Genomic DNA, 72,089 nt, shown 5'->3' with positions numbered 1-72,089 from the left:
TTCAAAGACAGACCTGCTTAACCCTGCAGAGAAGAAGAATTCACGCTGCGGCTCCTTTTAAAATCTAGCATATCCGCACCAGCCATCTCTTCCCTTACAATCTCGTTTAGCTTATTAAACAGAAGCTAAACGAGGTGTAATTCTAAAAGAAATTACAAATTTCTTTTGTAATGGCATCGATTTGATTTGGCCTTCTACCCAAATGCCTCGCCCTGAGCCCTACTTGTGAGACTGAGCTTTATTCAAATGATCCCCGCACGCATTAGGAGGCGCTTAGCTGCCTTTCTACCCATGAGGAAGGCCCAGGGCTCCAGGTGAGATTAGATGTGACTGCATGATAATAGAAGCACTAATGCAATGACAGCCAGATTCACGCTGCGCAAAGGTTACGGCCCAGGCAAATTCTTAATCAGCTCCAAATGTCAGAGCGCTAACCTTGGGTCCAAATAAGGGCGTATCCGAGCATCGGCAGGCAGACCATGTCAGCATGGTGATAAGCCAGGGAGGGAGGGTGCTGGGTCACAGAAATCTGAAGGCAAACTTTGTTTGAAACATGAGACGACTGTCAAACTGAATCACCGCAACAAGACAAGATGGTTTCATCAGCCGTATACGCTTTCTCGTATACTTGTTTTGCTATGCTCTTTTGTCATCTTGCTGCATTTGATAAGATGTTAGAGCTTCAACTGCAAACCCAAGAATGAAGTTTGCCAAAATATCTTTGCAGTTGCTCCGTCCATTATATTGCCCAGTTGTATCTGCAGAGCTAGTGACTGTTTAACACACTCATTTGACCTCAATTGATGTTTCTTGATTTAAAAAAAACAAACATATAAATATAAAAAATAAAAAAAAACCTTCTTTTGTTGTTGTGTATTTCTTAATCCACGATTATTATTCATTTTCCTTGAAGTTCCAAGTCAAAGGAATGACTTTTGGCCTATCAGCTAAAGTACAAAACCAAATGAAATGTTTTTATGGACTTTGCACTGAACAATTTAGATTTTTTCTTTTTCTTTTTAAGAGTCCTTTTTGAAATTAAAACACTCAATCACACCACTCAGCCACCAATGATGTATTTTGATTACCAAAATGATTTTTTTTTTGACGTTTCATAGCTGCTTAATTTAAAATCTGTTCACTCCAACTCTCCACCCAGATTCTAAGCTACACCGTCAAACGGTAACTGCACTCTTTTTTAGAGCCTTGGTTCTGCCTTCCTGGTGGAGTGTTTGTTGAAGTCCAGCTGAGGTTTAGCTGAGGTCAGGAGGGCATCGTGTGTGAAGGCTGGACGGAGCTGCTTTTTACCAAATGACGTCATCTTGGCACCGTCACGCGACTGCCTCCAGCAAACGGTGAGCGGTCTGTAACAGAATGTGAAGAGGTTGACGTGCGAATCAGCACCTCTAAGTCAGAGTACATGGCTGCTCCACGCAAAAAGAGGCGATGGGAGGGGGGGGGAGGGAATGTGACATTCACTGAGACAAGCGGCAGGAGTAATGCGGTCACTATATTGGGCAAGAGAACTGCAAGTCTAAACTCTAATATTCTTCACCGTGGTCTCGTGTGGACCAAGCTGAGAAGAAGACAAATGTAAGGATGCTATGAAGAGGGTCCGTTTCTTCAACTAACTGCCAAAATAGACCTGCTTTCAATTTGCAGTACCAGTATTCTGTACAAAACCAGGCTCAGAGAAAAAAAACAAAGATGTATTTGTCAGGTTTTGAAGAAACCATTCCAGAAATAAAAAGTTATCTGCTTCTCCTTTGGGAGATTATCATGGGCTTTGCTATTTTCCGTGTTTATTTCACTGGACCCAGGTCTTAAAGCCATGTCATCATTTTAAAGGCATGTTTCAAGAGATTTCTCTAAACAATTGAAGCTTTCAGAATTCAACTTACCATTTACTTATTTTATTGACACGGACTATAAGAAATGCCAACTGTACTTCGAAGGGCCCCGCGCAACCCAGACGTCACTTGCAGCAATGTGTATCGAATCTACTTATTAGTTGTATAGTATTTTAACTCGTTCACTCTGCCTGACGTCTTGTGTGGATGTTCACCAAATCGGACCATTTTCCTTGTCCCAACAATCCAACACTTGTTTTTTTGGATAAACAATAAATTAAATAGCCTATAAAGCGGTATAATGTTAGTCTCTTTCACCCTTTCATGCATACATTCACACACCAATGCAGTGGCTGTCGTTCAAACATCAGTCCATCGATTGGGTGCAGTTTGGGGTTAAAATGTATAAATATCTTGGAGAAAAAAAAGGGAATTTCAGGTCAACTCTTTGTCGATTGAAAGAAAAAGAAAATCAATACTGAGCTGCAGATGCCTTACATTTCAAAGATTCCGCACTTTAGGTGTTTGGTGGCTGTCAAGTGTATTTTGTTCCTGCAGTGTGTTGGCAGAAGCGATGGCGCTCCCTCCTGTGGGTTGTGGTTTCACCCTGTGGTCTGACTGCTGCTGTGTTCAGCCCCGTCTCAGTCTGTCAAACACAAGCGGTGGACACAGGACGAGAACTCTGAATGCACCCAAACATTCTGACACTCGCAGAGATCCAGATATCTAAAGGCAGGAATGAAAAAAAAATTAAAAATCCACATCGTTATTTTCTCCTACAGGTGACATTTCAATAGACATATCATTGTTGTTCCTCTGTTGTGGATTACAGATAAAAGGCTGGTGAGGACAAAAAGCAAGGCACTGTGGGTGGAATCAGTGAATTAAAAGAAAAGGGACAAATCCAATGCTCAAACAAAAATGAGGAAAGCAAAATCCCAAAAATAAATAAGGTTATAAAATGCGTTCAGGGATCGCACAAGACAGGAAAACAGAGCAAGCAAACAACACATGAAATGACAAAAAGCAAACGCGCACACAAACAGTTGAACCACACTGGGTCTGACTATTTCTCAAGAGGACTAGTATTGGCGGTGGAGGAGGTTAAGACATGTGTGATACTGATTTCCGTCGTCTTTGTTCCTTTCGCTGGCGGAACATGAGCTAGTCCACATTGAAACAGGAAATACTGGGGATGAATGGAAAACAAAGAGACGGAAAGAAACAAGAGGGAACACAAATACTAGAAAACAAGCATGACACGAAAAACAGAATTGTACACAGGAAAGGAAACTAAAACACTGATATCTGTTCAAGAAAGTAAAAACAATTGGGGGAAACGGACCGGGTGGCCAGAGGACAAGCAGGTAAGGGAGTGTAAAGTGTGCCAAGCTGGTTTGTGGTTGGATATATTTATTATTTGCCCAGTGTCCAAGCAAAAGATGTATATATGTCTATCATTTATTGCCTGATTAGCACAAAAGGAACGATCCAGTTATCAATGAAATATGGTAAATGGTAGGACCTGAAAGTTAAAGTCCGAAGACAAAGCGAAATCCCTTCTCTTCTGGAAGCTGTCAACGTACCTGATGGAATCTCATTAGTATGGGCTTCACAATAACGGTTTAGTGTCCCAAGCCACTCTAAATGCTATTTTAGAGGATTTTCCACCCTGACAAGAACAATACTCTGATGAGTCTATCAGGAAACTGCTCTACCCACCCACTCAAACAGCATCTCAGCGCAGAAAGAAGCAGCCTGTCTGTCTTAAACGTCTGCACAGTGTGGGAAAAGGATGGAGGGCTAGAGGAGGTTATAGAGGATCCTCTCTTTATTTATCCACCTGAGCACTATCAAGGCCCCCCCCCCCCTCCCTGGCTCCTTTGCACCTCCCAGAATAGACCAGCCCGGGTGAGCTGGTGGGCCTGATTACACCCTGCACATTTATCAGTTTCCAAGGCTATCATTATCCTCCCGGGGGAAGCTGTGAATCCACTCCGGCAGTTGACAGGTGCGGGGCAATTTTAAGATTATTTATAATGACGGCACCACCTCAGAATCCACCATCATTGGCAGCTGTCCTCGGGAATACGTTAGAACGACAAGCAGGCAGGCATAGACTTTTAATGACAGAGCACTTGAAAAAGCAAATAAAGAGAATGGGAGGTTGGGCTCCTCAGAAATAAAAGAACACAATAAATAAAGGCGACGATTCAGGCTGTTCCATTTTATCATTGGATAATGCAGATGCTTGAAGAAGCGATTATATATATATATGACAGCAAGTCCATCTTCAACCGTGAAGCGCCATGTGGAGTCTGACCAGGATCTCTCAATTAGGATACAGGATCAACCCATTGTGTTATCGCATCATGTACAAATGGAAACGGAAACCTCCGAAGTGCATTAAAAATGACGCTTAGCTTGGATTTATGTTTATGCCTTGTGGTATGACAAAGGTTTTACAGTTTACCCACAGCAATGCTCAGTCTAACCTGTTTGCGAATGTCACACTGGTCAGTCCATGAAAATGTATCTGCTACAGTAAATCTGTGATTCTCAGCGCTTTAGCAAGGAGTCACGTTGTGTCCGGTTGGATCCATTGGGCGGTAACTATAAGCAATAAGAGTTGTAAGTCTTGGAGTAATTTAAACTATCTTGGCATTCAGTGACAGCTGGTGGTAAAATTTCTTCGGTGGGGCTCTTCATCATTGTTCAAATTCAGCCAGCGTTGATTTAAATACACTGCGTTTAAAAACCACAATATTGCCTTTTTTTTTAGATTGAGAGAGGCCCCCAGTGATGAAATGTTTAATGTTTGAACAGATAGGGAGATAGAGAACACTTTAAGACACATTAAGATGACACTTGTATCAACCAATTTGTAAACAAATACAAGCAGATGCTGAATTAGTCCCTTTCATATCGAAACATTTCCAAGCATTAACAAACTGATGCACATTTGCAAAAATCTCAACACATTTCTTTGTTTTCTGTTTGAACCTGACCTGCAGCTTTTCAACCAGATTTCTCCTGTCAAAACAGATAAAGTAGAAAGAGCTGTAATGTTAATAATCAGGGACTCACTGCTTGTTGTCTCCATCACTACATCTGACTTTATCAGACTTTTTAAGTCTGTTGATGGGCAATTTAAAAAGGCACCATTGTTGTCATCATCCGTCTATTTGCACATGTGCGGAAAAACTGTTAATTGTGCATGCATACAGTTGCAGCATTTCAAATATTTTTTACATCAGACAGGTGACATTTGGATCTAGTGCTGATCCATTAGCAAAATCAATTATTATAGATACACCTAATAAAAAAAAAAGTGAACAACCTGCCAAAAGGACTAACACACTCCCACCTTCATTCTTTGTGGTCTAAGAACTGAGCACAATCTTCTACCACCAGTGAGGTCGTCACACCACTGAGAGATTTACTAGAAGAAAACCCCAAACAGTTTATGAATTAATCAGAAATTTCTCCTTTTAGTTTTGGAGAGTTCTCGGTAAAAAAGGACGAGAAAACACTTGGATATAAATCATTGTCTGTATGAGTTATAAATCACATCTTGTGCACATTTGAACCTTCAGTTATTTAAACAAGCAACATGCCATGTAATCAAAAACTGAATATTGGACAAATGTGGACTTTCAGATGGTATTTTTGAGGGAAGATTCAAATCGGCCACATTAACATGTTTTCTGTCATCAAACCCGGCGTCCCATCGGAGTTGCATGAATGCGTACGTTTGTGAATAATCTCCATCTTTACATCAGCAGGAAGTCAGGTCTTCAAAGAGTTAAACCAAAACCACACGGACAAACAGTAATTACCTTTAGGACATTTTACATTTCAACACAGGGAACTCCAGCTAACACTTTGAACAGAAGCATCATTAAAAAACGAAATTACAGAAACTTTTTTCTGCAGACATCTTACCCGTTTGCTTTATGGTCAGGAGGTGAGTTTCTGATGACTCATGGGAGATGCTTGTCATCAAGGGGCTTATTTTCATTCAACGCTCTTTCAAGGTTATAAATACTTGTTCCAGACAGACATATCTGGGAGGGCTGGAGAAGATCACATCAGTCAGACTGCAGGGGAGAGACCACCTGGGAGAGGAGAGGAATAGAGTGTGCGTGCATGTTTTACAGCTGCACTCTTAAAAGGGAGGGTCTGTTATGCATATTATATAAGGTTAAAGAGTTAAGTGTTCATATTAAGTGTGAGATAATGAGGTAACTGCATGTTAAAGTACCTCTGCTGAGGACGAAGCTCAAACTGAAGCTGATGTTGTCTTGTCACCGACTTCAGCTGCTTCAGACATGGCATCAATCAAAGAGCCATGTCAAAAAGAAAAACAGCAACCGCTCAATGCTGCATCCCAGCATGCATTGTGCCGCTGACAGCACAGCTGAGGTGTTGGATGTCAGTCAGGCACGGTTTGGTGAGGTGACCTTGAGCCAACTTACCAGATTAGACAATGGCGCATTGATACTTTATTGGGAAATTTCTGACCAATCACAATTTTCGGAAACCACAAGAGGAATAAACCGGGAAATGTGTTCTCTTTTGAATTGCTGTGAGTAAAGACTGAATTTTTTTTTTTTGTCAAAGTTTTGGTTTGGGAGTTCTTTCAGCTTGTTCTGGACACATCATCTGGGCAAAATCTTTTTTTTTCTTTGCAGGGTGCTTCAAAACTATTGTGTGCCTGTTGGGAATTGAACACATTTCTAACTCTGCTGCATTATTACAGAATCCGAGCTTGGTTACGACTGAATTATGAAAATCTGAAAATGCATGAACATTTCAAACATAATTTAAATTTTTTTCGAATAGCAATTAAAAAGTGGGTTAGGCAGCCATGGGCTCAGTTCTTCAGTCATTCATTCAAACCCAGCTAACTATGGGTGAGATGGACAGTGAGCTCCACCTCCAGGTCTGCGTGGCTCTGGATCCTGTCTGCTCATAGCCGTTGGCTTCTGTTGTGGCCTTCGGCCCCATGTACCTGTCTTTCTCTAAGTTCTTCCTGTGGTGCTCTCTTTAGTTGGGGGTGTGGCTCTCCCTGGGCTACCCGTTCAAATCTGTAACTGACAAATGTAGCATTTATATCATTGCCAAGGTTACTATCTACTCTTTCGTGCGGGCCAGAATCCTCCCTGAACTCGTTCTCTCCTTCTGTGTGTTATGCCTGGAAATTTTGGGCAGTTTTCAATAAATACAGCAGCAGGAGGAGAATCCAGGCTCCTCTTGTAGTATTGAAGGTTTTTCTGGTGGTGCTGTAACAGCATTCTGTTGTCATACTGTATCACTTATGGTCTAGGAAATATAGTACTTTAATTCTCTATGAATTTATGGTTTATTTTTGAGTCTATTAGTGTATTTCTTTCCCGACACTGCTGACAAAAAAAATGGCGACATGGTCTGCTCGCTCACCATAGTGGGTGGATGGATGGATGGATGGATGGATGGCTATGTTTTACGATGAGATTTAAAAGATTCAAGGGATTGAATGATTCTGATGTTAGGTGGGAAGGAGTTACAGCGGTGGGGGGCTGAGTGGCTGAAGGCTCCTTTGGACAGTGAAGCTGAGAGATGAGTAATAAAATAAACACAATTTTGAAATGTTTTGCGCTTTCAACATCGTGTCAAATATCTGTTTGGCTGATTTTAAAAAATGGTTTCTTGTGTGTATGCTTGTGTTTGAAATGAACACTTTCACTTCATTCGGAGGTGCCCTCAGGCCACAGGGCAGGTTTCATCTCTCTATTAAATGTCTCAATGCAGTTCTTGTTGTGAACAGGGCCCCGCCATCTTCCCAAGTGAGATCATGACATTGATGTATTAGGATCAGTGCGAGTGTAAATTCTGACCAGTCAAACACTTCTGTGCCATCTATTTAAAGCAGCAAGGGGTGGAAAAAAAATCCTAGGATAGACAGGCTCCACATAACAGGTTTACTGTCATCTTATGTGAATATTTTACACATCTCCGATGACTGTGCTCATGTTTTGCTCCACACAATTACCTCAATGGAATTTTTAGACATCACAGTTGGTGTGCAACCAATGGAATACAAACACTGAATATGTATTTCATCCTTTTTTTAGCTGACATGATTACAGAACTGAGGGCTTTTGTTTCCGTGTAAAAAAGCTTGGAATCCTCCACTTTAGTGATCCCGCCAGAGGAGTTGATCAGTGAACGATACGTTAAACAGGTTTTAAATCCAAGGGTACTTACTGCAGCCCAAACCATGGAGGACATATAGATATTAACCTGTTTGCAGTGATAATCAACCATATCCCACACACCACAGCTATCATTACATCACAATATTCCCAGCATACCCCCTCTGTCTTATCACTGCGGTATCTATTTTCAGGGGGATGATGTTGTGCTTTGGGCTGTCACACAGCAGCAGCATATTGCTTTCAGCAGTGCCTCCGTCTTTTTCAGCTGAAGTGTGAAACGGATTTCTCCATCCTCGGCAAAGCTCTTCCATCTGGATTCCTGTTCAAGACTGCTTGATTGTCACGCTACATCAGACACCACAGATAAGCTGTTACTTCAATAGAGACATGTGTCACACCGCTCATCATATTTGAAAAAGGTCAACACAAAACAAGGATTAAGGATAACATATTCTTCTTTTCTGCAATGTGGCAGCTGTGTTTCTGAGCGCAGAAATAAACTGGGGTTGCAAATCTTCTGAGGCCAAAAGCTGTCAAGTGTATCACAGCACAAGTTCAGTTTGGAGCAGCGTGTAAACGTTATCCGTGGATTTGTTCTTGGCTTACATTTTGATATGACTGAGCAATGCTAGTGTGTAACTCCCATTCACCAGAAGTCCAGTTCATTGGGCTGTATTCAGAAAGCTTACGAATAAGAATTGGACTCAAATGAGTGCAGTTTTCGACCAACGTTTCAAGTTGTAATTTTTGTGATTCAGATACTTGGTTTAAAACTATTCCACGAAGACAACAGACGGACAGATGATATGGAAATTAACGTTCCTATAACAGGCAGATTACTTCGGAGAGATGAGACAGCAGGGGGACCCTCTGAAGATCCCATCACAGGTGTTTTCATTCTTTCTAACTCATCGAACTTTTACAAGTTCTGATTGACCTGAAACTGGCAGAAAACAGGTGAAATTATCCAAATCAACCAGAAAATCTAGTATCTGTCGATACAGTCCTGAAAAAGCTTTGTTGAGAGCATATCAAGGAATAGAACATATTCCTAAATGACATCAGTCACAAATTCTTCATGTCTTCTCTATATTTAACACGATGTTTGAGATTAAAACAGAATTGTGCCTTTATCCATCCCAAATGATCCCTCAAACCCATTCAGTTCTGAAGAGAAGAGAAGAAACTTACACCCATAAATCACTTCATGTTTCATGGTAGTAACTCACTGATTCACAATTCACTGTCATAATGATGAGATGAGGATACACTCAAATGTAAAGATAGATTGCTCGCCGCGCCATACCTCTTTAACTCGAATTTAACATATAAATCATTCGGTTTGAACGAGAGGATATGTTCTATGAATGCGAGTTAATGTAATAACCTCTGAAGCCTACGGTCGTGGAGACAGAGGTAAATCTGTGGGTGGGTGTGTGTGTGTGCGGATTACATCACACAATTTCATCTCCCCAATCCAAAATCAATACCAAGAAAATAAACTCCCAATCTACTTTCCAAATGGCAAACAAGAAAGAAACGGGGAATTAAATGCAAGTGGAGTCCCTGCTGCAGGACTCCCCAGAGAGGAACTTTTCATTTCTATAATGCTCCTTAAAAGTAGTCGGTAGTGGTAGTGAAATATCTAAACAAACTCATGGTGATGTATTCTGCAGACACTCGGGACAAACTTTCTCCACAAGCATTGAAGATACATTTACAAGCAAACTGTTATTACCCACTTGAACCTTAATGTCCCCACTTCCCATTGCATTTCACCCTAAACTGATTCAGAGCTTCCAAACGACTGCTCTAAACATTACGGTGGGTGCTTTCTTCGTGGCAAGCTTCCATGGAAGGTGCTGCATTCCTTCTGTTTGAAACAATTTCTACACCAATGTTTTTGTAGCGGGCAAAATGCCAACGCTCACTGAAAAAAGTAGCTCATGTGCTTGCCGCCCATTTTGCCATGCTTCGTTGATTTGAATAAGCATTACTTTTTGGATACTCGTCCTAAATCCTGAAATATGCCCTTTGTTTTTATGGCGCTTCATTTTATATTTTCATTTCCGTCATCAGCTGGCACTGGTAACCCTGCTGGTACACCACCAGTCATGTAATGGGTTGTGGTGTTGAAGGGTTGTCTGTCTGCTCACAATCCAGTATGATTTTTATTTTTTACCTCTGTTGGTCCAGTGTCAGTTATACTCTCATCTTACCAAGTTGCTGTTTTCTCTTGTTTTTGAAGATGGTGCAATATGCGGGACAGTTTGTCACAAAATAATGTATTGTCTCCACTAAGCCTGCCTTACTATATGTAACTAGTGTAACTAGTTAAAGTACTTTTTGGTTTTCCTTCATGTGAACTATATTTGGATTTAGCTTTCATTGTTTACTGAAGTTTCACATGAAGTCAGTCCTTGAGGAAACCAATACAATGGAGAATGAGGACATTCAAGAGTCAAAACCAGGTTATAACAGACATGGATTTTGAAAGGTTGGGAGGGACACAAGACAGTACAGTAACACAGAGCATAAGGAGACCAACTGACAACTGACGAGAGTGAGAATGGCACATTATATTCTATTTTCCCTCCTCATAAATCCTTTCCATAGTGGACACTGTCATCTACCAACATTGACTTGATAGACTCATGACCAAGATCCCAACCGTTTCCAAACTTTCCTTCAAGCTGTTAAACTTCTATTTTGTACCTCAATGCGAATTTGACTTGTGCCATCCCTGGTAAATATAGCACATATGTCTCCATTTGCTGAGAGGCACACGTCCTTTCTCTTGTTGAGTTCATTTTATGAACCTCAGATTTACTTATTTCTTTCAATGAGTTCACATTTACTCTGGATATGTTACAATTTCTTATGCTGTCTTCTTTCTTTATTTTCCCAGTCTTTTTTTCCCCTCCTATGAACTCATCTGATGATATTGATCAAGTTTCCACCTTCTGACCATTCCCTTGACCTAACAGCACTAACACTGGACCCAAGTGGATATGATTAACAGCAATTTTCACTTGTTCGATCACCCTAACCTTAAAGCCTGTCCTAAGCAGAATCGATTAACCTCAACATGGTATGATATGTGAATCGATGCGCTTTAATGTGAACTGTTGGCTCTGGTCCCAAAAAAAGAGTCAAAAGATGCACTGACGTGACTGGATGTGAATGAGGAAATATCAGTGGTATCTAAGCCAAGACAAGCCATTTCAGCAGGCTACATTCTAATAACCTGCCCCTGGCTGTGAGTGAGGCGGGTGAAAGAGGAAGCCAAGCAGCCTCTTAATCCCAGTTTGGCTCTTTTGATTCTGTCAGGGAACGTTTCCTGCAGTCTCTGATAGCCTGACAAGTGGTGCAAATCAAATGTCCAGGGTTCACTGATCCTCTGTGAACAGTGTGTTTGTAGAAACCGTATCTCCATGTGAAACTGTAGCTGGCAAAATCTTGTTTTTATAGGTCATTATGTAGTTTTCAATTACCCCCAAGCCCCACAGGATTGGACTTATTTCCTGAATTTAATATTTGGCCTGACTTTGGCTATTATTTTACAGCCTGTGGAATGAAATGTCCTACAGTCATGTTTCCAAACCCTGTGCCAAAAGACAGAATCACACGTTTCTCCTATGCGAGCAGTTTCCATACCTTTAAGACAAAACCACTGTGACTGTAGCTCCAGATGGGATGATTTAACATTTCCTCCTTTATAATACAAGTTTTTTGTTTTGATGATACACATTTGGTTCTGAAGAATAATCATACTCTTAGTTAAGAGTATGTACATTACTTTCAATATAATGAATCCCAAAACTAAGAGTTATGATTGTCAGAGTATTAAGTATTAAGCTGCTAAATTCCACAAATCCATACACACGCGTCCGGTCAGTATTTACCTAAACTGCAGGGAAAACACCAAGAAACAGACAACCATATATTCTCTCATTTCTTCCAGTCAAGTAACAGAAGCCAATTCACCTGATGTGCACTGTGGAAGGAAGCCAGTGTACCTCGAGAAAACTTGAAAAGGCCAAGGCTGAAATGAACCTGGTAATAACCTCACTGTAACGTGAGAAAGCAAACCACTATACAATACACATGACTGTGTGATGCAACGGGATATAAAATCTATGAGAAGCCGAAACCGAAAATGTCTGCCGCCGCATCAGAGGAAAAAAAAATGGTGAGTAAAGACACGCAATTGCTTCTTAGTTAAACAGAGAAAGCTAATGTTATTAGTATTACTACGTGTATGCCATTATGTTACAGGCGATGGTGCCACTTCCTCCAACAACTTCATTGCAGTTCTGAGAAAAATACTTGATATGCCTTCTGTCACCTATTTTTAATGCAAATCATTTACATCAAGTACTTCAGCAAAACGTATATTTGTTCACCATCCAAGACAGTGATACCGTTATTGGTGATATTAAGTATTTGCTTCTTTTTTTTTTTTTTTTTTTGAAAACTGGAGTTTCCCAAAAAAAAAACAGGCAAGAAATATATATATAAAAAAAAATTCAGATCTATTTTTTTTTCAATTGTGGGGATCTTCCAAGATGTCCAATATATAAATGTGAGGTTTATAAAGTAGCAATCTTAAGCGATGAGGCAAGATGCAAAGGTTTACCATTTTTCTCATAACAGTAAAGCCAAGTAGTAAAAATCCAATGCGTATCCATTTACTTTTCATTAAATTGATCCATTGGCTTGCTGGAGCCAAATGATCTAGCTTTTCAAAAACCAATAACTGCAAAAATAGCTAACCACTAATCAACTGGAAATTGCAAAAAACCCGAGGGGTCATACTAAGAATGCGTAGTGGTTCAACACTGGACAAAAAGAACTCGCCAAAGTTCCATATCCTATAACTTAAAGCCTGGATTTCATTGACTGATGCCATACAAATGAGAGAAAAACATTTTTTTTTAAAAGGGTGAACAAATGGACAGAGCAGTTCCTCTCCCCTTCAGATTATCGAGAGGACCTTCACCGGGTAAACAGAATGACAGATTAATTCAGATATACCCATGCACATTTCTTTGCACTTTTTGAGCAATCAGGACTAACCTCAGATAATCCACACAATCACAGGGAGAACATGCAAACGCTGCACAGAGTAGATCTCAAGCCTATAATTAAAACCCTCTTTGCTCTGACACAAGAATGGTCGACTCTACAAACAATTACCAAGAATCAGACAAGAATCTTTGTAGTAAAACACAAATGTCATTGAAAAAATGTGAAGAATAATAGAAGAGACCATGATTTCTGCTCACAATAGAAACAATATGAAAACAAGCACAATCAGAGATTTCTGTCGTCCGCCAAAGGTTGACCTACACTCAGGGGAAAAGAAAAAAAAAAAAGTTTCCGGATCGCCTCCAAAATCTAATGGAATCTTCCGTCGTCTGATATCTATCTGTGGTGGAAATTTCAACAAATTCCTTGCTTGCAGTAGTTTTGTTGTAAACTAACGGGCATACAGACAAACAAATATTCGCCGATGATTCTATCACGTTCTTGTTCGATGTATTGATGTTCACTGAATGCTCACATCCGGATCTTAAGACTGTGCAAAGGGGAACAAAATGCTGAGCAAGCGTCTTAGTTTCACATTGACACCGTGGAAGGTTTCCTGTTTGGTGTCCATGGAGCTGAAAGAATTTGTGCACCTTTGTGCAAGCTGCCGGGTTTAAAACCAAGTGCAGTGAGACGGCGCGATGCTTTGTGGTCGTTCAATTGATCAAATAGAAATCTGGTTTCTCTAACAATTGCATGCACAAATATCTGTGTTTATAATATCCAGTAAACACACTTTCATGACCTAGTTATCAACAAGAGTATGACCTCAGGGTCATTTAATTGTCGCCCAGTATTATAATAGTTGCATAGAAATGGTGTGCATTCCAAATCGCAAGGTCTCTCCCCGACCATACGTCTAACTCATCTGTTATAACATGAAATCCCAGCATTACTTGACCACCACATGAAATATGGAGCTGTACACTGGTTAAACATCTTCTATCATTATTAGCAGACCTGAATAATGGTCAGGACCTGATAAAACTAGTTTCCTTACACCACCTTAGTCCCATTTTGTAAAAGCCTCAGTGGCGTTAAGAAGCTTTAGAGGCTTGGCAAGCGTCATTTTTCTTCATCGGCATCCACCTGGCTTATATTTATCTGGAGAACGTTGGAGGTGGAGCCATTAATCATCTTTTTTTCTGTCGAGCAGATGAAGCATTTAGATTGCAAATGTCTTTGAGGTTCCTGTGCCAGCTGAAAGCATGTTCATCATTATCAGCCTTCAGAGAGCAGGAACTGCCTCAGCAGCCGGGTTTTAAGCAAACAGAACAGTAGCGGAGCGCCGCAATCTGAATCTTTTCCACGGCTCGCTGTGACATCTACAGCAGAGGTGGATGGGAATCGCATCGCTATAATGGGGTGTGCTTGCATGAGATACATGAGAGAGATTAGGACATAGAACAAAGCTTCTCACTCTAATGAGATAATGTGTGAAAGAAAAAAACCTCTCATGGTCTTTCAGCAGTGCGTTGTGATTGATTCTAGACACAGTTTTAAATCTTTTGTCATCTCTTTAAAGGCTTTTCTCCTCCCAAATGGTGCTTTGTCAGCTTTAAAAGTCTCCTAAACCACAGCAGAGGCCAGCAATCACCTAATGCAGCACTCTGTAGACTGACGCAGACAGCCGTTGTGATAATTGGGTAGGAAGACAAAAGGACTTCTTTTCCATCTGTGTCTTCGTTTTTGTTCAGTTTGATCTCATCATATTCTATTGCTGCACAACAATCTATTGATATGTGTCTTTAAAGGTAATTACTGTTTCTCGTATGATCTGAAATGTGAATATTTGTAGTTCATTTCCTACTTTATGATAATAACTCAAATATATTTGGGTTGTAGACGCTTCATTTGGGGAAAAACAAGGCATTTTAGCATTTTGTGTCTTCACAGCAATGTCAAATTTATTTATTTTTTTATCAAAAACTGATTCTATCATAAGTGTCGTTTCTTTGGTAAAAAGCATTTATTGATTTCAGGCAGTATATACACTCACGTACAGCCTACGTGAATGTATTTTAGTGCTTCTTGATCTAAACTTTTCCATTAATGTGAATTATTTATGTGAGACCTCAAAGTCTGACGCTTTCATTCAGTTGCCATCGTTTACACAGGATCACCTCAGAAGGCATTGCAACTTTCTGTGTAGAGTATTACCCCATAGTTTTCACAATGCCTTTCCTGAAGCGATGATTTAAATTTTGTCAGATATGTTACGTTGCTCTAATGGAAGCTTACAGATATAGACCCAAAGAATAGAACTATTCGTTGAGGCAGTGGGAAGGCAGTGTTGACACTAGAAAGAAAGAAATTGTGGAAAAGTGGTTTTCTGGCCGTTACCGGCTTGTGAGACCTCCGCTGCATTCAACATAGGCCCCAATTGTGCCTCCTTTGCAATATCAATGTCATTGCTACCCCCTGATGGTATGGATGGCATTGCCAAATGCTCATTCCAGCACACAAGATGCTTGGAATTATAAAGTGACCGTTTTGGGGGTTCACAAATCTGTTTTTGCACAAATGTAGAGAATTTGTGAGCCTTCAGGGCATCGTCGGGGCGTAAGCCAATCTTGGTTTACAATAGCCGATGGACAGTCTACATGCTGGACAAGTCGCCAGCCCATCTGCAAACACAGACAAAAAAAATATGTATTTAGATACATCAAATATGCATTCCTCGAGCCTGTGGAAGGGAACCCGAAAAATTGAAATCCCATACATGGATAGGGAGAACATGTAGCAATACCATGAAGTCCAGATCCAGACGTGTGAAGAAAGTTTTGTTTGGTCAGGTTATTGTGCATACAGTAGCAGACGTTCCTCACCGTAGTTCACAGTTCATTAGGGAATTTTACATTCAAAGCTTCGTGCGAGACGTGGAAAACACTCAAATAGCACGAGTGATTTTACCATCGAATCATAAAATGTTACTTGGAAACCAAATTCATCACATTTCTCTTTGGAATGATGAGGCTAGATGTTGTTTTTTCTTCTCTGTCAGATTGGTGCATTAGTACAATAAGCTCACATTAGCTTCATGAGCCGATCAGTTTGTTATTATGAATAAAGAATGTATCATTTAAATACATGACAAAATTAGGAATACACAAGTTAAAAATTAATGATTTTTCTCATTTTAATTTTAATTAATGAGGTTTTAGTTTGAAGACTTTAAACAATTGGGAGCCACTGCTGCCTTAAAAATAATCCACAGAAGGTCTACCTCCAAAACATCAGTCAGTTTAGCGACTGCTGAGACCGTCAAATGGGACTTGATCACTTTTCAAGTACACGGAGGGAACGCACACCGTGCCCGAAAAAAAAACCCCCACACCCGGATATGACGAGAAGCTATGCGGGAAAATTCTAGGAAACTAATGATTTATTTATCCTCTTTTGGTGCAGTTTTGGAAGAAAAGGAAAGATACCATCCAGCTGGCACAGGCTGTGAATCTCATTTTGTACGGGAGCGATCCATTCACTCAGGCAAACACAGCAGCGCATGTTTTTTTTCAAAATGAATGTTTCTTTTGAAAGTTTACTCATTCCAGACTGGTTGTCACCGTCATCGCTGTGTCCGTTATTACTAAACGCCTTGATGAAACTCCTGTCACTAAATTAATTGCTGAGACACTGATCATGAGTTTTCCGGTGTCTCAAACGAAATCAAACTACTGCTGAACAAAACGGTTCTTTTAAATTATTTAGACATTTGTGATGGAGACATTTATAATGCATGTTTTGTTTTGTCAAATGAAGCCATTCGCATCTGTAGTCAACATTGAATCTTAAAAATATTCCTGGCAGAAAAAAGTCATAATAATAATTTAAATGAAGCAACACTACCTGTCTACGGCAAATTTCAACTCTCAGGCTTGAAGCATAAAAAAATAAGGCTATATTCATGGGGCTTCTTCCCAAGTGCTTTGACAATGCACTCATATTGACCCTGTGCATTCATCGAGCCAGTCTGCACCAACATCCATGGGATGCAAGTGAACAGGAAGTCGCCTCATAACAAAGTGGAAACAAGTGGATGAACACTCAGCTAAAAACAAGGCTTTTAAAGGGTCGGATATTGATAAAAAGCATGTGAAAGAATAAAATTCCTGACTAAGCCTTCAGCAACACTGAGAAGTATACCACATTCCAAGGGTCTTTTGATCAATATTAACACGAATTTGCTCATGTTTTAACATAACGTGGCAGTTTATTATTAATGTTTTGTTGCTGTAAACAGACCTATTCACCACTTTACAAAGTATCCACAAAATATGAAATACAGAGTCGACGTGCTCCCAGTTAAAGAGCTGTTAACATAATAGTTTCTTCAATAGTTATGTTGATCCAGCACTTTCTTCCACTGCTATACCCAAATGAAATCAATACCTCAGGCTGTTCAGAGCAGTTGAATTCTTTTGGACATTACATTCATCGATACAGATTTAGATCGTAATGCCTGGGTGAGTCTTAAGGCTCATTCTTAGTCTCTCATGCAAAGTAAGAGCATGCTGCTATGAATGTCCAACCTGTTTAAAAAAAAAAAAAACATGAATTAGGGTTCATCTTCATGTTGTCTGAACTTGTACACATTGTTAAATAAAAGACCAAATATGACTGACAAAAGTCAAATGATACAACAGAAAAGACATTTCAACTATTGGCAATACTTTTAATGCACTAAACTGAGGAGCACCTTCATCAGACATACTAATCTCGCAAAAGAAAAAAATTCAAATTATGAAAAATTGAATGCACTGGATGAATTATTGAATGAGCTCCTGAGTGTAAACTTTGGTCTCTGTTTAGTTGGCAGATCTTAATTTCCTTTGTTTCGAACTATGACTAATGAAAGCATCTGAAAACTACCGTTGCATTCTTCAGCCTTCATCCGTACTGATGCATGTTTAATACTTACAGTATTCTATTCAGACAAGTGGCTCTACAACACGATGGTGCCTCAAGCAGTTTCCAGAACATTTATTTCTGGGCTTCGTTTCCTATTTGGTGGCTCTGCATTCCCACACAGTGTTATTTTGGCTTCATATTTACATAGAATATTATCCTGTAGGACAAAGGCTCTTCTCTTATTTTCTTTCAGTGTTGTTGTTTATATCAGCCTTCACTTATGGAACTCTATCGGTTTAGTGTGCAGTGCATAGTACAAACTAAAGACTATATAATGATCATTTTAACAAAGTGGAGACAAACACATATAAATTCGCTGTCAAAAAGGTGTTTAAAAGTAAATGATGAATAAACATTTTAAATTAAATTGTATGCTTTCAAGTGTTTTTTTGTTTTTTTTGTCCTTTTGTGAATTCAATGAAGGTGTATGAGAAATGCAAAGCAGCACACTTTGTTTAATCTACATTGAATACATCTCCATAACGGTTCTGAACTCAAGGATGTAAATTTCTCAAATCAACAAAATGTCAAACGATACATAAATTAACTTCTCCAGCTATAATTGCAGTATTTGCAAGCTGACAGGCAGAGTATGTCTTCATTTTATGAATAAAACAAATCAAACACCCGGGGGAGACCGATTTCTTTGTGCAGACTACCAAGAAAACCTCAAACAACCTTGTGTACACTTGTGAACTCCGACTGCACTGATTGTGAAATGAGCTGTCAACATCACAACGGTTTTGTTTTTAGAGCTCTGGCCAGAATATATCTGTACGTAATGACTCGACATGCAAAGAAATTGAGAGAGAGAGGAATACAAACATCTGAATGCAAGACGCATCACAAGGCGGATGAAAGATTGATGGTTAACTGGAATGTGGGACAACACAGCTGCAACATGAATTCATTTTACCACTAATCAGAAAGGCAGAGCTGTTTGACTGAAATGACAGTAAAGACCGTACGAGGATTTAGAAAAAAAAAAAACATACAGGAAAGGGCTTTGTGCTTAATGCAGAGGGTATCTTAGGAGAGCTTCGACACGAGTGCATTCGAAGTTAGTTCATGTACAGCGTCTTCCTCTAAGCACTAAGTCGCGAGATTTATATTGATGCAAAGGGAAGATGACGTATAGAGGCAGTCCAGTCATTGGTCAGATAAAATCAAGACAGAATTCTCTAAGTTTGACGTGAACGTTCCCTGCACTATTGCATTGAATGCGGCGACCCCCGCTGAGGTGGGAGTGTGACCATATGAGGCTGCATGAGGGCCCAAAGGTGTTTTAGAGAGGACTTGCCCAATGAATGCACCTGACTATGGCAGAAATTACTTGCGGCAGAACAGCCGTACTTCAGCAAGGCACTGTCACATTCGCAGCAAGAGTTTCTTCAAAGGGAAAGATGAAAACTGCTACCTGTACATCTTCAGACATGAATCCAGCAGAGCACCTTGAGCATGCTTAAAGAGAAAGCCATCACAACCCTTCCAGCAAAAAAAAATAAAAGCAAGAGAAATCTACTTTGCAAAACACAGATTGCCTTGTTGATTGAATCTCTTACGAAACGCGCCGTCCTTGTTTGTCCGAATCCCAACAATCTTTGTTTACGTCGCTGTTTGCAAAAGGTTTAAGTTTGATGGATGATTTTAGTGTCCCGTGAATACTGGACTTGTTACTGGCAAAGTGAACTTTGTAAAGAGTTGAAACGACGGCGAGTATGGGCCAATTAATTACCATCAGTGGCGAGGATTACACAGCAACCAGAACAATCAGAACACCACTGCAGCTGGAGAGTAATCAGTGAAGGAGGGGGATCTAAAGTTTAATGAGCTGCTGAATATTCCCTTCATCTCTAATGTGCGATTGAAGCCATTCACAATGCGCCCGTTCTATAAACAGAGCCCAGATATGAAAGACTCCTGAAAATGGACGAGTACAAAAATGTTTTACCGATAATTTGTTGAATGAAGCAAACACTTGAGTCGGAAGTGTGATTTTTCTTTCCGGCGGCCTTGCTCTATGGGCAAAGAGCTGTGAAATGTCACATTGTAACAAAGAAGCTGTGTACCAGGATACAACTTGTTTGATATTTAAGTGTAAAAGAAAAAAAAAAAGAACTGATCAAACGGAAATCTAAATGATTCAAATAAGACAGCAGAAGCTGTAGCAGAATTCAAGTTAAAGGTGAGTTAGAAATTCCCCCCCTATGGATGTGACTTTCTTAGTTGCCCTTTCTTTTTTCATGGCTGTTCATTAGGTATTTGCTGGGGCATGAAATGTAATCCTTTCTAAACTGAAACACAAAGCTGTGTCAATAAACCTTGATTCAATACACTTAGCCCTCCCCACCGCTCCCTCACTCCAACTGAAAAAACAAAACAAAAAAACTGTTTATTAACTCAAGCTTCTAATCTAACTGAGCAGAAAACTACTCTGTTGATCCATAACGTTCCCCTTTTAGGAGCACCGTTTAGTGTGAGGAGAAACAGTGATGCATAAAAACACATAAATCCTTCTCTGTGTACTATGAGTAGTGAAAGACAATTTCCGAGAGGTCAATGAGACAAGAGCACAGCGGCTGGAGTGGATCTGAGAACCAGCGGATAACGTCGTCATCCAGTGTAAAGTCTTAGGTCGAGATCTACAAGTACACAAGTTTTGAATGGCCGCAGGAGAGGGTGGTGTGAAAAGGTTCCTATCAAAGGCGCCAAGATGCATCGCTTTTCAATCGTTCTCCCAATAACTTGCTGGCGTCTTCATCAAGCCAGACGTTGTACAAATTAGTCTAATGGTATTCAATCGCACATAGTTGGTTCCTGAAGCGATTAAAAGCACTTTAATATGTGAAAGTGTTGTAACCTACTTTAATTATCCACTTTGGGTGCATCATTCATGAGGGACTTAAACCTATTTTCTTGTTTTTCACATTTCTAATCAATCACAAAGTGATTACATTTATTTAAAAAACTTTTTAAAGCATCACAGTTCCTTCCAAGATATCGTTCATGGATAGAAGTTACGGTAATGTTTATTTATGTTGACTTTTCATCTATTGCCACCCTGAAGTTGTTGTGAAATGAAGTGGTGGTTTTTTTATTCAGATTTTGTTTTTTAACAAATTCCAACTGAATCCGGTCCTCGTCACAATGATTGTGTCAATCTAGTGTTCAAGCAGGACAAGAGATGACTTCCCCTTTTCTCAGTATAGTCTTGTGAATGTTAATGTGGTACGATAATTCAGAGATAAGATCATTCAAAAAAATATATCCAATGATCAGCATACTATTGTAAAAGATATGGCAGCTGGATTTACTCAAACACACTAACTCAGATCAACCTCCAATACAAAGTTGAGTTTACATTTTGCGGCATGTTGGATTTCTACTCACTGGCAGTCAAATCAATACGCTGAACATGTTTAATGCCGTCTGTAAACATCAATATGTTTAATCTGTTATTATGTTACTATCCCACTCAACCCATACATGGACAGATTCCAGGTAGAACTTTATTTTGAACCCACTAACAGTCACAGCTTTAACAGAATTCTTTTCATTAGTTCTCACCAACGGGTTTTTTCCATTCGTTCAAAAACACTCCCCCTCAATCCTCTGCAAATGTGAAGCGTTTTAAATAGCACTGTAGAGTTCTCTGGCTCTGTTTAAGAAGGAATCTATCGATTAATCGGAGAGAACACCCTCCGTGCCACTGATGAAGACTTTCAACGTTGTTGTTTAATTAGTGAGCCTTGACTTCTGTTGCTTCCAAATAATAAAAACTCTTTGAAATGTAAGAATCAGCAGTTGCGTGCCCTTTATACATTCTCGGTAATTTGGAGTAAAATTGAACGAAGGGGGCAAATTAAAAGCTCATTTTAATCCGTCTCTAGTTTTCAACCATGCAAGCCATGCGGCTGGATCGCATTCATACGAACCGCAATCATTTTTTTTTTTTTTTTTTTTGAAGATGGGGAAATTGTGATTCTAGCCTCCATGAAATCACAGCACGAGCAATTTAGGTGGGTTACGTATGAGGTGGCGAGTACACTGAATTATTCTCTCTCAGAAAACCTTCTGTCCTCTTTTAGCATTTCAAAAATACTTTTTTTGTTTTTTCTTCAACTTTTTCATGTGTTTGGTTGTCCATGTTAGTGTTAGCTGTCTCTTGTGTTGAGCAGCGGGGTGTTCAGGGTGACCGGTCCAGAGTGCATCATGTCCTCGCCCATAGTTAGCTGGGATTGGCTTCGGATGGATGGATGGGTGGATGGATGTTCTCGGCCATCCAGACAGGAGGCATCTCAAAATGCTTGAAACTTGACAAGTGGACTTTGCCACAGGTCTTGGCCGACATTTCATCCCTTATCCAACTGCATTCGGCAGTTCATGCTGTTCCTTTGACGAGGCTGATTCAACAGCTTTAAGAAGACGTTTTTACCCAGTGTTAGCTGAGGCTCCCTTAAAGAGCCTATCTGATAAATAAGATATTCAAAATGATGGATGTGTGACTGCCCATCACAAGAAGACGATGTAATTTTGCAAATCTCATAAACCCATATTGTGCGCACTTTAGAACATCGACATTATATGGCATGCATCATTTGCTGCAAGTAAGGCATTTTACCTCTTTATTGAAAAATAAAAATATATATATTCTTTTTACCACTTCAGCAGTCTTAAAGCGCTTTAATGCGTGGGACTGCCTAGTAGACTGTGACTGAGCTGGAGGCTGTGGACCCATGGCTTCACACAGTGTGAAATGCTGGATAATAACAGCAGGAGCAGGCAACAAGCTGTGGCCTGAATGAGCAGGCCTCATCCAGTCAACAGAAAAACACAACAGCTATCCAGGTGCTTCAGGAAAGTGGTGTTAATACAAGATACACATGAAAAACAAAGCAGCTTCGCAAGGTGAACTTAATGTGATTCGTGAATGTTTATTTACATACTTTCTTCTTAATGTTGATTCTGATCTAATGATAGATTGGGCCTTTTTTTTTTTATCAACGACAAACAAATGGGAAAGGAAGTTATGCTATACTTTACATCAAGCATCAGTCAAGCACTTACTCCCAACATGGTTACAAAGTATTATAATTATTTTAATTTGTCTTACTGTCCAGGAATTATATTATATTGAATTGTCTTGCTTGTGTCACGATGGATAAATAGTGATAATGCATCAAACACTATATCTTTGATACTTTTCTTTATTTGATTATATTATACCTAATACTTGTTATTGTTGTAGTCAATATTATTACAGTTTAGTTGGAAGCAGAGGTAATATTTTAGTATTCCCCAGTGTGCCAAACACTGACTATTTTAATGATTTGGAGAACTGGTTACATGGTACTGTATAGACAGTCATAATTCAGAATGAGGTACGCATTTGATGACTCTTTGCTCTCATCGCTGGATATCTATTCATCATTCCATATTCACTAGGGGAGGTCATGTCAAGAAGGCCCAATTTGGCTATTGATTTATGCACTGCATGCTTAATGAATGATCTAACCTTGGCAACATATTGAAACGGGCTCAATCAGCTCTGTGCCAGAGAGGGTGAATAATGCATTAACAGCTGATCAAAACAAACAGCGCTAAAAACCTGCCATGAATAAATCGCAGAGTGGCCGGGACCTTTGTTTCATTAGTGCATTCACAGATGGCAACATTTGCAATGCATTTCCTTTTTGACAGCATCAACTGTATCCAGAGAGTATAAAATTTTAGGCAATTAGTCTGATATTCATCTTTGTTGCGACAAGCTAGACGGGAAGGAATTATTTTGCATCAGAGAGAGAGAGAGAGAGAGAGAGAGAGAGAGAGAGAGAGAGAGAGAGAGAGAGAGAGAGAGAGAGAGAGAGAGAGAGAGAGAGAGAGAGAGAGAGAGAGAGAGAGAGAGAGAGAGAGAGAGAGAGAGAGAGAGAGAGGAGAGAGAGAGAGAGAGGAGAGAGAGAGAGAGAGAGAGAGAGAGGAGAGAGAGAGAGAGAGAGAGAGAGAGAGAGAGAGAGAGAGAGAGAGGAGAGAGAGAGAGAGAGAGAGAGAGAATCGATCCAAGATGACACCAATCGAGTGCAGTACTGTTAGGTTCTACCAGGTGGTGCACATCAGGAGAATGGGATGGCATGTATGTACTCACCGTAGAACGCACACCAACCCCCACGGTAATCGACAGCCGACAACCAATCGATCCACGTTCACAGGCGCAGTGACAGCAAGCAATGGGCCCAAACCATCAGATATGGTGGGGAAACGTATTGCCTATCCCTCTCCATAAACTACCTGACAGCAGACCACCAGGACATGCCCTCCCCAGGCCAGACTGAAACCACTGGAACTGGCTTCTTCGGCTGTGTGAAGCTGTAGGAGTTGTGAAGCTGTAACTTCATCCAAATTGATATGTTCAATTTGTGCCAGAGCTAGACAGAGAAACGTGGCCTCTACAATGTGCAATGTGTTTCAATAAGTTTGCAGGGACAAAGTTAATGTTTGCCTACAGGTTATATGAGGCAATATTTGTACTAATGACTTGAACAATTTTGGAAGTGTCAATGGGCTCCAGGCTATTGAGACTGTGCTGATAGCACAACGTAAATTGGCAAAAAGCAAAATTGAGAATTTACTGATGTCCCAAGTTTCTGAAAACAACTGTGGCTACAGTACATTGACAAATGTAAATTAAAAAAAAAAAAACTCTCCAACTTTTAACTTTCTCAGAGTGACAGTTTTTCTTTACTGTTCTGTGTTCTCATTTTGCTTCCTGTTAACAAGACATAGCTCAGACATCATGGCCAGCACAAACATAGCAAAGCACTGTTTGAGAGGATTTCCTCTCGATGTTTTCTGTGACCATGGTTACATCTCCAGACTGCTGCCACTGAAGATCACTTCCTCAGTATAGTTCTTTTTTTTTCTTCTTTACTTCTAAAATGGTTATCTGTGTCCATGGAACCACAAATGATCAGCACCCAAATATGCTTCATAACAACAATAAACTGGGTGTTTTTACAACCATGCCTCACTCTGTTCAGTCGTTTTGTGTCCAGAAATTCAAACCCAGTTTTGACCTGACTTGACAAAATTTCTGTCCGAACCATTTCAAGCAAACAGGAAACTGAAGAATGAAGGTGTATTACAACAGAACCATACACTGTTAGACAGGAGGGTGTTAGGCAGTAAGATAACTGTGAAGACATCAAGCATTTGGTTTTGGTGACACAGAGAACAGATGGTATTAAAATGTTTGTGTTTTTTGACCATCCAGCAGCACAGCTCCATATATAGCAGGTTCAGTCTTTAGGGCTCCTCATTTTTTTGGCTAAAGTTGAGTAAATGAATGCAACACTGGATCCAGGATGAGTTATTATTCCTCATATAATAGAACAGTTGTAAACACTTACATTTATAACAGCATTGCCTTCACAATAAAAAAATACAGCTTAAAACAACTCTAAATAGCCACTTGACTGTTAACACTGGTAACTCGTTGGCAACAAAGATGACGATCCCAATGTCAGTACACATTGAGAGTATTTGAATCATCGTAACATCTCAGGGTATACAGAAATTTTATATCCTACAAGCCAACAAGAACTACTCCAAAACTTGTGCTTGCAGAATTCACATTTCATATATTTTTTAAAGGCCTCACAGAACAGCATTTAACACTACAGCATTGCAATAAGGTGTCATGCTACCACCGGATATCTCCACTGGGACACTTTATTATATATTTTTACCGCAGCGTAACATCCTCTATTAAAGTTATAACTATTGCTGTGGCACTGAAACACTGTACACTCTCAAGACTTGACAAAATGGCAGCAAACACACTCAAAATGTTGAGACGCCACTATTTAAATCTCCTCATTCACCCGCGCATAAAACTTGACAAGACACCTCTAAGAACCTGCTTTGTTCTGTTAGCTGTCTTTATGTGCTCTAGTTGCCCATCAGTGGGAATAAATCTCTTTAACATCCCTCTGGAACAATAAAACAGAGCAGTTATCACTCTTTCAAGCTTTTATTTTGATTTGTGTATTGCTATGACAAGACCATAAATCATATTTGTGAGGCAGTACGGCAGGGTTGCAGTATAATCTATCCACTGCCAATGACTAAGTATGTCACTGACGGTGTTGCTGAACTTCTGCATCGCCATGGCAACTATATAAATGTTTTTCCTTGCAGGCGGAAGCCATCCTTCACGGGCACCCGTGCTGAAAAATAGGCTTCAATCAAGTGGCAGGTCCGTATTCTCCACTGCAGTCACTGCTACTGAGCAAGGCGTCATCCTCACTGCACTGAATGTGGATTTTTCTGTCTCGGCTCCTACTATGCGCAACTTATACAACTTATGCTGTTCATGCTGTGCCAAAAACAACAAAGCAAAAAAAGAATTAAACTGCTTAGCGCAGTGAGCACTTCTCCAGCTTCTCCTTGGGTTTCGCTGTGAACCTTTACGATCCCTGTTGATTTCCTTTCATCTTTCACACGTCATCAGCCTAGAGAAACCTAAATGGATCAGGGGCAATGAACCTGCAGGCTTTAACTTAAAACATCGACACACAGAAAACATGTCTGATCTTCAGCCTTCTTGAATAAATAAGAACCAGGACTCCAGCAGGGTAAAAGATAGAATATCTTGTCTTTATGCAGGGTATCACTTTTAAATTAATTCAATCGTTTTAAAATATGGGATCAGAGATTTTTTTTGTTTTTAATTTCTTATGTATTTTGCTTTCTTCTTTTCAGGAAAGCAGGTTTTTAAGCCTTGAGATGTTTCGATGGAGCTCTTCCATCTTCATGTGGTGTTGTTTGAAAAATGTGCTATTCATGATTCAAGTTTTATTATTCCAGTGAAGGCATCTTACATGAAATAGGAGAGTAACCGTGTCCAACAACTCCCTTCTCGGTCAGGGAAAATGTGTGTGAGCCGATGGGGTGTTGTCTCAAAGTAATGTTGAACATCAATTAAAGTAACTATGAAAAACTGTAATAAATTAATACTTTGTGTTACTGGAAATATTTGACAGCAAGTATAGTGATTTAAATGTAAATGAACAGTTCAGGTTTATAATTACAGCTGTGTTGGAGTAATAAGTGACAGAATAACCAATGGTCTCATATGTTTAATGGCATAGCGTCAGAAATAGAAGTGATTCAAGTTGATAGAACACTTTATAGGCTATACTGCATGTGTGTCAAATGATTCAAGTGGCTTTTAGAAAACGCCAGTCATTCCGCCGGTCCACTCCACAGCTTCTCAGCCACAGCTAAAACTCAATCCGGCTCCAGTACCATGACATGATTCAGATCCAGATAATTCATAGTTTCTATCTCCTCCTCTGTGTCATAACAACCATAACAATGCCTGCTTTCTCCCCCCCCCAAAAAAACAAGACCGATACTTTGAGCCGTTGGATGTGGAGGATATATAGTCTGCTGCAGCAGCAGCCCGCCACAACGACTTGGTGTTCATGAATTTTGATTTTGGTGGAGTTCATGAGCTTGGCTGTCGTAACTGAGGGTATGGGTTCATTTGTCACAGCTGGGAACTACGTAAAATGTACAAAAAAATAAACCAAGACTAATACATAAACATTAAAAGTGCTTTGTTGATGATGTAAAAGAAAAGAAAAAAATCCCTGAAGTTAACTTCTTTATTCAATTTATAGCTGGATGATGACTTATGACAGACCAGGGAGAGTAATAAGTAACAAACAGAAAGTAACATCTGCCATATTCATTTTGTTCAGAGTAGTCTTTTATCAATATGGCAGGAAGTACCATTCTGAGTGCTGCTTGCATGACTGAAAATTACTTATTGATTGCAGTTACTGGTAAGGTATTGTATTAGTTTATGCAGTCTCTCTTTGTCAGGCCTGTCGATATGATGTGCACATATCTATTGGCCTAGTGTTCTTGTGACACGTTAACCGATCTGTCGGCATTATCGAGGACATTCTTCCTCAGTAACAATAACACAGAATGAAAAATGATTTGCAATTAAATTAATTACAAAGCATGTGTCATCTTGAAGTATATCCTCAACATGGACAAGAGTGCACAACTTGACAAACTATTCCGAATTGGATTATCCAACTATTTATGCCAATTCCTCTTCAATTTATTGGTATTAGAGCCTTTTGCACGAGCTGAGCCCTCGGCCAGAGGTGTCACACTCATTTTAATTCACAGGTAACAAACAGCAAAATTCAATCTTATATTTTACTATTTTGCAAAGTTATCCATGACTGAAACGGATCCAGTAACATGCTCGTTTTGGCTCACAGATCACATGTTTCAGTTCAGCATTACTGAGGCATCCCTAGTCCAGTGAACAGAGTTTAGTGACACAGTGACAGCGCAGCTCCTCATAATGCTCACACTGTGATTTACGGAGAGGCGATAGTGAGAAAGACATGGGTGACAAAAACATTAAAGTATGTCCTGTCGCGAACTTCAACTCTTATTGTTAGTTTTATGGCGACTCGGAAGATCATCGCCTACAGAAAGATAGATGGTAAATATGTGAAGGAATCGTACATTAAAAATAATGCGTTCATGTGAAATTGTTCAGAAAATTAAAGATATGCTCTGGTCAGCAAAAAACACCAAAGACAGGGCTATGGAAAATAAAACAAAATCAACACCGGTCTGCAAATTGAAGACATCACTTCAACTCGAGTATGCTCAATTGCCTGTGACGTATGTAAATGACACTGAGCAGATAGTGCTGCTATACAGATGTATGAACTCCGGTGGGAGGCAGGAAGGATTCATTATTGTGATACCGCTGTAAGGCTAACAAGGGATGAGGTTTTCATAAATGTGTGATTGCTAAAGAAAGATCATTCAATGAGTTGCATACAATGCCGTAGCAATACAGTCAAAGCCTGCATCAGAGGAGCCCATTAAATGTGGATGACTTTTTTTTGATGGCTTGGTGGATCAAATACTCCATCTTTTCACAAAGTTCTTTCACTCTCCCTTCCCACGAGAGTGCCTGGAGTGTTCTGGCCATGAGAAAACCCTCAGTTGAAAGTTTTTTAGAGCTTTCCACACACCTCAGTTCCGCCAGAGAGACGACGACGCCATCAGTTGGCTCTCTGTGGTCACTAAGTGTATGTTTGTATTTGGAATTTTTGCCACGTTCACCTCTTTTGGTTCATTCTATTTCTTTGTTTGCCCTGTTCCTTGGTGATTCCCAAATCTGGGTTGACTTTTCGATAAATTTACAAGATCGTTAGGGTAATTTGTTTATCTCAACTTCCTTTCAGTACCTCTTCTTGCACTCCTTGCTTGCTTTGGCACTATTTGGTTAAGCGCGGTGCATTTGTTGGTCTATAAAAAGAGAGAGAACCGCATCTCAGCGAGGGGGTTTCTGAAAATGCAATTTATCCATCTATCTTTTAAACTGCTTTATTCAATTTCAGATTTCAGGGCACTAGAGCTGATCCTTTCCAGGGCTTTTTGTGTGTGTGTGTGTGTGTGTGTGTGTGTGTGTGTGTGTGTGTGTGTGTGTGTGTGTGTGTGTGTGTGTGTGTGTGTGTGTGTGTGTGTGTGTGTGTGTGTGTGTGTGTGTGTGTGTGTGTGTGTGTGTGTGTGTGTGTGTGTGTGTGTGTGTGTGTGTGTGTTTTAATACTGAGGCAGATGATGAACCAAGAAAACTGAAGTATATGGGACGTGTCAATTCTGTGAATCCAAAAATCCTGAAGCGGGAAAAATGTACGACTGTGTCTCGGCCAAATAACGGTCATAACACAGACTGAACTTGCAAGCAAATATCTTAACCCCCCCCCCCCCCCCCCAAAAAACATTGGTAGCAACCACTTCTGCAGTCACATCAGAATGGGAAAATGTCATTGTCATGTCATGAGCTCAATTAGAAGTAGATTTTTACATCAGATGAACTTCATGTTGAAACCAGGATTCACTACAGATTTCCACACACTCAAGGTTGCCACCACAGAGACTATTTTAACCATAGATGTTGTTAAACCATTAATGTATTTCAGTTATTATGTGCAGTCACACTGATTTTAATTGTTGGCTAAATTTGTTTTGGGTGAAGTCTAATCAGTTTAATTTGTATCTGATAAAGAAGGCACTTCACCCTAATTTCCAGACTCAGGGTATAAAAAGCATCTAGGTGCTTTAAAGTTTTTTTGAATTCTGGACATTGATAGCTTATATTTTGTGATGCCTATTAAAAGTCAAACATTTAGATCTGTTGATCCACTACTTGATATAGTTGAAGTCGATACTACTGAAACACCTGCTGTCTTTTTTTCAGGCCATCCTTGTCTCTCCACAGTCTGGAAATTCACAGTTGACATGGTTATGCTGAGTTGTTTAATGACTGTTTCAAAAATGAAAATGTGAGGTGGGCTGCAAAGGTGGGTGGCTGTCAGGGTTCATAATAGCACTTGATTAATAGGTGCTTTTTGAACACCACACAGCATGAATCCCCGGCCCGGCTGATTAATAACTTAGGAATTCAAATGATTTTGTAGACCTCAAAGGGGGTGTAATAATCCTTCCTCTAATCAGAGATATCAGGGTTATTATGTTTAAATCCTCTGTTTAACATTTGTCTAAATGGCCTTGGATATATACTTGTGCCTGAGAAGAGTATTTACCTCATGTGGGGTGCAGAACAATTGAGACAAACCCATGAGGAGTGGTTTGGGGATTTTTTGTGTGTAAGTAGTCTATGTGGGAAAGTTACAAACAAGATGACACGAATCTTAAGTTTATTAGCAATCCTTAGTGAGCATTCATTAATTAGTTTTATGTAATTTGAACATGAAGTTTTAGGTGTCTGACAGGAATATTTCACAAACTTTAAATTTGAAAAAGGATAGTATGAAATTCTTGAAAGACAAAATCTGTTGAGCATCAGTTCTCTGGTAATTTGTGCGCTTCATTCTAATTTGTCTTACAAAAATCTGCATTTATATCTTTAAACTTTTGTGTTTGGAAATCTCATTTTAACCATCGTATTCTGTTAATTGTGTCAAATCAGTTTTATATGTTTTAAATCTAATGATGTGATGTGTGCTGCGGACCTCTGGGCCAGGTCACCCTTGTAGAAGAGATCTTGATCTCAATGGGTTTTATTTTCCTGATTAAATAAAGGATTAAAAAATGTTTTGTTTTTTTTAATAATTCCTGATGTCGAGCATCAACAAGGTATTTTCCCCCAGAGTTGATCTCGGTCAGTGGGTCCCAAACATTTTCCCCAGAGATTGGGTCTAAGAAAAGCTGCAGACAAGCACTCCAAACTGATATGTGACAAGTAAGGCTGCCGTTGACGCGACGTCTCATGAATGCACACACCAGGGAAGCTTTAGAGTGAAAGCCTTTTGAGTTTTGCAAGTCGGTTGTACAAAGTGTTTCATGGGTTCTTTTTTTATTGTTGTGTGCAAATGGACACTACTGACAAATTGTTAGAGGGATAATTGGCTTGCAGTAAATGTATATCATGAAAGTAGGGCATTAACCAAAAGCAAGCAACGGTGATTACCTCATCTCAACGGCTGTGGTGAGTATACCACAACAACAAACAATAACAGTGTCTAAATAACTTGTCATGTGCCCTTGAACGTCAATTCTAGCTTCACAGCGATGTCTCATGCTGTTCAGAAGTCGACTTCTTGTCTACTGACGCATGGCATCCCCGTCTTCTTGTAAGTGTAGCCTGGTCCAGCAGTCATTCCCTAATGATGCCGCCTCGATTATAATCCATGACGAGGGAATTAGGAATGTGTTGTTCATGCGGGGGCATGATGAATGATGTTACTCTGGTAGTATTGGCTTGTCACTGTATGGGCCCATGCGAGAGGATGACTCCTGTGCCTGGTGGTGTGGTCAGGTATCCTTGCAGGTCGTTAAGCACACAGGCCACCATGATGTAAATGGTTTCCAATGATCTGACCTGACGCTTGGATGCCTCTCACCCTCCTTTAAATATGTCTGGAGTGGAGTGGCATTCATAATCTGGTTCGACGGGGCACTGTTCACAATGAAGCATCAGTATGAGACGTGGCCAGTGGCAACCACTGTTATAGAGGACGTACACAAGTATTTCACAGCATGGATGAGAGCAATTGACAAATCAGAGGAAACTTTTCTACATTTTAATTTTGCAATTTGCATTCCAAGAAAGAGTTTTAGTTTGATATTCTTTATGTATCAACCCCTATTTAGGCTTTTTAGCAGACACTGTCATGATGAGTAAATCCTTAACATAAAGACTCACTAAATATCTGTCAGGTTTTCTCCAACTAATATTTAAAATTAAACAACTAAAGATCAATAGGTTTTGTTTTTCTTTGCACAGCACTACACCCTCTCCAGCTTCCCAAGCCGCCAATGGGCAAAAATCCCTGCCATAACCCATATAGGTTCATCACGGTTCCAAAACGGAGAGAAACAGAATCACACAAGCATTAATTAATCATTTGCAATGACTCTACATAAGCACCATCAGTTTTACCGCTACATCACAGTAATATTTAATTATGCACATGTGCCTGCTCATGCATCTGAAAAAGTGTGTCAACTTTGTCTAATGATCATGACCCTGTCGCTTCCACTGCCTTACACAACTTATGAATTCTACAACAGCCAAGTTACTTTTTCCCCGGATAGGAAATGCGTCCTCGACTTGCAGGCATTCCCTTAATATAATGCTCATGGAGCCTTTTGACATCGCTATGAAATTCTATGTCACTCTAAAGAGAGAGATTTATAACGGATCAGTCAGTGAAAGCTGAAAGCCAACTAATCTTAAAATGCTTTTCTACATGTACTCTTCATGTTGATTGTCAGTACACTATTGCATAATTTCATACAATGGTTTGAGGAGGCACTTTCCTCTACTGTATCCAGTCAAATATAATCACTCTGTGTATGACACATCTCCACCTGAGCAAAGCAAGGTCAAACTACCCCTGCTGGCATGACTAATACAAAGGTACATTGTTAGCAGTTGAAGTCGGTGTGTCATTCCATTGTACAATGTGTGTGATCTGTCTCCCTTTCTCATCCCACTGAAATAAGGGGAAGGGATGTAATTTTCCATTCTAAGGCACCTTCAGCTAAGAAACAAACTTCTTCACAAAAAAAAAAAAAGCAATGTGATGCCTGAGTTTTCAGCGCCAGCATTTTTCTCTAATTTCTCTCCAAGTGCCCTGAAGCCAAACAGTAAAAAGCGCTCATATTGAAAAGTGTACCCGGCATTATGTATTTCTTGGTGATGGAAAACCTCCCGCTTGTTTATTACGGTGCCCAGAGAACCTCCACGTACACACCCTGCAAAAGAAACCAAACACAAACATTGGATATTTCATGTAAACATTTTCCGAAGGCCTTTTGGCAAGAGATGTGTGTCTGTGGTAATGTCCTTACATACTAGCTCCTTTAGACGGGGGGGGGGGATGTCATCATGCAACACCACCACACCCATGTGAGCACAGATGTGTGGAACTGCTGTTAAAACAAAGTCGGCAAAGGAAAATGAGAAATGGCAAGAACACTCAAAAAGGTGTTAAAGAGATAATGTGGCGTAGAGCTTAGAGCAATCTGTATCTTAAAGAACCAACTCCCAGTTTTGGTTCAGGGGCTAATACTCTATTGAAGATCAGGCAGGTCACAATTGACTTTTTTGTTGGTTAAACTTGACTAAGCTGACTGTTATCTAGTGAAGTCTCCAGGCCTTGACGACTTTTGATTAATTGTTTCTGATGGACTGTGGTGACCTTCAGGTTTGGAAGTTCTCAGGTTGAAATCTCACAGGTTGACAGGTTACCAATGTGTGTAGTATTCCTGCGACAATTAGTAGAAACATTGTTTAACATTGTATTATGTACAATACATTTCAAAAATGATACTCTATAATGTGGACAAAAGCGTTTATCGAAGGAGTTAAAATGATCATCTCTAAATGTAGAGCACACTGATGCAAGCAGCAATGTTTGAAATATAAAGTTCCACTTGATACCCTCGGAAAAAAAAGTGATTCATTTGAAGATAATGAGCCATGAGATGGTTTAGATTTAATTGGCTCTATATCTAAAAAAATTAAAAAAAAGTTTTTTTTAAGAGTGTAGGTTGGATTTTCTATAAGAAGCCATTTGTCAAAACAAAGAAAAAATGAATGAATGAATACATTTTTATTCCAAACAAAGCAGAAGAAAGAAACAACAAACAAGTTAAAAAAACAATTTTGAAAAAAAAAGGACTGATCAAGCATATAGGTTAGTTTGTTTGCCATGGCCATTATGTGACCGAAGACATTTATTAATAATCATCTTTAATCAAAAATGGAGGAAAAAAACCCCATGAGGATAGTTTTTGTGAAGATTTTATTTTTTAACCACTTCCATAGATTTTTGTTGTTGTTGTTCTCTCTGTAAATGTGATGTATGCTGGTGTAAAATAGATACATGGATCCATGCACAAAAGAAGCCTTATATTTTCGGACTTGTGACATTTACCTGTCCGAAAAGGCATTGTTATCCCGGGGGCTATTGATTCCCCCGTGTTTACTGCTTTCACTCTCAGCCCGGGGAGCAGATTGTAAAGTTTCTTTTGGCTTCAACCTACGGCTCCTAATAATCTCGGCTGCCTGTGTGCTGTAAGCTGCAACATTATGTGTCCTTGTTTGAGTAAACCCTCGGAGCAGGAGATAAATCTCTTGCTCCTCTCGAGGAAGCTTGAATTTTATTGCAGCCCTCTCCTTTGTCTGCCTGATGGATTATCGCTGAGAATTTATGCACACTTGACTTATAAATCTTGATCAGGTGCTCTTAAGCACCATGAATCACTACTTACACCATTATCTGAGTCTAACTGTGGAAAGGCTGTAGGGTTGTGAGAAGTGCTCAGAAGACATTTTAAATATTTAACATGGCCCCGCTCATGTGTTCCTTCCGTCACAATAAATCATGTTGCACTGCAATTACAGAAGTTTCGAAAGTCATCACCACCCAAATTGTAATTTTCTGCTTTGCACCTTAAGTGAAGGTATTTGTGTGTTCTTTAGACCTCTTTCTTGGCTTTGAGTTGTCTTTTTAGCCTTGGGAAAGACTCTCGTCTAACGGGGCTCCGTCTACACTTAAATGGATCATTCTGTGGGGGCCGACATCTGTATTTAAACTGGCCCAAAGCCCAGCCCTGGGCCCCGGCTTAAAGCACAACACGCCATTTCTAATATACCCACACCTTTATTCAGGAGGAAAAAAAAAAAAGAGAAGGTGCCACTAAAGCAAAAGCCCCTTCAGCAAAACCAACAGCTGTCGTGTTCAGTTGCCTTTTGCGCTCGGTGTGCCTGTGCAGACCATGTGCCGCAGTTGTTTGGTTTGGCACGTGTATCATGTTCTCATACCGGCTCAACTGTACATCCTCGAGATGAAACACAAGGCTCCTCAGTCAATGTTTAAGCCAGACGTCCACGGCTGCGTTTAAAGTCGGAACATGCGGGATCCTCACCGCTCTCCCGTCGGGATGTTTGTTATACTTTCTGCAGACCGAGAGTCTGTTTGGATGGAGCATCCAAAGAAAATGAGACGAGAGCGCAAGGGAAAGTGATGCACACACTGGCGGAAAGTTTTTGAGCCCGAGTTGATTACAGTGCGGTTTACTACTGTGTCATGTAGATTTGGCTTCGGAATGAAAGTCTGGCTTGCCTTAAAGGCGAGGGCAGAATCTCTTCAAGACATTTTTAGATGTTGCTCCAATTTTATTTTTATTCTTGTAAAGTTCTGATGGCGCAAGTGATCCAGCAGCAGGAATGCTCACTAATTAAGCCTCTGACCCTCCAAAAAGTAGTGTGATATTTCTTCTATAATGAGACTTCCTACATTCTGTTGTCAAATAGTAAAAAAAATTTTGTTTGTTTTTAAAATCTCATCACAACTTTTACCAGCAAATTACCATCTCTGTCTCTCTGACTGACAGTGACGGTGTCACTGTAAGCAACCAGAGACATTAAAGATTGAAGCATGTCAATGTTTGTGAGGAGGAGCAGAGGAATGTATGTAATCAAGAATATATTCATGCTTATATAGAGAGAGTGTGACAAAAAGAGTCATATACCCAATAAAATATTGTCAGTTATTTATCTTAATGCAGATTAGGATGAAACAAGCCAGCGGTGTTGGTGGGAATTCTGTTAGTGATGAGGTGAAAGGTGAGAAAGACTTCCTGGTTTGTTACAAACAAATAAAAAATAAATAGCAAAACATGTATTCATCCGATATAATAACCAAATATGGTATTATTGAAATGTGTATATTCGTTTTGACCTGTGTGTATACAATGAGTGGCGCCGTTGCCATGTGTGCTGGGGCAATCAATGAGCAAATGGGTGTTGATCCCGGAATTGGTTTCACTGCTCAACTGCTTCAGTAGCCCTCAAAGCGCTTTGCACTATTATTCACATTCACCCATTCACAGACCCACTCGCACGTCAGTGGAGGCGCTGCCCTGCAATGCGCTCCATCCATCGATTCCGAGCAATTTGGAGTTCAGTGGCTTGCTCAGGGACACTTCAGGATGAGTTCAGCAACTACTACATATTTTGCAAAAGGATCCTTTCATTTTGCCACAACCACCAGTTCATGTCTGTTATTGTTGTTCAGTCTGAATATTTATATTTTATTATAAAAAGTAGGGACGAAAGTGCCTGTGGAAGTGGAATTACCATTCTGTCAGGAACAATCTATTAGGCTTACGTCACATGTAAGAGTATACTCCTGAAATGAGTGTCCTTGATCCTTCACTGGATCAAGAAATTACACATAAATACTATGAAAGAAAGTTAGGTTTACACATCAAACTCACTGACATCTCCAATGTTTCATTAATTCTCAACATGTGCATGAAGCATACCCAGAGAAATATTAGAAATGCAACAGAAAGGCACATAGAAAGTGGGAGAAACCTTTTAGTGCAACTCCGTCATGAAAATCTAGCAGACGTTAAAACTCATCGTTGAAACTTGATCAGAAGCTGTTTCATCAAATATTATATTTATTTCTATATGTATATATTGGGGTTATTGTTGAAGCATGTCCCGATCAATACCTTTCTATATTGATGTTTGTTCTAATGTTTGTAGAAGGCAGACCTGCATTTCATCTGATAGACATTGATTTATCTCCCACGCCTTCACATACCTGCTGCAAATGTGCTGAATAGTAGATTGTTCATTATTTCTATTAAGTATTTTTTTTTTTTTTCCCATAGTGCATGTTGTTGTTGTGTCTTTTGGATCTGCACTTCAAATCAATGTAAAAACTGTTTTATTTGATGTTCTTTATCTTTGTGTAGCCGACAATCACAGTGATGAGATGGTGAATAGACATGTCGACTTTTTATACATTAACAGCAAAAAGATGGGAATGGAACACCCAAACCATACGGTCAGAAGACGACAACTTGGCATATAATATATATATATTTTTTTATATCAGTTAGAAAAGACGGTCTCTTCTGTTGTGATTGTCACTTCAACAGACGTTTTAAAAAGCAGAATACTTCCCGAAGCCTGATTTGAAAAACGACGTGAGAGTTTAATTGGGGGAAAAAAGAGGGAAATTAAAGAAAAACTGAAATTTTGTGTTTGAAAAAGATTCTCTGAAAAAGTTGTCAGATAAATGTGTTTTTCACAAACATGTTGCATCAGTTCTTCTTTTCACGACACTGTAAACTTTTGTGGGCTGATGGAATCTTATCGCCTGCATATAAGATGTTTTTTTTTTTTTTCCATTCTTGTTTGATAAAGGTGTAATGCTGCTCAACAGCTCAGGTATGTTCTTTTTTTTTTTTTTTTCCCTATTTTCCCATTTCATAATGCATTCATTGTGCCACAAGTCCGGACTGCAGGCCGTTCTTTTAGAGTGATAGGCCGTCCCTGATGGGAGAACCTGTGTGTCGTTTTAACTTGCACGTGTGTAAAAAGAGAGCCGCCGCATTCTCAAGCGATGCAAATGAGGTTGGGCGACTGAAGGCCACGCAGATCTCACACAGCTTGTGTTTGCTTTCAGACTTTGTGCCTTTGAGTGCGGAGAGTTCTCCGGATTGTGAAGATGTTAAATTGTGTACTGTATGAAAACCGACAGTTTGGGAAATGTAAACCCCCCCCCCCACCTTTTATTTTTTCTTCCTACTTCTGAAATGTGAGGGCAAAAAAAAAACACCTCACTTTTCATGCAATATGTCCCACCACATCAGTCACAATCAATGTTATAAAGGCATCCGCATCCGCATACATGCCGAGTGAAAGAAAAATTGAATTGACAGCCAACAGTAATAAAGCCACAGATCCAGAATTGAACTAAAAGTCTGAATACTAATGTTTGGTGATAAGAAGCAATCAACAAGTCACTTCTAATTCTGCACAATGACCCCATAAAAAGAAACTCCAAGGCCAACGCTTGTGAGCTAACAAGCTTGTTGACTGTTTACACATTGTGTGTGAATCATTTCGCCCAGCATGAACGAGTGTTACCAGACAGGCAATCCAGGATGGAAAAAGAGTGTCCTTGCGGCTCACTCAGTTTGCCCAGATGTCTCTCAACACGGCTTTCGAATGTGCCAAATTCCTTTTTAGCGGCGCAACAGCCATATCTGTATACTCAATTATACAAAGCTCACATTTCCTGCTGTGAAGGAAAGCAATAACACAGGCCAGGAGATCAGACTGGACATTTGGCAAATGTTATTCCAGCCCTGTGCTGCTCCTTGAACTGTCCTGTAGATCTCCGACTGCTTATTTATGTTCATATTAATTAATGTTGATCTTTAAAATGGTTTCTCTTCTCTGGTTTCAGGCCCCCTGTTGTCTTTGGTTATTTTTGGGGCTGCACACTGTGTGGCCAATCTGCACTCCAAGAGCGCTGCCCTGTCCATCAGCGCTAAAGCCACATGGATTAGGAACATGCTGTTAACCAGATGCTGACAAAACATGAGACCACGGTGCTCCAACGCCCTCTAGCCTTCATATTTTATGCCTTTTTGTGCTCCATAAAAACGTAATGAAGTTCACCAAGAGTTAAGTTTGTACCAATTGACCGAGATGGCTTGTGGTGAGTGGATTCTTTTGGATGATTAGAGTTGATTTATTCCGAGTCATCCAAAGTTCACAGAGACAATCTTGTCCCGATCAATCTATAGACGTCGGTAACGGGGGCCTTCCAGATACTGTGTGTGCAATTTAAGCTGTCCTTCTTTATCCCACGTGAGCCTGATCATTTGGATAAAATCATTTTCTCCCTTTCAGAAATGTGCCAGTCAAATGAAATAATCAGCAAACTAATTTGGTGTTTCCTTCTTATTCTATTTTTTTAGATCACTATTTGAACTGAGCATTTTGATTTACAGTTGTTGCATTTCAATATATAAACTGAATATTATGTTAAAGATGAATTTCCATTGTTCCTGCAGTAGGCATATATATATTTAATACTGATATCCTCACTGTAACCCAGTGTAATAGTTAGCAGTCTTGCCTCATAGAAATCCAGAACTGGACTCGGGTCTCCTTGCCGTGTGAGTCTGCATAGACTTTTAATTGGGTACTTCTGATTCCTCTCACAAAGCACGCACACACACACACACACACACTCTCTCTCTCTGTCTCTCTATGTTTGAAAAACTACTTATTACTGTTGGTTTAAACAATTTGATTAACAAATAAATTACAGCTCGAGTTAAAGAAATAACTTTTCCTGTCCACCCTATAACAATTATGGTTTCACTCGGCTGATGACGTCTATTGTGACTCGCACTCTAAAATAACCACTAAGGACGGCTGAAGAGTGATTTTAAAAAAACAATTTCGACATATTAACAGAAAAAACTTTAATTTTACATGACAACAAGTGCATGAGCCAATACTTTGTAAAGATCCTAATCTCCCTCCTTAAATTCTTGGCTTCCACTGCTTAGCACCCAGCTACAAATTGATACACTGCTTGTGAAGAAAATGCACAACGTATTCGCCAAACTTCTGACGGTGAGCTGTGAGGTTTGATCAGGCTGACAGTTTCCCAGTTTGCCCTACGAGGATGATCTAGTTCAACTAGCGAACCATCATAACACATCGCAGCTCTATCGGCCACCATAGACAGTAAAGTCAGAAAATAAATCAAATCGATCAATCCATCTTCAGCACTCAATATGTTAATTTGAGCGCCGGATGAATGAAATTGATTGTGTAGACACAGCATCACAAAACGTCCGAAGTTCTCAATCTAAAAGTGAGCCCGGAAGAAAACTTAAATAAAACAGATATACAGCAGAATAATCTGACTCAGTTGCTTGCTTATTGGATTAAACTCTGCTTTGAACTCAGTCTGGCGTTGGTGACTGACTGGGCTACTTGAAATGGCGAACACGGCAATGCAACTTGTTGCCACTCACAAATGTCTGATTTGGCTCTGTGCTTAACAGAAAACAAGAGGTATTGGAAAAACATGACGTTCTCATTTACAGATATAAAAAACACTGATTTATTTTACTTCTTTTTAATCCTGTTGTCCAATGGTTCTGAATCCACATATAGATACAAATGGTCGGCCAGAGGAGCGGTAGGGTTTTTACCTCAAGGGTACTTTAATTCTTAGGTTAAATAAAGCAATAAAGCAGCCAGTGTAGATGCCAGGACCACCAAACGCTCTTTGCAAAAAAAAACAAAAAAAACCCACAGTGTGCATAAAACCTCTTGTCTAATTCACAGCCTCGTTTTATCAACAAATGTGATTCAAATATGCTCTGCTACAAAGCATCCTGCATATCAAACAAACGTCCCCAAACAGTCAGACAGAAAGCGTGCACATGTGAAATTTTAATTTCGCCCACTTAAAATAAGATTCACAGCTCGGCTTCAAAGGCACCTATGCCAGAACAGAGAGGGAAAAAAAAAAAAAAAAGGTTCACTGTATACCAGTCAAATGAGACGATGGACGTTACCTGCAATTTGCAGGTGCTAATAATGCTGTGGTACCAGATCGTAACCACAGTTCCACTAATAGAGAGATCGTGGAGATTCACTTACACAGTGTATGAAATGACTTCTGGACGAGTAAGATCTTTGCCTACCCTAAGAATAATTTCAAAAACACAATGATGTAGCAGTGAATAATCTCTGCCTTTCTGGGTTTTTCTGAATCTATTATGTGTGTATTGTTATGCAAAGCAACTGAACCTTACTTCACAGCAGGTGCGCACAGCAAGAATAGCTATTTTGAAAGTGTTCATTGGAGATTTGTCTGTTTTTGACATTTTCTCTTGAAAGCTTAAGGTCACTCAATAGAATTTCAAATGTGGAATGATGCGTTTCAGGGGGGGATAACTGTGTGTGTGTGTGTGGGGGGGGGGGGGGCAAGTCTGGCCAGGTTAGATAAAAACAACCAGGGTGAAACAGTGGTGTCATATATGTAAAGGCTTCAATCTCTTGGTTCATCACGACGTCGAGGACTATCAGAGCTTGTGGTACTATGTTAGCAACGGAGAGCGGTTGTGCCAAAGTGATCACATTATTGCTGCACCACATCAATCAAATCAGTTCCCAATACAGAACCTAAATATACCAAAAAATTTGATCAACAGTAAAACAAAGTAGTGCTAAATCATATGAGAGTAACACGTTACCGGCAAGTTTAAAGTAGTCCCATTTTGACAGTAACTATTTACTTTTTATCATTGCGCTGATGATAAAGGACCAGAAAGCAATGTTGTCCTTGTTTGTAATTTTGATGAGTAAATCTTGTGCGTGCGGTAATATCTCTGGTATTCAACCACATCACTTACAAGTTTTTAAAGCTCTTCCACTGTGATGTGCTTGTGCTCAAACAGTCGATCTTTTCCCCACCAAGCATTACTTTGTGCTGCTGGATTTCAGCTTTCAGCTCCTTTTCCTGTTCAAAGACCCAAGAGCCTCACCTCAAGTCCAAGATTTTCTGACACCAGCTCACGCATATCTCTCCAAGACATCATGGTGCTCCTCAGATTTTATCATTTCTTTGATACATTCAGCACCTTCGGTCCTACAGAGTGACAGAACATCAATGTAGTCATTTGAAATATGGCTGCAGTAGCAGTTCTTGAGTGAAATCCAGACTCCAAGACAGAATGTCAGTGGGCACGAATTACCTTTGCCTCATGGTGAGTATCCAGCTTTCTGAAACAACTCAATCCTCAATAGTCCCGGGTTATCGACTTTGTTGTTCAACAAATATACAGGATGAGGGATATAGCTGACTTGTCAGAGCCAGTTTTTTTTTTTCAGTATTTCCGACCGGTGGTTACCGCTGCACTCACTGCACCATCAATGTCTTTTACAAAGTTCCCTTGCAGGTGAAGCCGGGTTATCATGGACTGACAAACACTACAGCCAAATTTATCAAATCCATATGCATATTGGCCCAATACACAGTGATTATTCTTGAGAAAATGTATCCAAAGGTCTCCTATGCAGGCTCTGACCTGCTACAAATTACTTCTGCATGTATATGTACATGTATTATTAATTGAAATTGAAAGTCAGTCTGTCAGTACATATACAGAGCAGTTGGATTAGAACAGGAGTAGGTGTTCTGCACATGTGTAAGAGCTTTTCACTAAATCGGGACCCAGTCTGACTTTTCTACCTGTGGAATCTTACAGATTGTTGCTTGAGCTATTACATGTTACAAATACAAATAGATATAATGAATGTATTTAGTATAAAAACCAGCAGTAACTATTCTTTTCTTAGCTTCACATTACAGTGAAGAACATACTTTAAAACAAAATCAATGGGTAGTGTCTTCATCAATCTTTAAAAATGTTTTCTATCTTCCGACGTGTGAAAATGTAATTTGGACAACCTCAGAGCTCAAGGGCTCCCGGACTTCATTGTTGGAACGACTGAGCTAAGTGTTACATGCGACTGAAAACATCAAAGCTGTTCGTAATGTCTTCATAAGCAACTTTTTATTGTCCCCATGATATGAGGCCCGCTCCTTAAGAATTACTCACTCACTGCTAAAGTGAGACATCATGACAACTATACCCAGTAGGTAGACAGTTACCTCTTTTCCTGACTTATTACAATTGTTAAAATGTCTTGAAATCATTTTGGTTTGCCGATCTGAAACCAGTGTTACAGCATACCCAGTGTATACGACATACTTGACCTTTTTGTTTTATACAGTGACTGCAAAAGTCCTATAATGACATATGAAGGCATAAACGAAAAGTTCTTTAGCCCACTGCTCACTTCTCTCACTGGCAGCAGATAAATTATAGATGGGGCCAGCATACAGATCGCTGTTCTCAATCAAGGGAGCCTCCAGCACCCTGCGTTCTTTCTAAATCCTCCGCTGTCTGAGAAAGAGTCTTCATCGACTTGCATGCAAGTTCAACTCCCGAGTCTGACAAGTGCTTAGACAACTTCAGAGAGATGAAAGATTGAGTGAGTGGGTCTTATGTCTGTCAGTTGTCACATTTCCTCATTTGCACGTCTCTGGCTCATTAGATAAATTGAACACCCCGGTGCGTGTGCAGTTGAGGCAGAGAAAAATGAAAGGAGCCCTGAGGGATTGCCCTCGGGTTGCATTGATCTAAGCTTAAGCTTTACTGCACAGCTGCACAGTGGCGTGTCCAAGTCCACTCTAAGTAGTGTTTGTATGACTGGGACTTTGTCTACTGCTGTTTGTCTTGAATAAACCATTCATCGTGTCATTTTATATATAAAAAAAAAAAACACTCAAGCTATTTGTGTTAAACCTCTTAAAGGTGTAGTGCCTTGCTCTGTCGCTTCATAACAAGAAGGTTGCGGGTTCTAGTCCACATGTCTTTCTGGAGCTTGTATGGTCTGAATGTGTGGGGTTTACTCCTGTTTTAGTTGACAAACATGCATTTGATTTCATTACCTTAAACTTCACTCACAGGTGTTAATGTGTGTGTGTGTGCCTTTGTCTTTCTGTGTTTTCCCTGCAATGGACATTGTTCGTGTTCTCTTAGGCTCAAGTGCACCCTGACACCGAAGATTTAGAATATCTAACACATTAATCGCACCCAGTTCAGATGTTATAGATTACATGTAAATGATTCCGACCCGGTGACAGATTAAATAGATCTTATTTAAGGCTCTGACATGTATACCCTGCTGGTCTTTCATGTTGTAGTCATCTGTGTCCTGTCATCATGCCAAAAATGTGAAAAGCTCTTCGAGGCACTTCAGACGTAAGTATGCCGATGCGTCTGAGGCCTGATCAGGAGCTTAAAGAGATCTTCAAATCATTTGAAATCCATTATTCCACTGGGGGAGGGAAGGGGGGGCCTACCTCGAGTGCAGAGTTGAAATGGATTGACCCAATAAATTCAGGCAAAGAGATGTGACTTTGATTTAAAGACAAGGGGTCATGATCCTGAAAATTGGATCAAGCATCTGCAGGTAGATGTGTTCGTAGAGTTGTTTGTCTCAAAGTCTACGATTGAGCTTGTCGCGACCTCACAGTTCTGGAAATGCAAATTACATCATCATCCACAATGTGCAAAATCTGATTTTTTCATGCCATGAGCACTTTGAACATGAAATATGTTTCATGTCATTATTAAAACAGATATTGGGGAAGAAAAAAAAACTGTCAAAGGTCTGAGCTGATATTTAAAATGTGGAACTTGATTGACACCTCATGGTTTGTATTTCAAAGCAACAATTCACAGCAAGAAGACTGACCAAGTGTAAAACAAACACTTCTGATAGAAGAATAATGCTGCCTGTCCTTTCAGAAGATTGACAAAAAAGGTAGCTCTTCAAAAACTCAATTTTTATAGAGAATTGAAGAGAATAAGAAATGTTCCCTCCCCTCAATATGTCTCTCTCTTTCTCACACACACACACACACACACACACACACACACACACACACACACACACACACACACACACACACACACACACACACACACACACACACACACACACACACACACACACACTCCTTCTCCTCCGGCGACATCAACATTGTACATGTAATGTATAGGCCTCCCTTGACTGCACACATCAATTTACCAGACAGCCCGTGCGTCTTGACTTTCATATTGAAAATCAAAATGTGCTTTTTCATTAAAGCTCGTGACAGAACCAAATACAGCACCTTGAGCAATTCATCAGCTCCGTGTCGCACGGCTCCACTACAAAACGAAGGACACTCGAGTCCGGCACTGTGCTGCATGTAAATGTCCATATCAGCACATGTTCTCATGTCAACAAATGAAGTGTAAAAGACATGAAACGCATTATATGAAATCAGCCTGTTAGCAGTTGTGGGATGGAAACGCAATACGTTGTTCATGGTTTCCTGGTGTGCAAAATGTTTCCCAACCACATATCTGAGATAAAAAGGTACCTCGTAAAAGAAAAGAAGAAAAACAAAAAAGGCAGTCTTCAGTGAAGGTTTCACTCTTTATGCCTGAAAGTTGGCAGCCCTCTTCTACTTGGATTTTAAAATACATTTGTTTGATTGCTTTTGTCTGGTCTGCTTAAAGCACTTTGCTCCTTTACAAATGTTTGTGAAGCTGTGCATTCATTCAAGTGAAAAACTGTCAAAAACCTTCAATTTCAGATGTTTTCATTGAAGGGGAATTTGAGTTTGGAGGAAAAGTTACGGCATAGAAGGGAAAACTGTGAAGCCGCGCCAGGTCTGATTCATACAGTCTGGCTCACGGTCAGTATGCCCTCAAGCTCTCTCCAAGAGTTGACACAAATGAGGGGACGAGTGTCTTGGTCACCCGTTAAATAATGGATTTTAAACTCAGACTCTGCTTATCCGAACCGAAAATTTGTCAGGCACACACTTTCCGAGCATGTTGCATACTTCATCCGGGATGATTATCTCTCGAGAATGTGAGACATCATCTTATCTTTGCTCGCTGGGTCTGCTCTCGATGTCGGACTGTGACCCCGCAACTGTGGAACAGGCGTCAGCTCGATTTCCACGATTCTATGAATAATACGATTCTACATCTTTGATTATTGTATTTGGAATACTATATACAAACAAATATTTTACATTCAGTACGATTCAGTCCTGAGAGGGTCTTTCTGAAATGCATGGGAAGTCTGCTCTCAGGAACCTGAGTGTACTCACTCCAAAAAAAAAAAAAGTTAACAAGGTCACCCAGTCGTGCTGTTACCATCTGTGAACTTCTGCTTGAATCTGATCAGTGCTAAAATTTTACAACTGGCAGCCCATCATTAATGCTTTTATTTCTTCTCATTTGGATGAGTGTTATATTATTTCACCAGGTGTTCATCAAAACCCCATAAATCAATCTAAATGATACAAAATGCAGCAGTACAGTTTCTGACTAAAACGAGGGAACGAGAACACAGTAATGTGTATTCAAGGGTCCTTTATTCCCTTTTTTTTTTTTTAGGATTTTTAAGATTTTGCTCATTACTTGTTAAGCTCCGCCTGGCCTCAGTTTGTACCACCTGGTCATAACCTGCGATCGTAATCCAGAAACCTGCTAATAGTCCCCACAACAAGATTCAAATTAAAGGAGACTATGATTTTTGCGTTTTGAGTGCTCCGAGCTGTGAGAGGATTTGGCTCAGGAGCTCCGGCGCACATCATGAATATACTGGTTTTAAATTTCCCTCACTTCTATTATTAACACTGTATTTTATTTGCTGACACATTTGGGGGCTTCATTCGCTTGAAAATCAGTCTGAGAAGCAAAAAAAGACACCTCGAATTAATAGGACAAAATAATTCACAGACCACTGTGAAATATATCAGGAAAAACCTCAAGAAACACAACTTGAATAAACTGCTGTGCGTGTGCACAATAATCTGGAAATATATTGACTCTCGCTGGCGACAAAAGATTTTGGCAGCCGCATGTTGGAACTTATAGACAATGAACTTTCGCAGGTGCCAAATTGCCGTCATATCCTGAGAGCTCTGATCCGCCCGTGTCCTGCAGCAAACTTTAACACTTGGAATGACAAAGCGTCGAAGCACCCAGCGCGTCACAGGTTGCCGTTTATGGGACTGTGTAATCACAGGCCGTTTTCTTTTGGTGACACCGGCCGGTCCACTATCAAAAAATGCATATCTGGGGGACGACATAAGTGTTACAACTGGAGCAATGAAAGAGGATGTTCTTCTTTGATGATGAGTCACATTTTCCTTATAAACATGCATATGCATGATTTACCCTGGGTAGAGATGGCAGCAGAATCCGCTATGAATGGTCGCCTGGCAGTGTGAAGCATCAGACAATGGTCTTGCATTACCCAGACCACCCAATGGTGGCGATACGCGACCGTAGTGGCTTTTTTTCGGATGATGGTACTCATCTTGTTGACAAAAGAAAGCAATTTCATTATAAAAGTTTGAGATATTTACTTAAACCCAAGAATCTTTTCAACTAATACTAACCGAACATCTGCAGCATGTGCAGGAAAATCCAATCCCGTACGGGTGACCTTAAAGGGATGTCGATCATCTGCTGCTGTATTTATGAGCAGATACCTGAGGACGCCTGAATGGGAATGAGCTTCCGGTTTGTAGAAGGAGGACAACACTTGATTAGGCAGGTGCTCAATGTGTCATATTATGGTTGATTTGTAGACAGTCGAATGAAAATAGATGTCTGCCCTCTGAAATGGTTTCCTGAATCGGTGACGATGTGATCTGATCTGGATCTAATTCAGCAGTGCAGACAGAAGCCAAAGCCAGTTCAAGCTAAACACTACGGCTCCGTTATCCCCGTAACACACAGCACGTCCTCGCCACACCTCTCTATTTCACTCCAAAATCAGCCGAGACTCGGGCTCATGTTCCTAATGAAGTTCCACACAGATGGTGGATGTCATTTGCCGCATTCGCTTTATGCCACCAAACGGGCCGGCTACATCTGGCCTGGCTCTGAGCACCGTCGGCAGCAGCTGTGGCGGTGTGTATACCTGTCAGTCAGAAGCAACTGCTACATAAGAGCATCATTTAGCCTCGCAGTGTATTTTAAACGTCCCGCCGGGATAATAAAGACATGATTGTTGTTGTAAGTGGGAGGTCAAAACAGGAATAGGTAGGTTGTTGCCACTAGAGATGCTTTGTGTTGATTTTGGGGGATGTGACAGAAGGCCAGTGAGGCATTAACTGAGCCTGGCAAATATATTGAACTGTTTTCTCAACAGAAAAGTCCTTAATGAGGCTGGTAAACTTTCAGGGTACTTATAGGGTTTTTATCTGTTGTAATCCTCGGTCCACGCTTTAAAAAGACTCTGCTTACAGGTAAAGTCATTAATAACACAGCAAGTGTTTCTATAAGAAAAGACATTCTTTTCTTTTCGGTTCAGGTTAATACTGACACAGTGGTTTTGGCTGCTCTCTGTCACATTAGAAGTCATATTTCACAAAGGAGATCAATTTATTGTGATAAACTTTGAGTGGATTTGTCACAGCAATTACACTGGTTTCAAGCACTTCACATTTGAAATGCAGGCATTAACTTAAAAAAGCTGTGATTCCAGCTTTATGCACGAGCAAACAGACATGAGATTAATGTCAATCGAATAAATGCAAATTGGCACATTTCACAAGAAGTAGCTTTCGTGTAAGGGATCCTGCAGCAGTGCGATAATTGTGAAAGGGCAATTTAAAATTTAAAAAAAAGGAATTCTCAGCATCTGCGGGACGACGCTGTGTTTCATAAAACCGCTGGTCCCAAATTGATTTGCCATTTACAGTTGACATTTTAACTTTAGAGCAATTGCTTCAGTGTTTTCGTCTTTAGCCAGCAATACAATGTAAGCATGATCACTCATGATTTCTCTTTCACACTGACCAGTAATAACATGCCGTCAATGATTTGTTTGCTTGCATGGGACAAACGACCTTCCCGGTGTTTTTAATGACCATTTCACAGAATGGTGTCAGTGTGAAGTACTTTGATATACTGTCGACTGACTCCCCAAATGCTGTTTAGCTTCCAGCCTTCTTCCTGTTCTTGCTGCAATTCACCGTTTCTTTTGTTCCATATCTCCACCATCTCCATATCTTTCTTTCCTCCAAGTGGATTCCCTGAACACCTTGCTTCCATACAAGTGATGGGCCTCCAGTATCTTTAACGCCACAGCAGGACTCCTTGGAGGGATTTCTCATGGTGGCGATGTACCAGTTGTAAACTGTGCTTCTCCGCTCATCCAATCAAAAGACTGCACCTGGCACATCATTACCTCGTCCTCTTTGTCTCTGCTCTCCCTTGTTGAGTAAACACAAGAAGTCGAAATGAATTGTCAGAGCCTGCAACACTGCTGATAATGTTTGGCGACAGCAAAAAAAAAAAAAAATAAATAAATAAATCCTTCATGAATTAAAGTTAATTGTAAGAACAGTGGCATCTGTAAGGAATATAGCTTTGTAATTAGCGCTTTGAATAGGAATGCTCTTTGACATAAAGCTGTATGGGCTCTGAGCTTTGTGTAACCAAACTCCCACAAAGTTGTGGGCTTTAATTTCCGTCTCCTTATCAAAGCCTCGCACTTTATTCCAGTTGCTATGAATGTCACTCTGGGTGTTTGAGAAGGAGCAGCGACTTTGCTCTCCGTCTGAACAGCGTGGCGCACTGCTCAACACAGTGGACTAGGAAGAAAACATTCTAGGAGTCAGGAAAAAAAAAATAAGAGACATGGCTGCCAGTAGGACTTCTCTATTTTTCCCAAGATGGTTTGAATGATATCGTGCCAGTGGCACTTTTAATTCAAATAAGATATATTTGGGGGGGGGGGCAGTAAAACTCATTTTTACCAGGAAGAAACTTGCAGCTGAAGCAGACTCGCAGGTGGCAGCTTTCTGCTTGAACCCGTTGGGTTTAGAACAGAAAGCAACAAACAAACTGACGACCGACAGCAAGAACTAACCCGCTTATGTCACTGAGCAACTGAAGTAGTCAGAGAAACCGACATGCAATTATTATTTTCACAGTTTAATGGTGGCAGATAGTATCCCTATAAAATGTTTGATATTGTTCCAAGTAATAAACAGCCAAACAATAATTGCAATAGTACATTCTCGTGACCCCCAGTAATAAGCTTTGGGACTGTTGTGCATGATGGTCCTGTAATTGTATTGCCCGCATAAATCACTTTTGTGGCTATAGATTGGTCACATATTGTTGTTTTTTTTCTCTGGAGAATATGACTTCACAACTTGTGGAGAGTTAAAGAAACTGTCCATGCATCATAATTTCCAAAAGAGTTTCCAATGCCATCACACAACAGAATCATTCCCATTTGCCTTTCTCATCTTATAAAGAATTTAGTTTGTTTATTTTATACCCATTTATGTTACTGAACTGTTGACAATTAACCTGATTGGTTGTAAATGCCCTTCTAGTTTTCATTTGGCCAAATCTATGTATTTTTATAACGTCATCAAATTGAAAATGAGCAAATTTTCATGAAATAAAAAATAAATAAATCTTCCAACATCGGACACATTTTCTGAATGAAACATTTACTTCCAATGTCAGAATGTCCTGGTCATGTCCTACGGCTGAACATCTTGTGCTCGTGGTGCAATATGTTCGACTTGGACAGCCTCCAGAGGTAAGTGATTCTTGTTGCTGGAATATTTTGTGCTGGCACACCTTTTCTCATTATGTTATTTCATCACAGCATAAGCAACGTGTAATCCAGTTTGTCACAGTGCAGATGCCATCATTTACATCACAGAGGACACTGCTCAGAATAGTGCAAGTACCCAGAGGGCACGGCCACAACTACCCTTCTCCATACGAAGCTGAAATTTACTGTTGGCTCCTTCACTTATAAAGGAGGCACATATTCCTTCAATGTGAAAACAAATCTGAGGAGGTTGTTTCTATTTTAGAAATTTAGAGATATGCCGCCCGCGTCAGTTCTTTTAACATTTTAAATGTGAAGTGATGACATCAGTGAGTTTCTCCAAATCAGTACAAATTGCTCACTTAACAAACCAGATTGTTTGGTTCCACATTACAATTACCGGTATTTGAAAATTTAAATCTCGATTGGTGATAAAAGTAGTAAAAGTAGATCATAAGATGCCGGTTTAATCCCTTGTACCTTTACTATTAAAAAGAAATACAAGAGTAGATGATCCTTCCCATCGCTCCCTTCTGATGTCAGTCTGGATATCTTGTCCGACTTCTCGCTGCTTAGCGTCTGCCGATCTGATCAGGATTACTTGCTGACTTGACCTTCATGGACGATGATTGAGCTCTCAACCTAAAAGCAATTCACCACCACTTCATCACGGTTTCTTTTTTAAGTGGCAGCGGCCGGTCTGGCTTGAGGGATGTGAAGGTGTAATGATTGTAGTGGGTCGCTGTCTGGTAGATACTAAACGGCTTCGTAAAAAAGACAGTTTATAAGTAAGTACAGTTTATACACACGAAACTTAGGAGCTGCTGGAACTGCCGTGTTGAGTTGGGTCACTTAATTACAGAGAAGTAAAAAGGTTCCAGCCATGTTTGGGGATTGAAGTGTTGAAATGAACACAAACACAGAAATTGTCCTCATAAATCCAACAACCCACATTTTCAAATACTGAAGATTTCCTAAAGAAAGCCTTTTAGATGAATGGTCTACGCAAGAAAGAAAGATTCAGTCTTGAAGAAACGTTACAACTTATAGATAAACTAAGAACTGTTGCTACACAATGCGTGTGATATAAAAGATGAAAATGTGTGGGCCACAAAGAAAAAGTCTCTTAACTTCACCGATTTCTTTAAACTTCACAGCAAAGTTGTACTTGAATATTGACATTTTTCTTATATTATTCTTGCCAGCAAGAAGTAATCACTGACGTCCGCGCCTCAGTCTGGAAGGTGCAGTTAGTTGTATTGTAAGAGAAGTCAATTTCAAAGTAAGTGCTTCACAAAGGTCACACATGACATGGGGAAGGTTGGACTCTCATCCATAATTGAGAGATAGGTGAAGGAAGCACTTTTATTCAGCTCGTGGTTAGAGAGTCAATAGGGGAGCCATCAACCAAGAAGCAGGGTCCTAATGGGCAATCTAGAGCGGTCACTAGACAACACAAACTGAAGCTGAAGCTGAATCGACGAGCGATGGAGAAAAATCAAACTAGAGTACAGAAATAATGACATGATCAGGCGAGACAAACAAGGATGGGTAGAATCCAGTTTCCAATAGGACATGCCAATACAAGAACACTGTTTTTGATTAAGTCTATGCATTTATTAGTTTCTTTATAAACAATGTAAAAGTAAACTCTTGGCTCCGTTGATACGTTCATGTGTTCTGAATGTAGCTCTTGGACAGGTGTGCTTCTATTTAAATTGATCTGTAAAGCTTTCCACGCGCATTTAATTGTATGTTTAGTTACTCATTCTGGTTCTATTGTAAATGGACATCACACATCCATTAAAAATGTAAATTGCATGCCTATTTGGGAGAGACTTTCCAAACGTTTCAAAATGGTGAGTTTTAACAAAGGAAGGAAATTGTCATGGTGGAAAAGCCTCAGTGCTTGTCCCCATTATCTCTGCTTGGTGTCACCATTAAGTAAATGTGAAAGGATGTTTCTTTAGTGTGATTCCATCTTGTCCCAGTCCCATTTTGAACACTCATGGAGCATGAACGCTGTATGACTGCTCGCTGCAGTAGCCTTGTTGCTGTATTTATGTTCATGTTGACAGCCGTACAACAGCAGCCCTGCTCATGGCCCCATCTGTTTACACTGGAATTGACCTTTGATTACATCCATTAATACGGGCACATGGGATATAATTGCCTTAAATGAAGAGAGACCGCTGGACACAACATGGTTGTGGATAGTGGATGATCTCATGGCAGCTATATTGCTGGTATCTTGTCAGCATGCTTGTTTAATGTGTATTGTGCTGGGAAGACACAGGGATTTGGTGTGAAGGAGGCATGTTGCTAAAGTCCCATAACACACCCATTTCCCACATGCTCTAATCTCTTAACGTAGTTGTCGGGGATCCAATATGTTCCTTTCCTAGGCGTGACTTTTTTTATGGCTGTAATATACTCATGTAACGATTGTCTTGTCAGTGTAGATCAGCCAGGCCCGTACACCACACCGAATTTGATACTGTCCACCTCACTGGAGAGCATATAAACAAAAAGAAAACAGTCTCGTTGGATTTTCTTGCTCTCAAGGACGCCGGAGTGTTCCGGCGCTGCAGCTTCCGGCATGGTCGACATCTTTTGCACTCTAAGCAGAAGCACCAGTAGGCTGCTCCCCACATCTCTCCTGTGAGCTGACCCACACACACACACATTAATGGAAAATACAGCAAGTTGAGAAGAGTCAACCATCAGTTTCGGCTATGTAACTCTTGTTTTGGACTCTTAAAACAAATGTCTGTTTCGATGGTACTTTTGGCCAATACAATTCCAAACTTGAATCCAGAAGGACAGTTTGAGTAGGTTGGTCTCAGTGTGCCCCTGTAGCTCCTCGGCCGGACAACGTAACTGACAGGGAATAGTGTTATAGGAAGAGCTACAAACTTGTAAAGGTTCTCAGAATGATGCACACAGTTTTGTGCTTAAACAACGGCAGATCATTTGTAGAGGAGCTCTCGGAGGAAACGCAAGCTTTGTGGAATCTACAGGACTGCGGCTTAAATCCATGACTTTTGATGATTTTTTTTAGGGGAAAACTTCCACAAAACTAATGATGCGACGTCTTTGATATTGTCTTACTAAAACATTCAATGTTGTTTTTTTTAACAGTTTGAGCTGTTTTTGGTGGGCATGTTTGTTCATTTTGAAGCAAGAACTGACATTCAAATAACAACTCATAAGAAAGTGCAAACAGACTGAGGATGAAAGAACCCCACTGCCCTCATGAGAAGTCAGTTGTGGAAGTTGGCGTCATCTAAGATTATGAAATGCCACCAAACGATATATCGGGAGACTTTTTCTTGGTGTTTGGCATTTTTGACAACCATGAAATATTCATATTGTGAAACTTCCAACAGAGAAAGAAAAAACAAAAACACAATGGGGTTGGGATACCCAGGAAAGATAAAACAACCTTACGAGCTTTCTCATTCATATCTGGGATATGGTGCATGAAGAAAACTCGGATTTGAAGGATCAAATTTAAGATTCTTGACATCAGACTGCCACCAAAAGACTAATTAAAACGATCCAGGCTTTGTGGGTCACTTTAAAGGCTCGAGTAATTTTTTAATGCCAAGCAGACTTTTAAACATCAGCTGCTGATAACAATGTCCTCCACTTTCTAGCTTTTATCAGTTAATGGCTTTAAAACTTCAGATTAACCAATGTTTAACTGAAAAGTGCTCTAAAGGTCACACACATATCTAAAGAGTTCCCATGGACGTGATAACAGAACATCCCTGAGTTTGATTATACTCTGTGTTTATTCTATTGAGGCCTATACATTTCTAAAGGCTCATTCTACGCCGCTAACTGGACTCTTTGGAGCGATTTCCACTGTTTTGCTTGAACAGAAGAGGCTTTGCTTCTGATGTTTTCTTGCCTCTTTGTAAGCTGCTGCCAGCTCCTGCTCACTTAATGTCTCTTTGCCTTATACATCCCATAACTCTTGCCGTACAGACACATTACAATAGGCCAAAACTGTTTTTAAAGCAGTTGTAGGGATCGTATTGGATCACATCAGTCTGGAACAACAACAAAAAACCAACAATAAAAAAAAAACTTTGGAATATGTTGTAAAGGTAATCTGATCGTCAGAGAAAGAACATTGACGGGGTGCTGTGATTCATCTGTTGCCTTTACACTGATGCCTGTTCAAATAGTTGTATTTAAATCAAATACCATAGTATGTTTTAGAATTCAAAATGTGAAACAACTCTAAGTAATAGTAATAACACCATAAACATTGTAGGTTTTGATGTGGAAAAGGCCTGTTGTATAAATTGTTTTGTATAAGTTACAGAATATTTCAGTTTAAAAGAACACAATTTAAAAAAAACTGAATGCTTGTAGAATGAAGACTGCCCATGTGTAAATGGTTCAGGTCTTTTACGAGGGGCTTAATCTGCTCGCATCCTGAAAACTCCTCGAATGAAAACGTACTTAATAAAGTAATAAGTCATAATAACAGGAACTGCTATATACAGTATGTTCACAGGCCTTCTTTTCAGTCTTACAATGAGAATACAGATAAAGAAACATGAAAAAAATAATATATATATATATGTATATATACATATATATATATATGTATATAAATGGGGGATAATGGAATATTGAAATAAGCTCAGTGAATGATCACACGGTACTGTGGCGCCATGACACAGGCTTTACTAAACCTGTCAGGAAAGAGACTTGGCTGCTCTATTTTGTACAGCTGTCACATCAGCTCTGCTTGATTAACCTTAGTAACTTCAGCCAGCACTGAAATTCATCTCCAAGGACATTTCTAAGTGAAGTTCCTCCCGTCTTTTTTAGCCTTTGACCTCAGTGTGGCCTAACTATTGATGTTTTTTGAAATATCTTCTTGTGCCTCCACAGACACGGCCTTGGAGCAAATTCTCACAATATGGCACCTTTGTCACCCCTTTCATGGCCGAAGTTCGAGGTGGCAGTCATCTCTAATTGTAGCTTTCATTTTGAATGCCGTGTCCTTTGAGAGCTGGCATTCCGTTCGTGTCATTGCTTTACTTAACAGTTTTTCATTATATCATGAATTCATCGCAGCTGCAGCTTCACTTGTTGGTGCAGGCTTACAAACTGGGAGGCAGTGATTCTAGTCTGAGACGAGACAGCTTTATTTGGTCTGACTGGACCATGAACTAATCCTGTAAATGTTAGTTATGATGCAATTTCTCACAGATGTACACGAAGCTCGTCCAAGAAACTCTCCATCATATTTCTTTTTTTTTTTTTTTTCCCATTCTTTTGTATCAAGACTCTTTGAAAGAAAGCCACACTTTTCAAACTGAGATGGTTTTATCACAATATTGGCATTGGTTCTTTTTCACAGACAAACACAATTGAAATCGTCCAGAAGATTCCCGCAGTCTTGGCCTTCATCTGTGAGTCTAGACAGGCATGAAAGTAAAGGTAGCATTTGCAAGGTTTTGTTAAAAGATCTTTTTTTTTTTTTTTTTTTGTAATGAAATTGCACATCTGTCCTTCTACCCAACCATTAAATGTGATTTGAACCAAATCAAACAATATCCAATCCAAGATCACAAGATAGACAGCAGACTTACACACATTTTAATCCTTTTACCGGAATTAGGAGCACTCGTATACCAACGTAGATTTTGTTTTATTCCCTGAAAGTCTATGCTGCAGTCCTAACCACTGCATCACTGTGCCACCCTACATGAAACACATTTCATTCAACGTGTCAAAATAAAAATGGTGCCTCAGCTGTCTGAAACTTCCTTCTAGGCAGCACCCTGAAATGACAGTTGTCAGTGCTATAAATCACACTGCACTGACTGTGGTTATTCATCTCATGAAACACAAACTCTGGAAAAATAGGCTTATATTGAATTGCTCAATCCTTTTTTGCTTTTGTGCTTGTCAATGGTCCCGCTGGTCGTCCAAAAACAAACGTGAAGCAGCGTCCTAATTTTGTCCCAAAACCTTGACCATCAGCACCATCTCCGTTGTCTGTTAATATACTTTTCACGTCTCGTGCCACAGGCCATAGAAAGCCTCGCGCTCTCTGGCACAATGTGTGATTTGGCAGATGCTGATGGAGTCGGCTGAGTGGCACGATGATAAAAGCCTCAAGCTGCGCCAGGATGGCACCCTGGCTGATCCTATAGTTTAATCCCGCACTTTGGGGTTGACAAACAGCAATCGCTATGTAAGCCTAACAATTCCAAACACACAATATGAGACCATCTGGCTATTCTGTGTTCAAATAGCTTTTGAACACACACATGTTTACCGAATCGAAGGGACGGCTGATGCCGGTGTTTCGGTTTTTTATTTTTAATCAGAGAGCTGAGAGAAATAGAAATGAATGGTATAGAATAGAAATGCTTTATTAATCCCAGAGGGAAATTGTAAGAATGAAGGTGAACTTTGTCAGATGGTTTGGGTTCTGCTTGGAGAGGGAAGCCAAAAAAAAAAAAATGTTTTTAAGACCTGTAGAAGGTTTTTCAGTCAGTCACCGTCTTATCCAGAACATCAGTACCAACATGGTGTTCTCAGAACTCAATGAATTCTATGTGTAATCTAAGAATTTAGACGAATGATAGAAGTACAAGATTGTGTTCCCATAAATGAAGCAAAGATTTTTCAAAGTTCCCAAAGTCACTGAATAACACCAAATAGCACAATGGTTGCGAAGCATGCGAGGAAGGTCAGAGCTGATTTTTCTGACCCTGGACAAAAAGCGAAAAATATTTTTTTTTATTTTACTTCTGTGTGTTTGCCCTGTGGCGACATGCTCAGGGTGTAACCTGCCCTCGCCCGATACTTAGCTGGGATTGGCTCCAGTATGAGCTGTATAAGTGGTATTGGAGCTAAATGTAATGAAGTTGTGTACACTCTGGGTCTAATTCTATTTACACAAAATGTTTGCTGATTCTAAAAGAAGTGTATTTTTGTGCATTTGCTGGACGCGGCAAATATTTTAGATTTATGAAGGAATAAGTGTGAAATGAACTGTGTGTTATTTTGTGCTTTTATCAGATACCTGAACTAATTTCTGGAAGATGGAACTTTGGTTTGACTATATAAATGGCATTTATGCACATTTGGTCAAACATTGCAGAGTATAAAGTCTTAGAGCTCTGTTTATTGTCACACAGATACATTTTTGCATGGTCCAGTCAATTGTTAGATAATTGAAGAACCAGCTGCATTACAACTCAGTCTGTACTGACCCCCTCAAACACGAAGCCCTGCAGCTCCTGGTATTAGTTCTGAACGTCATTACTGCATCGATTGCGTGCGGTTGTCTCACTGGCCTTTAATAATAATGTATCAATCATTTTTAATCAGCTTTTTTGTTATTGGTTTTAATTACCAGTGCTGGCTTTGATTACACCTTATCTGCAACACGGAGTGGGCAGAGGCAGGAGTAGTAAGCTGTTATTGACTGAAACTAATGTGAAGGGCTGGTCATTGATATCTCTGAGGAGCACTTTCTTTGATTTACCTGCAGCCTAAAGAATTCCTGTCCTCGCCGCATGAAATACGGCTCGTGGAATAGCGTTGTATTTCCAAGGGTGCAAGTGCAAATGCATTGCTTATAAACACCACCACCCCCCGCCTCTCTCTCTCTCTCTCTCTCTCTCTCTCTCTCTCTCTCTCTCTCTCTCTCTCTCTCTCTCTCTCCGCCCCTCACACCCTGATAAATTATTTGTGATGGCTCACCAATTTTCAAAGATGTGAATTCTGCATCGATTGCTGTGCCTGGCTCTGCCTGTGCATGGAGGGGAATTTTGTAGAAGCAGCCTCTTATTTCAGCTGCAAGATGGAAGCAATTAGATACGGGCCAGCTGCTAGGGGGGGTGAAGAACAAGGTACACACACACACACACACACACACACACACACACACACACACACACACACACACACACACACACACACACACACACACACACACACACACACACACACACAGACAGATCATTGAGTTAATTAGCTTTTCCAGCCAGGTTATAGGCACAGCAACGCATGAAAATTGTGAAAAAAAAAAAGGGGGGGGGGGACAAAATGAAATGAAAATCAATCCACTTCTATTGTGTCTTTGTGGCATAACGAAAACTGGCTATTAATATTAGTCGGTTGACTGAAGACCACCATAATGTCACATACAGGAAAATGACATATTCTCCTCTGGAGGGGCGGTTGGCTCAGAAGTCAGACGAGCAAGACTGTGACTTGAAAGTGGTTTCAATCCCTGAACCTTGCAATATATTTAGATGGAGAAAGTCAAAGACTCACCCTCATCACCACTACCGAGGGCCCTTGAGCAAGACACTGACAGCCTACTGCTCCTAGTATACCTAACAATAAATGGAATAAGTTGAAATACAGAGGTGAATATATCCTCATCCTCCCTTCCAAGAAAATCAATAAAGTAACTAACTATATCTCAGGACCAGGAACTGGTGGTTTGTTATGGAGTACAAGTTTTTTTGTGTGTGTGTGTGTTAAGAGGGAACTTGTAGTTTGCTTAGATTTTTCTTTCATTACTGTGTTGACAGCCACACTAATGGGCCTGACCGGTGCTAGTCTCCAGTTTCCCCGACCAAGGCCAGATGTTATCCACTAAATTAGGAATTCCATTAAACATTATGTTTGTCTGTGCGCCTCTATTAAACGCCTGCCATAACCAAAAGGGTTTCCTTGTTAGGTTAATGCTTGTTAGGTTAATGCCAACATAGACGAGGTTAGGGTTCAAAGCTGTTTTCGAACTTTTAATTATATGACATGAACTTGCCAACTCTAATAGCGCACAGTGGGTCATAATTCTTTAAAAGTTTTGCTGGCAGGTCATTATTCCAATCCTGCTTACAGTTCTCCTCTCTCGTCCTGCTCTACGAGTTCGATCTCCTACTAAATGGGCCTTGGTGATGGGCATCAGCACATTGGGATGCTGAGGCAGTTAGATTTTTTGAATACAAATTAGTGCTACAAGGGACTTTGGTTATCTGGATGGCATTTAAATCTTATTTATGTCGATTAAAATCAGTGTCACAAAAGGAATGCCAATCCACCCTGCTTAAGTAATGAGATTCTTAGAAATGCATACATTACTTCCAGCCATCACTGCGACCTCTGCATTATGACTCATTTATTCATGTCATATCTAATTTTAAAGTACCGTTTTACATCCACTGATTTAGCCAACTTGTCTTGCTTTGTCCTTTGGGCTTCTTGACAACAATGTCATTTTAATTAACTCTCTTTTAAAATAAAAAAAAAAAGAAAGAAAGAAAGAAGGAAAAGTAATGTAATTTTCACTGGTGATGCAGTTAAAGGAGGCAGCTGGAGGCTGAAAGGGAATTGATCCTGTCTGTGGATCCCGCAGGAGAAACTTTAAGGGGGGGGCATTTGGCCTTAGTGGCATGTTAGCAGGAGATGAAAATGTCAGACCCCATGATGTATGTGCCAATGCAAATGGTGAAAAAGTGACATGATTTAGAAGAATATCAAGGTATAACATTTAACTTAATTTTTCCACTGGAGTTGTCATTATGGAAAGCGACGAAACCCTGACTTCCCTGTCTCTGAATATATCCTCCAGCCCCCCCCCCCCCCCCCCCCCCCCCTTGGAGCCCCTGACCTAACAAGAGAGATACAGTCTAATCTGCTAAAGGTTTCCACACCAGCACAGCCAACTCCATTGGAATCACATTCCGTCTTGTGATTGTGGCACCTTGCTGCTCCATCACTCCATGGCCAACCGCAAATCACACGAAAATGTGTGAGATAAAGGCCAAACAATACAACTGAAAGCAGTCACAGAGTGCAACTCTCCGTGACAAAAGTAAAATTATTCTGCAGGTTAATAAAGTGAATTGATGTAGTTTCGAAATCAAAAATGAACTAATGGTTTTCATATTAAACGTGACTGACCGAGTTCTTGTATGACTCACCAGCGATTGCAATGTCTATATACTTATGCCTATGAGTAAAACACTCTGAAAGATTGAGAAGCGTGAGAACAATATGCGCTTCAACATCAAATCTCCAAAAGTCTAGATTTAATAGCTTGTCGCATTTTAAAGAAAAGAGTTAGTAGAAGGGCCTGATCAAAATGTGGCAAGAAAGTCACTAGATTAGCAACACTGCTTTGTAAGTGTGTTGTGCTCTTTTCCTTGAAGTGCTTGAACATCTTGAAATGAAACTCAATTAGACTGGACAGTCGATTTATGTGCCGGCACTTGAGTTCTTGTTGTTTTTAAGAAAGAGCTTGATTTGAAAAGTAAAGCCTGTCGTATAAATGTGATTGTGGCAGCCAAAATCATGATCTTTTCTGACACTCGGTAGACTGCAGTAACCCATAACTAAAGCACTCCTAACGCCACTTTTTGGTAAGAATTTGGTCAAATTCAGGTAAACCGGGGTTTTTTTCGCTGTGAAGCCAGAGAGAGGTATACAGTATATCAGCCCTTGACCTGTCACACTTCCAACAGAAACAAAATGTGAGTTGTATTTTCTCTTTTCGATCTTTAACAGCGAGTGCAAGGTTCCCGTTTTCCCTCTGAAACATGCAGCATATTTTCCAAAATGCTCGCACACAACCACCGTTACAGGCTGCAGCAGAAGTGTGTGCAGTGAGCAGCATGCTCAACACTCACTTCACCTTGTATCTGACACACCTCAGTAGCTCTCCATAATCATCACAAAAACCAGAGTGTACTGAGCCAAACAGAAAGCACACAAGTGACTGTTACTTCTTCAAACTTTAAATTGAGCGTGAAAAAGCCTGGCGCACCAATGCAGACAGCATCAAGCCTGAGCAGTTTTTACTGTCCATGTCCCATTTACTGCCGCTCTTGTCTCCTGTATTTGTTTTTGCCTTGTTAAAGCGGCCATCTGTGATGACACGGATCCTTGTAAAAATACACAGCAATATGTGGTGATGTCCCTATCAACAGGAAACTAGAAATCGTTTCATTAATGGCACCACCTGACATCATATAATTTGTCCGGCCCATTGAAAGTAGAATTATGTGATAAGAGGAAAATTAAGACTCGTGTAAAAATGGATTAGAGACCTGGCTTACACTCTAGTTTTGGTTTACTGCCTTTTTGCAGTGAATATAAAGTTCTCTGCACTGGGATGTGTTAAGCAGTGTAAAAAAAAAAAAGTGTTTTTGAAACGAAGAAAAGAAGCTACTTTGAATGAGCAGATGGTTAAATCACTCAAACTGCCATTACAGAGCTTTGTTGCAAATGTGATGAGAATATAAAGAGTGAAGCTCTCTGTGTGCTTCTGTCAAAGATTTCCTAAATGAATCCAAAGCCTCATCCAGTCTGCTGTTCTCATTGCACAAGCGTAGCCATGTGGAGTTGAACTTTCCAAAACCAGTCAATCTGACAGTTGTGACAGTTTCCTCTAAGTGATCAGCCAAGTGTCCACAAAGTTTAAAAATAGGAGAGGTTTTGTCTTTTTTTTCAGACCTTATTCACCCAATTCTGTCATACAATTGATATAAAACCTTTTGGCGAGTAAGTGCTGTTCCATCCATCCATCCATCCATCTATATTGCCTTCATTCAAACTAAAGCCATGGAAAAAATATTTGACACAATTCACAGTTTTATTGGTTTTCTTGAGTTATGAACAAGGTTGACATTTAGAAGCAATTGAATCACACCACTGACTTTGTTTATTGAAGCACACTCGGTACTCAAGTATACTTAAACAAAAAGACAAATGGAGCAGGGAAAGGAAAATAAACAAAAACTACTAACCAGCATTCAAGAGGTCAGTGTGCCACTCATGGTTAGACTTTTGAACCATACGGTTCACAGACTGGAGTATACAACATTTCTTTGCCTTAGGCACACACGTTTTGCTGACTCAGCAATGTAAGCATGAAAAATAAATGCCATTACACAATGGAATAATTTTTTTATGGCTCGAAGACAGCAGTATGAACTGACAGATAGGCCTATATGCACCTTTTGAAGTTCTGTCACCATTAAATATGTCATCTGCATAGTATAGATTGACCTAGTACTATGCAAAACACTGTAAGATTACATTGCTTTATTGAACGCAGGGATCAAACAGTCACAGTTATGCAGGTAACAGGAAATTAATGAAGCTAGTGAAGTCTGTTTTATCTGTTACATATAGTTTGGATATAATTATATTTCGAGGTCAGAGATCTTTTGGAGAGGTTCTAAGCCCAGGTTTTGCATACTCTCATGCATAATGTTGTTTTAATTTGCCCCCCCAAAATAACATGAAATTAATTGCATTGAATTGGTCTTGGTCAGAGCTGATCATATGTGTAAATACCACTGGAAAGGTTAGCTCAGGTCATTAGTAATTTGAAATATCTCTGTTCCTGAGTCCCAGTGATATCTGCAAAACACTACGGCATTATACTAACTCACTGCTGGATTTAATCAACCCCAACATTGTTGTTCAGACTGTGTGAGGTGAGATGCTTGCTGATAGTTACAGCTCACGTTTGAGATCCCAGGCTTACTTGTCAGTCCTCCTGTGAACCTCCAACAAAAAGCGTATTTCATCCATGCTGGGTACTACAACTGAGACCAAATGCTCTTTTTTTTTTTTTTTTTTTTTTAACAACAGGCGCATTTCTCATTCAAACACAGTCACATATTAGAGAGGCTGAGTTCTACCAGACGTGCACAGCTAGTCTCCGAGTTGCTCCCACTCAGCAGTCTGGGCTTTACCACTGTGCACTTGACACAAATTTGGTGATTATTGATGGAATCTTTGTGATGTTGTTCAGCTGTTCTCCCTCATCACACTGACACGAATTTAGTTCACAGGGAGGGATTGTAAGCAAAGTTACAATTAAAGGCTGCAACGATCGTTATTCTTTAGGGTTTTGCATTTATTTAGTTCATTTCTATGGCAATCTCTTGGAGTTGCATTAGGGTTGGAGTATATCCCATTCACACCTGTGGCATTTACTTTGGTTTGCAGTCAATAATAACGTTAGAAACAATAAATAAGGAGAATTAAGTGCCGGTGACAACCCATTATCATTCAGCCCTCCAAGTATTCATAACCAAATCTCGGCAAAATAAATATAAAATTCTTGCATTTGCTCAAAAAGGGAAATATCTTAACCCCTTCGTATGCCGTGTTAATGATTACTTATAATGTGTTTTACATTTGAACCCTGGTCACTTTTCTAGTAGCTTTACAGCAAAGGATACCTCAAAGTAAAGAAAACTACATAAAAAAAAGCCAGTATAGTGCTAATTTTTAACATTATTTTAACATTATGTTCTGCGTTCGTAACTCTGGAGGTTTCCCTTTTAATTTGGCGGGACTAAATGATAAAACAGAGAATCCGATATGTTTGGGGAAATGCAGTCATTTATCTAGCATTATCTACAAAAGTAAAAGAAAGATTTAAGGTCCCCCAGAGTACATCTTTCCTTCTTTAGGATATGTACAACCTTTTAATTCTAGTGAGATGATAGGAACAAGTAATGATCAGACAAGACAAAATATGAATAAAAAAAAAAAAGCTAAGCTCTAATCAAGTGAAGTCAGTTGCACATTGTGCAAACTAATGTAAACATTGAAATGCAGCAAGCTATGAAGGATTTTATGGGAGTTGAGGATGTGACTTGTTTTTGGGTGGCTACACACCCTGCGATTTATCTTAGAAAGAAGTTTTGTGCAATGGTGATGATGTCTGTCACACCTTCAAATCTGTGGACTGGTACAATATAGTGAGATAGGTTTGCAGACAAGCTGATGCCACGGTCATGCGACCACTGGCAGCCCAAAAATAATTTGCTGACAGTGTCAAAAGATTCCAGCTACTCACCGGCCAATTGAAATAAGCAGGGATGTGATGCAACAATGAACAGGACAGCGGAACAGCAACCAAACAGGTTGACGGATTGTGGATGGAGGTGAAATGCAAAACAAGTTGTGAAGGATTCCAAAGAAGAGTGAAAACCCGTGGCGCTGCGGCAGCAGAAGCTTTGTTTGCATACAGTATCATCCATAACGGCAACATTGAGGCATTGCAATATAATATTCCTTGCATATCAACACATGGCGCAGCCGGTGTCTGATTCAGTGGACGTTGACATCTTGCAGTAAAACTTGTACCGAAGTTTATGAAATCCGCATGACACAGTGTGTGCTTAACACTCTCTCTCTCTTTCTCTCTGTCATTCGATCTGGGCATGGCTTCAGCTCTGGAGACTGGCTGAGTCTGATCCTTCATTACCTCCTGCCGTGTATTTAAACTCTGCTCTTTTACTCACTCCTCACCAGACCGTCTATTTACCTCTCGTCGTGAGCTGGTAATTAGGCTCTCTGAGTCTCAAGTTGTTTTTCTGGTTATCTTTTGTATTGATCGGCTGCTCCTTTTGTGCTCAGACTCCTCTTGCTTGCTCCCCTTCCCAGTAAGACTCCGGTTGTCTCTCTGTGGAAACCCCACGTGCAACCTGCTCCTGCCACACACCCCGCACTTCCCTGAATACTTTTTTATATGCTATCAATAGATTAGCTTGACTCTTTACGTCAGTGTCCTGATTTTGGGTTCCTAAATACGACACGCTAGGGCACATATAGTTAAATGTCTTTTCAAACACAAGATTGTTTGTCTCTAAAAACAACCGATTGAATCGGTTCAGTCTGGGTTCCCTGCAAATGTGCTGCAGCGGACCTTTTTACTGACCTTAGAACTCCATCCAAATACCTCCTCAAGCAGAATTAATCAGTAATTAAGTGCCTACTCATGTGACGTTTTCTAGTAATTGCGACAGTTTCCAAAAAGGTCTGCTGAATCTGTGAGTTGCGAGAACACACTGGGGCATCCTCTCGCCGGCACTGATACAAATACTAACCCACAACACAGTCAAGCTCGGGTGATTAGAGGGGTGAAAAAAAAACAAAAAAAAACAACACTGTGGAGATGAGGAGGCAATTTTATTGCTCTCGCTGTGTTTAGTTTAGTTAAAGTATGAATGCTCCAAGGAAACTGTGGCACCGTCTAACACTCCGCTAAGTGTTGCAAAGCACTCGTAAAATTGGAGGAACACACTGCACCGTTGACTTAAGACCTGTTTTCAGTTGGTCAATAATGCAATCACTTTCTATTGCCGCGAGATAGCAAAGTGACACCGATGCCTGAGCACACTCGACACGTAAAACGTTCCCCACGCCTGGACACACAGATGCACACAAGTACATTAAGTAGAAGTGCGGCCGCCGCAGGGGGGAAAATCACAAATGAAGGGATCCGAAACCAAGAAAAACACTTGGAATGCATTTTTCGCTGTGATTGTAAGACAGAGACTCAAAAGCTGCACCACGCTGGGATCATGTGCTTGTTTTGTCCTAAACATTAACAAAACTGCATGTTATGACCTCGCGCAAAGTCACAATAAAGGTGAGACAATATTGGAATCGGGACAGAGGTTTGTAGAAACCTGCAGAATGAGGTGTGAATGTCTGTGTGGTCCGGGAGCGTTGGTGGAGATGTTGGACGGTGTTGCGTGGCTCTGTGGAATACACTGAGCAAAAGGTACAACAGATGACTCACCAGGAACGGAGACCTCTGGGAGGCAGTAGAGGGTGAGTGGCAGAGCTGAGAGACTGATACGCAATGAATGAGTGAATGGAAAGCGTAACACTGCAGGGTCAGTAATCATACAGGCTGGCGGTGGGGCGAACTCCACCCTCCCTCGATGCACCCTGAGGGGCCATCACGCTGAAATTTGACACCAACCTTCTTGAATTAATAAGACTCTTGATGGTGTCATCATGGAGGCAGTGAGAAAGATTTTTTTTTCTTTTCTTTTTTTCTTTCAAGCTGTAGAAGTTTGTGATATTGTGAGTACGAGTGTGGCTTGTTTGTTCACTCCTCAATGTTGCCCCCTGCTCACCAGGCTGTTCCCTTCCTCACTTTCCCCAACAGTCCCTTGCAAAATGGTCAAATGATTCTGGCGATGGAGTTTTGGCATCTGAAGTCGTTCCTGTGGCGAAGTCCTGATTTCCCATTTCCCAGACTGTCTCTGTGGTTCGTGCTCCGAAGTCTTTGGCAATGCTTGTTTTCCAAAGACTGAGTGTGCCGTTCGCCGTCTGCATTGAGTGTCCAGGTTCTCAGCTGTCGGACATGTCTCTTTATTCCAAGGTCTCTCACTGTCTCTACTGCTAAAAAGGCTGTAATAGCTTTTCTTGAGCTATGGATGTAATGATATTTTTGCTCCTGTCGTTGCTCGTAATTTGCATTTCAATGGTCTTCGCAGCATCCTTGAGCCTGGTGGTAAATTCTTACAAATCTTTTCTTTTTTTTGGTGGTGGTGGGGGGGATTCTCAGCTGGGGTCCGGATGGTAACGAGGAAGAAGGTAACAATATTGTCTAATCTTGTGTCCTTTCAAATTATGAAATAAAATCTAAAAACGAAATAAATAAAGGCAGGCAGTTGCTCTGGATGTGGAATATGTGTCATTTGCCTGTTTCCATGTCCACCCTTCACTGCATTTCTTAATCACCAATCATCTGCACATTTTTTATGCTGGCTTCTATATTCACTGAGCTTTTGTAAACTCTGTCAAAGTCTTGAAAACATATTATTTCAAATAGTTACCGGAGAAACGTGACAACTGAAAATTATAAGGAAAACATATTTGGCAAAGTAAACAGGCCGCTATATGAATGGAACACTGCTATTATGGCCATCCAAACTAGTAGTCAGCAAAATAAAAATAACTTAAATATCAGCCATATTATTATGATAAACAATTTAGAGCTTTATGGGGGAAAAAAACAAACAAATCCATTGGCCCTCAAAATGCCACCAGGGCCTTGTCTTCTCTTTAAGCAAGTTACAGAGACAAACGAGTCTGTTTTTGCTTTCAGAGCTCAAAGCTGCCCTTTTCTTTTGAATTATGTTTCTTGCAAGAGAGAGAATCCTCTCAGAGGGAACAAAAGTGAGAGAGCATGCTGCATACTTTCAGGCTCGGGCAGAGGGCTTTCGGATAAGCTGCTGCACGAGGTGGCCTCCTCTTCAGTCTGTCTCCCTGATAGTGGAGTCAGTCCTGGAGCTGGGTTAGGCCCGAGTTCATCATCGCGACCTGAAGAAAACTACAGGAGCCTTCAAACTTTGGGGACTCCCCTGGATTCTTCCTGCAGCAGTGCCTCGAAGATGGTTCACACTTTTTTTTTTTTTTTTCCACTTTCCACTTGAAAAAGAGTGGGTAGTGATCTCTCACCATCTTGAACCAATGGTGGCTGAGCGACAGCCTTTACTCACACAATCGATCCACATTAGCGACTGAGCAGGTAACGAACAAAGCAAAGGATTTTGCTCAGGAGCTGTTGATCCTGTTGTAGTTTCTCAATATTGGCTGGACTCTGCTTCGTACAATACTTTTTCCAGCACGTCCAACAGTGGACAAGACAGGAAGAAATGGTTCTCTGCAATATGTGCACAGCGCAGCGCAAAGTCTTTTGCACTGCTGTTCTTTAGTTGGGTCTAAAACACACAGCAATTCATTTAGTTTCAAAGTTGTATTTGTCAGATATAGTAGGATTGTCGTGATGTGCGTTCATGTAATAGAATGTTGTTTTTGATCGCTATCAAAGAGTTCAAGTTCTAAAAACATTCCTTGTACAATTTGTTTGCAAACTAACCTGCGACAGTTTTTGGAAAGAAACAAGCTCAACAAGCCAAGTCAAGTGGTTCTACCAAACCTCCTTGTGCACCAGTATCAGTACACCCACTTACCTGGCTGGGTGCCTTAGTGTGCCGGGAATTATTGAACTGAAAAAGATGCAATTAAATGTGTAATTTCTTTTTACTCATTATTATTTCTGTATTCTAATTAACCAAAATGAACTCTATAAAGTCCCAGCCCTATAATTAAGCGACACTAATGAGGAACGCAGACTATGTGTGAAAGCTGTTTTAAAAAAAAAAAAAAAAAAAAACCCTATCATTCTTGACTATGATGGATCAGTTTTGGTTTTAAACTTTTCTACTCACTAGACCGTTCAGTGCTGAAGTCAGTTTGCAGGATTTCTGAAGTTATGGCATTATACTCAAGTAAACAATCCGGCTCAAAAAAAGTACAAAGAACAGTGTCTTTGACGTTGCTTACTTAACCCAAAATGACAAGTTCTCCTTTTTAATTGCCGTCTGTTTTGACCCAGTTGCAGTTATGCCCCCAGTGAAATGTGAGTACTTATCTGAAGTATAGTATGTAAACACATGCCAACAAGCTAACGAATTAGCAGACTGCAGATGAAATATGTGTCACAAACCCCAACGAATTTGACAACTTCTGAAGCTATGGCAAACTAAAAACCAATTAAAAAAAAAAAAAAAGCATAATCAGGACATGGACCAGCACAGCTCAAAAAATGACTCCTCTTGTTTTTGTGTGTGAAAATGTCCCGTTATTCAAGACCTGTACAATAGAAGGCTTGTTGTTTTAATAAGTGTTGCTTCATTTGCATATCCCTGAGATTCCTAATTGGCCTGCTGACCTGACACACACACACACACCTGTGGGGGTATCAGCGGCCACAGCCGAAGGAGATTTCTCAGCTCAACTGGACATATCAGCAGAGGCAGACATGCGGCTGTGACCTCTGTGCTGTGACCTCGCCGCTAAGTGCAGTGGTAATAAATGAACATGACACTGAGAGAGGAGCACTGGGTGGAATTAGCATTGAAGGTTGGGCTGGACATTTGAGCCGAGTCTTTTTTTTTTTTACTGGAAAATGAAGCATTATGCTCCTGTAGCGTATACTCTATAAAGGATCTGTAGGTGCACCGCTGTCCAGAAGTATGTGGCGTTATGAAGATTTAGTGGTGTAATGTAAAGGATTATTATACTGCCAAATGAGGCGGCTGATTGGGAGAGAGTCGATCTTACAGATGAATTATTTTCTGTGCTTATCTGCTGTCATTTTGTGTATAAAATGGGTTTAATTACTTTTTTTTTTGTCTTCTATTTTCTATAAAACCAAGTCATCTCAGGACGCTTAGAAAATATTAAACAGATGTTTGAGTCAGCCGCGTAAAAGTGAAGCGAGAAAAAGGCGAAGATTAAAAAAAAACCCACATGGTGTCGTGTTGAGAATACAGTGATATAAAAAGATCATGGGAACTTTCTGACAGATTGTATTCTTCATGACTTGGTCTTAAATGGTATCTGATCTGCATGTGAGACACAATTATAGATAAGGTGACTCACCTAATATTGTATTAGGTAAACAAACACAGCCAAGAAATACATTTACGGGACTGTTGGCCAACAATATGCACCCATTCCTTACTTTTATGTAACACTAAAACGAGGCTGAGCCAGCGGTAGAAATTCAACGTCATTGTTGGGAAGACAATAAACAAAAAAGAAAGCAACATTGAGGGCAATTCAGTGCAGCGTCCAGCAATAGATCACTTTTCCATCGGTTGGAGACTTAATACATAATACATATTACTGACACAAGTGTTTCAGTTTTTGGTATTATATAGCCTAATTTATCCCTCCAAGTATTTCAAGATGTGGTTGGTAACAATCTTTTAAGTTAAAAGAGATGAACTGACAAAAAACAAGATGGTCGGCATATATACATGGCAGGGAGGGGAGCGCCGATGAGATACATGATAACAATCACGGAATTTGTGACTCTGTGAGCAGAACAGAGGAGCACATGAAGACACTGACAGACAGCGGTCCATTTTCACAAAATGAAAGGGCACATCTTTATATAAGAGTCGACATTAAACCAAAACCAAAATATCAGTTCACTCGATAGTTTTCAGTGTGTATTAAGGTAGTGTTTCACCTAAAACCTAAATAAAGTTTGCCTATGGCCTTATCAAAAGGCCTACTGTTTGTCAAAGTGGCATGTGCCGAAACTTAAAACATCTCTGAAAGTTCATTTAGTCAATGATTAAAGATGAAATCTTTAACATCAAGCGTCAGAGATACAACACAGTGAGAGTCTGATTTCCACTAACTTTTGAATCCATTAAAAGTGTGTTCAATGAAGGCCCGTCAGTCACCTCACACTGAGCTGCTCACAGGGGCGCCGCTGATCCTCCACTTTGAAGCAATGGCCTCCGCATGGGGCAGACAGGAGAGCTCAGGAAGTAAAGCAATCACCTCCTTCAGGCCCAAAGTCTTCCATTATTTCAATCACACCAAGCCTTCAAAGAGTGCCCCTCTCCTTGCTCCCCGGAGCACTGCCCTGCATAGGTGAGGCAGACAAGTGAAGTGGTAAATGTGTTCATTTGTAGGCGGCCCTCATTTTATCGACGTTTTCAAAGCCGCCTGATAGATGTTGCACAGGGCCGTCTCAGCGGGGGGAGTCACTTAACCAAAGGGCATCCGTCAACCCCCGAAATGGGTTCACGCATTCCCAGCCACAACTGCTGAATCTTTTAATAAGATATATCTCATTAGAAAATACGCTTCACATGTGACCTCTTACGGTTTGTAAAAGAGGATGGAGAACTTTCCAATGACTCTTTATGTGCTTTATACTGCCTCATGCAACACAAATAGGAAACGTCAACATTGTTTTTTAGTTTTTTTTTATTTCTCATATTTGTTCATAAATGAAAACATCGTTGACTATTTTTTCTATCCAGGCCCAAAAAAAAAATAAAAAAATCTGAAAAAGCTGTAGGTGCAGCACAAATGTTGTTTTATGTCTGTTCCTTCATTCCCATTTAACTTATTTGGTTTTAACCATTCTGAGAGTTGGTAGCACAATGTGGAAACTTGTAAATACCCCTCTATACAATAGAGAAGACGCATTGACTTTGAAGGTTAACATACTCACAGTTAACAATAACAAAACGGGTTCCTCTCAGTCAAATAAAAATGGAATATGTGTGTCACTCATAACTGTTTCCATCCACTAACCTTGGTTTGTAGGGCCTTTGGCAATACTGTAAACCTCTGGACGTCTTTTCTTTTTATGCAGACGTTCATTCCACCTGTATGCTCATAGTTTTTGACACGCTCCTTCAATCATGCATTCAAGCTCTGACGTTTCCAGGAAGGGTTTTTTTTGGTTTTTTACGCAGTGGCGGATTTCAGCTCTCTATAGAAGTTTGCAGACGGATTTTGGTGAAGACTCATTCCTCACGACTTAAAAAAAACATCCTTATTTCCATCCTTTAGTAGAGTCTGATGGGGCTTATTGAAAGAGTTTCCTCTTAAACTGAGTTTTCTGAAAATGATTTCTATGATATTCAATGCTTCCATTAACAGATTGAGTAAATCAAAACCACAACAAATGGAGTTCACATATGTAGCGCAAGCGCATTTGCCAACAAACTTAACAGCCACTGTACTGTACCGTGTTAG

Source organism: Lipophrys pholis, assembly GCF_963383615.2.
Source record: "Lipophrys pholis genome assembly, chromosome: 14".
NCBI lineage: Eukaryota > Metazoa > Chordata > Actinopteri > Blenniiformes > Blenniidae > Lipophrys > Lipophrys pholis.
This window is presented reverse-complemented; position numbering follows the sequence as displayed.